Here is a 72,089-nt window from a genome sequence, read left to right as displayed (position 1 = left end):
TTCCAGTAAGTCGTGATAGAACCTAACCCCAAATCGGTAGGTAAGCTAAACAATATAAGTTACAACTAATCTGAAAATCAACAATATATATAATAGAAATTACAACCAAATTCAATACAACTACCCCAAGGATTGGTAGTACAAGTTATGAGCCACTATGATTTAGATTTGCAAAACTGATATGAAAAATAAATACAATATCTGTTTGATGTATACAGAAACATAAAGTAAATCCTAAACTACAACGAACAAGAGGTAGCTTGAATCAGGAATACGGTGATGTCTTTAATGTAATGCTTCGTCTTCCACATCTACGCAGCTCCAAGATCTGAACGCAAGGTGCAGAAGTGTAGTTTGAGTATCACAAACCCCATCTACCTAGTAAGTATGATGACTAACCTTGATGAAGTAGTGGCGATATTTTAAGTTAGAGATACTCACTTAATATGTGCATGTGCAGATAATAAGCAAGCAAACCAAGGCAAGAGATATGTCGAAGAATTGTAAGAAAATCAACTTGAGAGTTATGGAGCAGTTAACGGACATGGAAACAAGTCATAACCTCATACCCATTCCTACGAATAAAACAATAATCATGAACTATGCGCAAGGATCATAACCGAACATAATAAACAATTACTGTTGCGGCATGCAACCCGATCCCAATCTCAATTTACTCTATTTCAGTGTGCAAAACGATTGGAATATCATTAAATACTGGTGCAGTATGCAACACGATCCGAATATCAATAAACATTGTTGCGGCGACCCGATCCCAATATCAATAAACACTATTGCGGCATGCAACCGAATCCTAATATCAATAAATATTATTGCAACGTGCAACCCAATCCCAATAAAAATAATATCAGATGAAACTGCAACAACAACCAAATGCGAGAAGAGTTCACAATGTAACACTTAGAAAACAAACATGCAGTATTCTACTAGGTTAAGATGAGCAGTCTATTATCAAAAGCTAGTATACCGTATATAATGACAAGGCTTTCACAAAGCATAACACACAACCAATCTAAAAGTCACCCAATCTAGTTAAGCAAAAGAGAGTACAACATGAAACGAGTAAAGATGTTTCTCAAATAAGAATAGGGATTGAATGATGACATTCAATATATGAAATCATGTAGCAAGTAAAAGCAAGTAGCAAAAAAAGGAATTTAATAAGTGAAGGCATATAGTAAGTAAAAGCATATAGTAAGTGAAGACATGTGGTTAGTGAAAGCATGTGTTGAGTGACGACATGTAGCAGGTTAAGGCATCTAACAAGTAAGTCACATGAAAATTAGAGTCATGTAACATGTATGGGCTAATACCAAGTAAAGACATGAATCCAAAGAGGACATGTAGCAAAAGTAAATAAAGTAGAAGTGTAGGGGTAATAGTAACATACAAGATAAAGACATATCTATAACAGTAATAGTCTAAAGGGAAAACACATAGGTAACTACATAAGGAACACAAACGGAAGGAATCATACTAAACAATAAACATTAATAGAAACCAATGTAAAATGCATCAAATTGCTTAACGAATGAGTAATCATAATAGAAATCCAAATTCCTTTCTTTTCGCAGAGTAATAACCAACAAACCAATCTCATTTAAAACTTCATGGAAATACTCAGCACGCCAACATTACATAAACTGCATGGAAATACCCATCGTGCCGAACATAGCCCTAAGGTCCCAATCGTCATTTCTTATTACAAATAAAATAGCTCAGGTAACACGACAATAAGAAGTATAGATATAGGTTCCTGATATTACGATCAAGTTAAGTATGCAAAATAATCTCGGAAATAACACATTAATTCCATTTTAAGATGTCATTTCTAACATGATTTCGAACGCAGATAATTGAGCTTATTAGTCATCGAATTAAATAAAGGATAATTAAGGGATCATCAAGTTCAACAAAGGTATAAGAAGCATATAATTTTCCCCCTCCTGAGCATAAAAACTCTCGCACATGCATATATGCTCATCACCTTTTTTATGCATTACCCCCGCACGTTGCAAAAATATCAATTAGTAGGAAAAATTCCCCCAACAAAGCTAGAGAAACTTACCGCAAGTAAGCTAAATCAACACTCTAAGAATCCCTTCCCATGCAAATAAACCTCGAGACAGTTTGAATCTGTCCAAAATAAATTAATATCATAAATAAAAGCCATAGAAAATGATTTTGATTAATAAAGCTCAATCTTCAACTAAAATAAAAAAGTTAACCCAAAAGGTCAACTGCGGGTCTGTACCCTGGAAAACGACAGAACTCACAAATTCAGCACACCCATTCTAATACGAGTCAGAATATATGTGTTTCATCAATATACGACCTCAAATTGACCCTCAAATCATCAATTTATGTCTTAGAAGAGTTTTTACAAAAATCCACAATTTCTTAAATTTGATTCATTAAACAATCGCTAAATTTAAGGTTAAAATCATTAAATATAAAATAAATCCGAGTCAATAATACTTACCCCAATCCCAATTTTGAAAATCATCTCCAAAATAGCCCAAATCCGACCCCCAAAACCTTGTGAAAAAAGTGACTAAATTTTAGAATAAGTAAAAAAAAATATTATATCTCTAGCTCGAATCAGATCCTAGATAACCCAAAAACTCACATTTGATCAGCCAAACATAGTTCTTGCGAGATTCACCCAAGATAGCCTTTTGAATCACCCAATTTGACCTTAAAATGAGTGAGATGTGATGTTTTGAAGTTTTAAAGGATGTCTGAAAATTTGAGGGATTTAAATTGTATTTTCGTAATTATTCGTACCAGAAAAATCAGCAAAATAAGCAAATCTTCGTTTTGGCACCCAAAACTCATTCGATAAAGCTAACTTTCTTAGAGTACTCTTAAGACGCAAAAAAATTCTCTCTTCTTCCTCATGAAAGTACCCTAAAACTTGGCGCCTAAACATAGTTCTCTCTGATGAAATAGAAGGCGACTTGGCTATGAATGCAAGAAGAGAGGCTTGGCAGCGGCTATATGACATGGAGGCTATTTGTGCAAAGAGTGGAATACACAGCTGGACACAAGATATAAATGGCCTCATGGGCTAGTTTTTAACCATAGAAACTACACTAAACCTTATGTGCTATCATTGTTGGGTTCACTACTCAACTTCGATAACAGGATATGTGTAGTTTTCACCTTTTATTCTTTTCTTTACTAGACTTCACATGACATTTTGTTTTTGTTTTTGATATATATATAAAAAAATTAGCCCTGGGCACTGCCTAGTGGATTAATAAAATAAATAAAAAAACCTAGTTTTCGTGGCTTCTCCAGCCACTGGCCAGCCTCCTTCTGAGGCTGGTCGGTCGTCTTCACCCTCCATACAGCCCCAAACAACAGCTACAAACCCTATTCCGGTCCAAACCTATGGAAATCTATTATAGCCTACTTTATTAAATGCGCCCATGCAGTTGCAACCCAGCGTAGCCCTAAACCTATTGAATACCTTTATAGTGAGCCCATTGTACGTTGGAAGAAGCAGGAAATTCGTCAATCCATCACACAACAAGGATTGAACATGGCAGTATTGGGAAAATTATCGTATGGTAAGTGTCATGACCCAAAATCCACTAGTCTTGATGGCACCTAGCCCAACCCGCTAGCTAAGACAACTAATAACTATCCAATTTCAATAATATTAAAAGACGATTAAACAAATGAATTATTTAAATCTTATATATTTTCCAAGAACCGGTAGTGCAAATCATGAGCTTCGGAGAATAGAGTTTTCAAAGCTGATATGAAGAAAATACATCTTCTATTTGAAAAGTGCATAAACATAGTTTTATAAATCTAAGGTTACAATGAACAAGATGCATCTACAACAAGAACACAGATACATCCTAAAATCCATCGCCCATCGGAAACAGCAATCTCAGCAACCACCATGTGCACGCAATGTGCAAAAGTGTAGTATCAGTACACCAACCCCATTTACTGGTTAGTAACAAACCTAACCTTAGGTTGAAAGTAGTGACGAGCTGGAACATGGTTGGGTCCAACACCAATAGCCAACAACAATTCATAACAATGTAAAGCATATTGCATACAGTTAAAACCAAGCCTACCCGATTGTACTATTTGACCGAGACCAGGGGATTGCATCGAAGGTCAGCGTCGTAGTGCATCAGAGTAGAGCACGAAAATAAGGTATCGAGTTCGAGAATCGAGGTGCCTTTCAAGATCGAGGCCAGCAACGATCGAGACCAAATATGGTAGACTTCGAGCAAAGCACAATAACGGAAAAGAGATATCCGTGACTAGTCGAAGATCACGGCGAAAATCCCGAAATAGATCAAATCAAGGCAGATTGTTTAGGCTAATCATGGAATTTACTTCCGTAATTTAGAATTGTATCATAGATAGGATTACTCTACTATATAAAGAGGGTTCTAATTATTTTGTAAAAGTCGTACACTATGAGACGTAAAATCAATATAAGGCCTTTTCTTTAGTTCAAAAAGTTGTTCATCAGCTTGTTATATTTTAACTATTCTTGGACAAAACAGTTCGAGGGTACTCAACCTCGAGGACTGAATTTCATTCATATACTAGTTTGATTTATCCTATTGTTGATTTCTATTATTAATCTTTACATCTATCAATTGGTATTAGGTAAAATCACATGTCCTTAAAACAACATTATAAGTTTAATTATTTTCCAATTTCAACGGTAAACACATACCAATAAGGAAGTAACTCAGAAATAAAATGCTCAGCTTTTTTTCAAAATTTTCCAAAAATAGTTTCGCTTTCCAAGAATAACAGTCAAAACCCAAATTCTTTACCGAAATCGTCGAAAATTATGAGAAAGCTTGAAAACTATAATTTTTCCAAAAAGAATCCTTTTCACAATAAATAAGATGTTTCATTTTCTTTGCAGATAGCAAGTGTGAAATACCTCTCTATGCCCACATATCAATGTGTGTAAAAAGTCATGAATGACGTGATGCCATACAGCATGAGGAAGAATGCATCTCAATGCCTGTATGTCATGTGTGCATGCCAATGCCATGTATCTCAGAGATGAATCATGTACTCATACTCTCATAGTACTCAATCTCATTGTCTCTCACATTCTGCTAATCATGCTTAACCACTCGATACTGTATATGGCCTATACTGCCCAGGGAAGATCCATCCCGTAACATATACATCACTAACCACCAGTCACTCAGTACCGAGGAAGGCCAATCCGACCCCATGGAGAAGATCCATCTCCAAGCATATAACTACTTCGGACAAGATCCATGTCCAGGGAAGATCCATCCCTCAATATAATCAACTGTGCTCACTGGGGGTGTGTACAGACTACGGAGGGGCTCCTACAACCCAAGCGCTATCATAAGCCAGATCCAGGCATAAATCAATATAACATGCTGCGGCGTGCAACCCGATCCCATACCGTCACTCATAATCAGGCTCTCAGCCTCACTGAGTCATCAATCTCTCTAGTCTCACTCGCGGGCTCACAATGTCATGAAACTAGCTCGACAACAATGATATGATGTATCAATAAACAACAGCTGAGACTGAGATATGATATGAATGCATGAATATGACTGAGCACGAAATAGCAATGAAATCAGTGAGATGACAGCAAGAAACGAACCACTATGGGTCCTAACAATATCAACATAAAGCCTAAATATGATATCTAGCATGATTAATAGCTCAATTGCTTTATCACATGGTGAAAACATAGATATCAACAAAATAGGGCCACTAAACAGTACCATGAAAACAACAGACGCACAATTCACAGGGTGCACGCTCACATACCCGTCACCTAGCATGTGCGTCACCTCATCATAAATCAAATAGCACGTAATTCTGCGTTTCATACCCTCAGCACTATGTTTAGAAGAGTTACTTATCTCAAACAAGCCAAATCCAATACCCAACAAGCCAAACGATGCTCCAAAAATGCCATCACGCGCGTAGCGGCCTCGGAATGGCTCAAAGCTATCCAAAAGCAACTCAAATACATCAAATAAAGCCCAAGGAAACAATTCCAAATGATAAAGATCGAATCCTAAATGAAATCCCAAAATGAAGGAAAAATAGCCCAAGATGAAGAAGAAATGCTACTGCCATCGAAATACACTACCGTTCGTGACACTTGCCACGCGAACGCAATGAAGGACCGAGACACCAGATAACCAGCAGAACACTACATTGCAAAATGAAGGAAAAATAGCTCGAAATCAATCTGAAACACGCACGACCCCCTCCGAATCTCGTCCAAACATACCAACAAGTACCATAACATGACGCGGACCTATCGAGGCCTCAAAACATATATTACAACATCGAAATGACGAATAAAACCTCGATTCAAAAATCAATGAACTTGAAACTTCAATTTCCACAATCGATGTTGAAACCTATCAAATCATGTCCGATTAACCTCAAATTTTGCACACAAGTCACATTTGATATTACGGACCTGATCTGACTTCCGTAATTGGTATCCGACCCCGATATTAAAAAGTCCACTCCCGGTCAAACTTGCCGAAATTCAACTTTCACCATTTCAGGCCAAATTCTATTGCGGACCTCCAAATCATGATTCGGATGCGCTCCTAAGTCAAACATCACCCAATGGAGCTAACAGAACCATCAGAAATCCAATCTGAGGTTAATACTAAAAAGTCAAACTTGGTCAAACCTTTTAAATTATAGCTTCTAGCTGAGAATCATTCTTCCAAATAAAATTTATAATAACCTGAAAAACCAAAACCGGCGATTCACATAAGTCATAATGCATCATACGGAGCTACTCGTGCCCTCAAACAACCGAGCAAAGTGCAAATGCTATAACTACTACACAATCACTTAATCTTCCTGAGTCTGAACTCATATCACGACATGAAAATCTACTTCACTTCTCAATTGAACAACATGAAAAGGTACCTCAACACACTCATAACTCGAGACTATAAGTCAGATTAAGACGGAAGTCATGCACCCAATTTACAACTCAATCAAACTCTTTTCATCAAATCCAATATATCTTAACACATCTCCCAGTCACATCATACTAATCACGTAACCATCCAGCCACAAATTCCACTAATAGGGACACTACTGGACATATAATTACAAAAGCACGTGCTTACACAATCAACACCTCTGCGCTTAAGCTACAGTCAAAACCCGGCCTCAAGTCCTACAAACTGGCTCATCATCAACATACCGAAATCACATCTCGCACATCATCCCTGGAATCATAAGCCATCGATGCACATCTGATACCGAGCGCTAACATGTGCATACGAATGTGTGGAAGAAATTCAAAGAGTTACGCTTCAAGTTGAATCAATGCCGCACGATAAGGAAATAAAGATGGGAAGTATATCCTAAATGCCCTGTAGCCTCTCGAAGATAGGTATGGCGTCATCATACCGATCCGTAAGACTCTACTAGACACTTGCTTGTGACATGTAGAACCTATGAACCTAGAGCTCTGATATCAATCTGTTATGACCTAAAATCCACTAGTCGTGATGGCACCTAACCCAACCTGCTAGGTAAGCCAACTAATAACCATCCAATTTCAATAATATTAAAAGACGATAAAGTAACGGAATTATCTGAATCTTATACATATCCCAAGGGCTGGTAATACAAATCATGAACTTTTGAGAATAGAGTTTACAAAGCTGATATGAAGAAAATACATCTTCTGTTTGAGAAGTGCATAAATAGAGTTTTATAAATCTAAGTCTACCATGAACAAGAGGCAGCTACAACGGCAACACAAGTACATCTTCAAATCCAGCTCCCATCGAACACAGCAACCTTAGCATCCAACATCTGCACGCAATGTACAGAAGTGTAGTATTAGTACAATCGACCCCATATACTGGTAAGTAACAAACCTAATCTTAAGTTAAAAGTAGTGATGAACTAGAACATGGTCAGGTCCAACACCAATAGCCAACAACAATTCATAAAAATATAGAGCATATAAATAAGAAAGTAACTCAAAAATAAAATGCTCATATCGTTTTCAAAATTTTCCGAAAAATAGTTCTACTTTCCAAGAATAACAGTGAAAACCCAAATTCTTAACTAAAATCGTCGAAAATTATGAGATAGCTTGAAAACTATACAATTTCATGGCACTCATAGCCACAGAATCGACAATTGAGAGAAGAAGTAGCCTGGTTATTCAACAACAGGCACCTTTAGAAATTTATGAGTGACCGAGCCAAGAATCATTTCAGAAACAGGGATTCCAATAAACAAAATGAGAAAAATGACCTCAACACGTCATTCATATGACTATCGGTAGGGTCGATGTTCCTCAAGGTCCGATGTTAAAGCTCACCAAAGTATCAATCACAAGGGAAAAATAGACCCGAGATTACATACCAAAAGGAACTTTATCTTTCAACGGCGAGAATGCAGAAGGGGATGCACTAGTAATATCTACCCTCATGAATAAAACTCGAGTTAAACGTTTCTTAATTGATCCAGGTAGATCTTCCAACATCATTCGATCGAGGGTCATAGAGCAACTCGACCTACAGGACAAAATCGTGCGTGCAGCCCGTGTGCTAAACGAATTCAACATGGCTTACGAAACTACTAAGGGAAAATAACGTTATCGGCAAATGTAATCGAAACCACCTAGGAGAGTATGTTTTATGTGATCGAAGGGGAAATGAGGTACAATGCCCTATTCGGGAGGCCATGGATCCTGTATACGGTAAAATTGGAGGGTCCAATTTCTCGTCATCAAGGCATTTCAGAAGATCGCCTCGAAGCCTCGAGGATGCACAGATGTGTTCGAGTCTTCTCCCTCGGAGCCCATCGACACCCGGCCTTAAGAGGATATCGGTCGGGACTAGAGTAAAAATTGGAAGTCCCCAAGACGCGATTAAGTCTGACAAAGCCTAGCCAGGCTATTCTAAGCCCTAATCGGGGCGTCACTTCCAACTATCCCATCTCCACACCTTTACAGCTAATGGATGCCTTACCATATAAGCTTCCCCCATCTATATAAAGGGGATTTTTACTATTTTATAGAGGACTGATGTTGTTCCAAAGATTCCACATGAAATATATGATAACTCTCTCTATCTCTTCTCTCTAATACACTCTCTTGACATTGTTGCTCTATTTTATTATCTTCATCCTTGTTCCACATTTATTGCTTGTCATTGGCCATAAAGAGCCTCCCTTTAATATTGTTGCATCTGTTAGCCCTTCCCCGATTGCCCCTGATAGCTCGAGTCCGAGCTCGGGACTCGACCTCGAGGACCCAAATCGACTAGCTCGAGGCCCCGAACGGCTATCTCTTGGTTCGATTACCGCTTTATTTTAGCTCGTGTCTCACCCTTAAATTACACACACAGCATCAACTGCTCACAACTAGCATAAAAATAGATCACGTATTTTTAGAGTCCCATCAAAAAATTTAATTGTTATTACCATTTTCACGGTAAACAGTTTGGCGCCCACCATGGGGCTAAAAATAATAGTGATTATTTTCTTGCTAGTTTTGTTACATAACGCAAGTTATCTTTCACACTTCTTCTTGTCCAAGATCTTCAATTTCAGGTCAAAATGTATGGCTCAGTGAACAGAGTTGAGAACAACAACCTCGAAAACCACGGAGAGAACGGTGTAGCGGTTCCAATCATCGCTGCACCACCACTGAACCCTGATAAAGCGCCTGGACCGATTCCAGCGGATGCGGGTTCGCAAGACGCATAGCAGGTCGACGAAACCTCACACACCGACAGAAGCGTACAGCAAGACGACCAAAAGGAAGCCTAGAAAACCCCAGCTCAGGAAGAACAGGAAGTTAGCCTTCATGTTATCTTTGAAATGTTGCAGGCACAAGAGCTGGCTATCGCCCAGCTGCAAAGCCATCAAAAAACTCCCAGCACCGTAGCACCAGGAACAACTCCCCCGGCCGAATAGGTACCGGAGAGACTAAGCAATAATGGTTCAACAGCCGACCCTCCTATCGTAAAAATGCTCGAGGATCTTACCAAGAGGATCAAGTCGGGCGAGAAGATGATAGTCGCCAATGACAAGAAGGTCGAAACTTACAACTCCAGGGTCGACCAAATCCAGGGCGCGCCCCCGATCCTGAAAGGCGTAGACTCGAGGAAGTTCGTGTAGCGGCCGTTCCCGGAGGAAGCAACTCTGAAACCCATCCCAAAGAAGTTCAGAATGCCGGAACTCCCGAAGTACAACGGGACCTCAGACCCGAACGAGCACGTACCGCCTATACGTGCGCAGTAAAGGGCAACGACATAAAAGATAACGAGATCGAGTCCGTCTTACTGAAGAAGTTTGGGGAAACACTCTCTAAGTGGGACATGATGTGGTACCATAATCTAGCTCCCAACTCTATAGACTCATTCGCCATGCTGGCAGACTCTTTCATAAAGGCACACGCCGGTGCCATCAAAGTAGAAACGAGGAAATCTGACGTATTCAAGATCAGGCAAAGGGAGAACGAAATGCTGCGAGAGTTCGTGTCTCGCTTTCAGACGGAACGAATGGAACTACCCCCGGCCTCCGACGACTGGGTGGTACAGGCCTTCACTCAAGTCCTGAATGAGCGGAGTTCAATAGCCTCGCGGCAGCTGAAAGAAAATCTGATCGAGTGTCCTGCCGTAACCTGGTCGGATGTCCACAACTGCTACCAGTCAAAGATCAGGGTCGAGGATGATCAATTGGGAGCCCCTTCGGGCTCAGTATACCCGAACAGGCTCTTAGCAAAGGAGTCGAAGCCAAACAAAGAAAGGTATCAGCCATACACCCAAGACAAGAGAAACGCCCCGAGATGCAACCCGCCTCGCAATGACTGACTGGTCAACCGAGGGCAGAATCCCCGAGGGTTCATTAACAGAGTCGGATTCGACGGAAACACGGGCCCAACAGGGGCACCACGCGTATCAAAATACAACTTCAACTTTGATGTTTCCGACATCATGTTCGCCATTGGCAAAATCTAGGATACCAGATGGCCCAGGCCTGTACAATCGGATCCTTCCCAAAGGAATCATAACCCGGTATGCGAATTCCACAGCACGCATGGCCACAGAACCGAGGATTGTCACCAGCTACGAGAGGAAGTGGCCAGGTTACTCAGCAAAGGTCATCTCAGAGACTTCTTGAGTGATCGAGCCAAAAATCAGTTCCGAGAAAGAGAGACAGCCAAGACGAATGAAGCAAACGAGCCACGACACGTTATCCACATGATATTAGGGAGCATCAACGCTCCTCAAGAACCCGTGATGAGAAGGACAAAAATATCCATCACCAGAAAAAAGTGAGCCCGGGATACGTACACGAAGATGCCCTCACATTCAGCGAGGAGGACTCCGAAACCCTATCTCAACCTCATATCGACGCACTGGTAATCTCTTTCCTCATATATACGTTTCAAATAAAATGTTTACTCGTGGACCCAGGTAGCTCGGCCTACATTATTAGGTCGAAGGTAATAGAGAAGCTCGGACTGCTAGACCAAATCGTGCCCGCCACTCGAGTCCTAAACGGATTAAACATGGCAAGCGAGACAATAAAAGGAGAGATCACTCTCCCGGTTAGCGTGGCCGACACGACCCACAATGTCAAATTCCATGTCATCGAAGAAGACATAAGGTACAATGCCTTGTTCGGACGAAAGTGGATACACTGCATGAGAGCGGTACCATCCACCCTCCACCAGATGATATAATTCCCAACAAAAGACTGGATTAAAACCGTCCACGGGGAACAGCACGGGGCAAGGGAAATGTTTGTGGTGCACGACGGGACACCGGCACCAATATCTCCACTCTCGAGAGAGCCCAAGGATAATCAAACTACATCTTTGGCGAAGCCCGACTGAACACAGCGGAGGACCGTACCGAGTCCTCACCACAAACAACAGAGGCACACCAGACCTCGGAACGTCGCCAAACGCATCCCGCGATAAGGTATAACCATCTCCCTTTTCAGTTTATATTTTATACTAATCCTTTATACAGGCACTCGGTCAAAGCGGTTAAAAGCGCACAACCCAGACCGAAGACCCTAAGGTTTTAAAGGAATCCGTTGCACTATTTTCCTTCGACCGAGCTTTTGTCCTGAAGAGGGTTTTGCCGGCAAGGTTTTAAACAAGGCAACACCTATATGCTACCTAAGGGGAATCCAACGAGTCTTCAAGGCTTCTTTTGCTATCGATCACGAGCGCCGAAGGACATCCTTTCGTAAGATCATCCGCTAAGAAGAACCAAGAAATGCCAAACAGGGTCCAAATGGGAAAATGATGTACCGGACCAAACGGTCGAATGAACCGTGTCCGCACATTCGAGCCCCCGATGGCGGGAGCACATGTACTAGTGCCAAATAATCAAAGAATGCTTTTTGCCAACATGACTCATGCTCCAAAGAAAACCCACAGTTTTCGACACAACGATTCCTCCGTCGAAAAACGTCCCGAATACTCGGAGACTGGCATCATAAATCAGCGCCCGCATGACCTCAGGGTCCAAAACTCCAAATTAGTAGGTCCTCAACGAGGCAGCCCGAAAATCATTTACTATCTCCTAAGAGAAAGCATCCCGAAATACTTGGAGATTGGCGCCAAAGAACTCAGCATACGCACGACCTCAGGGTTGGAATCTCCAAAGTCGTAAGCCCTCAATGAGCCAATTACGAGCTCACGAGTAGCGGCTCTCAAGCCAAAACAAACTGGATGACTCGGAGACTGTCGCCAATCTCCATTCAGCAAAAAACCCGAGGCCATAAGACCCTGAGCGGGCAGACTCGATCTTGTAAAACTTACACAAAGCAACAGCAAAAACTGTAAGACCTCAAAAGGCATGAAAGTTTTATAAGACCTTACTACAGGCATAAAATCAATCTCGATGTTCAGGCTATATATCGAACTTGTAAGACCCCTAAAAAGGCATACCCTCGATATAGACGCCTAAACTGCTATACTCGGGACGAAAAAATGGTTGCGGCCAAACATAAATGACCACGGTCATACGGCTGCACCAGCCAAACTAACGCGACTCGGGGACGGCCGACCGTCGCTATAAAATCATAGGCCGCTACTTCGAAAGAACCGGTTAAACAGGCTACCCTCAATAGGCAAAAGAGCTTCGACCATGTTAGCTCTAAATCATAAGGCTTCGAGCTACTGAGCGTACGAGCCAAACCTTACGAGGTGCTCGAACATTGCCACAAATGACTAGAAATCGAGGTTCTTCCCAAACCGATGACAGGTCGGGCAAAATCATCACAAAATTCCTTAACGAGAGGAAAATAAAGCCTATATATGCCTAAGGGCACATCGTAAGAGCCATTGTCGCCAGCCTAACAAGCCTCAGCGCCACATATATGCCTAAGGGCAAAGCGTAAGAGCCATTGTCTCCAGCCTAACGAGCCTCAGGGCCACACATATGCCTAAGGGCAAAGTGTAAGAGCCATCGTCGCCCGTCCAATACAAACTTAAAACTTGATGGATATATGAGCTCGAGTCGAAACCCAACTCAAAGACTTTACCCGAAATAGTTGAGCAAAAGCATAAGTGCTCAAATGCCTGCTCACATTAAAGGTCGTATCGGCCGAGTTCGTAAGAGCCCCCGGGCCTGCCAAAAGAGCCCCAGGGACATATCTCGAGTCTAATGATCTCTACTAGCTCAAAGGTCGGATCAACCTGGTTCAAATCTTGACAAACAGAAACACAGAAGATATAAATTGCGGGATTTGCCCCTTGTGCATACAAATGATAAAATACGAATTCCGCTTACAACACGCTGTGAAAGCTATATACATAAGAGCAAAGAAAGAAATAAAACATCCCCCCTCCCTTCGGGGACTATGGCCCAGCGGCCCCTTCCTCGCCATCTTCAGCATCGGACAGAGGGAACTTGGCATCATAATCCTCCCCTTTGGCTTGCTCGATCCCTACCGAGAGATCAAAACCTCTAGCATGAATCTTTTCGAGGGTTTCCCTCCGAGATTTACATTTCGCACACTCCTTTCTACTACTAGCACGATCAAGGGCTCTCCTCAGCTCGGCTTTAGCAACATCAACACTCTTCGAATAGGCTGCCGCTCTCTGGTCTGCCCTGGTGCTGCTCACCACTATCTCGGCCCGGGCATTCACCACTTCGGCTTTCGCCTCCGAGATCTCGGACAAAAGCCTTGCGATCAAATTTACCTGTGCTAACTCGTTCGCATGAACGGTCCGGAGCTGTATCTCGAGGGCAGAAGCCATGGCTAAAGCACTCTCTTTGGCCGTAGAATGGGTACTTACACAGTCCTGCGGCTCGTTGAATTCATGTTTGGCTCGACCAACCTCGCCCCAGAGTTGTCCCAGCTCCTCTGCCTTATTCTCCAACTGAAGTATCAAAATTAATCCGCAGGGATAAAAAGCGGAATGCAAGCCAAAATGGAATGCGGGGTACCTGTCTTTCTAGGCAGCTTTCGCAGCTCTGATTCCGGTCCACCTCACGCCGTAGGGAAACCAGCTCACTTTCCTTTTCTGCACAAAGAAGCTTAAGGGATTTTTCCCTATCCAAAACCTCCCGCAGCGGGGCCTCACAGCGAAGCAACTCTGATTTGAGCCTGTCAAAGGCCTATAAAATAAAGCTAAATGAAGAAAAAGAAGAGTGCGGGATTGAGCTAACCTCGCAGCGATTGAAAACTCACCGTGAGGCCGAACCGATGAGCCTCACCAAAGGCCGAGCAAACATCCAATGGCTTACCACCCTCCGAAGATAGCTGATCGATCGGATCGCCTCTTTTCGACCGCCGAGAGGGAGTCTCCCCATTGAAAGCCCCTTCGCATACCGGGGGCCCTTTCCATTTTTCATCGATCCTCGATCCCAAGGATGGCAATCACCCCTCCACTACCGAGGGACATGGTCTCATTTCAGAAAAATCTCATACGCCTGCGGTAGATGAGTTAATAAGCCAAAAAGAAAGGCGCCATTTTCACGCAAAAAGACACCGGACACCTACCGTGATGCTTTGCCTCCCATCTCCCTTTGGACAGATCTTGCCATCGATGCTTATCGTGAAACGGACTAGCTGCCAACTTACGAGACCACTCAGCTAAATCGGGGACCTCATTCGGCGACCAATGAGTTGTTACAAATATGGAACGAAAAGTTATCACTATGGAGCCCACCTCCAGTCAAAACGATGATAGTTCAGGTGAGACACTTACGTGTGAAATTCCATTTCTCAAGAAATGGCAAAAATTCTCTAGGGATGACATCGGTAGTTCGAATCCGAACGAACCGATTCATCCATCCATGGTCCTCGCCCTCTTTGTTAATGGCAAGAATGACTCGGGTAGATCAACGTTGTAGAGCGATCAAACCCCGATGACGCAGTGGCCGATACAACCTCACGAGATGGCTAAGGGTAAACTCAATCTCGGCCTTATCGGCAAAATATCTCATCGTCTGCACTATTTTCCAAAGGGAAGGGTGAGCCTGCGCCAAGGTAACTCGATATCCCCGGCAAAAATCAAGCACAACCCGGTCGGGGGGACCCGATGCTAAAATATGCGTGTATATGCTCAAAAACCCCTCAACGTATCTCATGATGCTCTCCCCGGAAGAAAGTACTTGTAATATCGCTCCTTCTCCCCATCCGCAATCTTTTCTGATCATTTTGGGGTCTTCCTTTCCCACTGATGAGATGATCCTCGAGACATGCTCCCGGTGACCCAGAACATTAGGAGGCCTCCCCGACGTGATGGCTCTCCTTGAGGAAAGGCACCTCAAGGCCCGCTCATCGGGCACCGGCGGTGTGTCACTATCACCGACCGAATACAGAGCGTAAGAAGAATTCCCCTCTCCTTGGCGGTCGGACGTCGATGTAGCAGTCATGCCTACGATGGGATAGGAGGAGAAGGGCGAGAATTGGAACAAAAATCCTGAGTTGAAACAATGGAAGAACTAGCACGAAACGCCAGGTTCTGTGAAAGAAGTAGTCCCTCAAAGCAATAGAGTCGCCATTGAAAAGGCAAATGAATGAATATATAGGGGCAAAGCAGCAACTGCACGCCTACCCAAAAGTCCAATTAATCATGGTCGCGTTAACGTCACCCTTTCCTAGGGAAACGCACTAACATGGTCGCTTTGAGCCCCTTTTACCTGATTGGGAAATGCTGTTGCCCCATTGAATTCGAGAAACGGCGAGGCCTCGGGGGCTCCTCGATATCGCTAGCACCAGCCCAATAGAAAATGTCGATTTAACTCAGGGGCACGGCCCGACTTAAGGATCCCGGTCGCTCCAAAAGAGAATTTCGAAAGGCTAACGTCGAAAGTCGAGAGGTTAAAATCACGAGAGAAAAGGAACAACAAGAAAACGGAAAGAAGAAAAATCCATTTTTTTACATTGCCAAAAATGTATCTACAAGAGACATCATTACAAAATCCATCCCCCGGGGATTACATACACGTAAGGACTACTCTTCATCTCCGCTATCTTTGTCCTTATCGGGGGCAATCAAAAGCGCCAACTCCATCTCCAATTCACGGGCCTCCATAAGATCAGCTGACAGATCGACGCCCCTGGCATCAATCTCAGGGTTTTTCTCCTTGCTCAGCCCTAGCATGTTTAATAACTCGAGCTAGTTTCTGATCAGTTGCTATCGATATGTCACGAGCTATTTTGTATGTAGTGGTTGCATCCTCCAGATAAGTAGCAGCATTTCTTTCAATCTCGGACTTGTCCGCATTCAATGCAACGATATCCTTGCGAGCACCCTCGAGAAGATCGTGAGATGACGCCAGTTCCGCAGCCGATACCTCACTTTGCTTCCTTAGCCCGAGGATCTCCGCGTTCAGTCGACCGATCTGCAAATCATTTTGCTCAACCCGCAAAAGGAAAGTAATCCAATCTGCATCGAAGTATGGGTCAAAAGGTCGGGTACAAGCAGAACGAAATACCTGCACAGCGACATCGGCCTTTTCCCAGAGCGCTCTCTCCAAAGCAGCCCGAAGCTCTCCTGATTCTTTCTCTCCTCGGGTAGAATGAGCCTCTGATTCCCGCAGCATCGAAGCAAGCTTCTTGCACTCCTTCTCATGGTAAGAAAGCTCCTCGCGGAGCTGAAAGATTGCATGACCGTACATATCCTTGCAATAAGGCACAGCGGAAGAGTTAGAAAAGAAAAACGAAGAACGACACCCAAATGAGGCATACAAAAGATGGCTACCACCTGCTGCATGGGTCTCTCCACCGCTTCAACAGCGCCAGGAACGTCAAGACCGATATTATCACTACACCGTCAATGATGTTTGCAAGTGAGCCTCCCCCCTTGAGAGGACTCCCCGTTTTGACGACACTCACATCACGAGCGTCCCTCAGTTCCCCCGACGAGACCTGAAAGCACGAGATGAAATCATTCATGTCGCCGATTTCCCCAAGAGGAAACCCCCGCTCCTGAAAAGCTCCGATCCGGGACCCTTCAGGATCGATGGCAACGGTCCCCCTAGCGGAAACTGCGCCAAACTCAGTCATGCGATCCGAGGCCACATTAACACACTCCTCTAGGGTCTTCGGTCCACGGGACCGACCAGAGTCAGCCTTCCCAGATTCAGCAGCCTCCGATCGAGACACCTGCGGGGCTCCCATACTCGACCTTGTCCTCCGCGCTAGCAGACACTCATAATCATCCTCATCCGCAGCACCGGGATTTGCCCTTACAGTTGAAGCAGAGGTCCTGGCAGCGGCTTGATGCTTGAGTGACCTGGGTTTCTTTGCCATGGGAGGATCAATAGCCGCCTTACCTTCCCTCTTCTTGCCCTTGCCGGGCTCTGACACCTGCACTTCGTTGCCAGGGGGCGGCCTCATCAGCATATTCTCGCTGAGACCTACACAAACGCAGTAACGGCAAGTTGTCATCACAAAGGACGTAGGGAGAAGTGCAAATCTGAGGCATAGGTAGTGAGGAAACTCTACCATGATTCTTGGCCACCAATCGCCCCTTGGCCAGGTCAGTCCAGGACCGAACAAGATATGGTAATGCCTTGTCTAACCGCTGTATCCATCCTGGCAAATCTGGAACCGCCTCGGGTACCAAGCAACGGCTGCAGGAGATGTAGAGAGGTCGTTATTCCAAAAGAAAAATATTACTCATAAAACGCGGTTAAGGGAAAACTGCATACGCTGTGTGTTTCATTTTTCCGGAAAAGGCATCCTCCGGGCCGGGATGATATCCGAGGTCTTTTCTCGGACGAACCTGCTCATCCACCCTCGATACTTTCCCTCGCCAACTCTCGAGAAAAATGATTTTTTTGGATCGATGATGGAGCCTGATCAAACCTCGATAAAATCGAGAGCTATACATCCTTATCAAATGGTTGAGAGTAAAGATCTCACCCTCAACCCCTTTGGTGAAGTGACGGAGCATCAATACTATCCTCTAGAAAGAAGGATAGATCTGTCCAAGCTTCATTTGGTACTTGTCGCAGAAGTTAAGGATAACCGGGTCTATCTCCGGGGGGGGAGTCAGAAGAATTATCAGGACCCAAGGTGAAAGGGTAGGTATATACGTGGAGGAAGCTCGCCTTATAGTCTGTTATATTCTCATTAGGACCGGGAATCTCCACCTCCAATGCCTTGCTCCATCGGCAGTCCATCCTCACCGTTTGTATTTTAGTCACGACGCTAATGTATCAAGACACATGTTCATATCGGCCCGGTGTGAATAAAGTGGCATCGATGGTAAAATCTTTTGACATATCAAGATTAGGTGGAGTGCACTGTCTCAAGGAAGGTATCGCTCCGGTTTTCTCTTTAGGCGATCGAGATGGTGATGCGACTTCATTCCGCCGAGGGACCATCCTAGAAGTCCTAGCCATATCAGTGGTAAGTTTTTCTCTAAAACAAGATGGAAGAGTGTAAAAGATGTTGGGTTTTGACTCGTGAATTTGAAGATGCGGAGTATCAAACAGTCGATATATTTATAGGAACTGCTTGGGCAGCGGAAAGGGCAGGCCGATAGGCAGTTCGCGGGTTTCTCGATAATCGCATTTGACGGCGACCCTTGCACGGTTTTCTGGTGTATGTCATTTAATACTCTTATAGGTTGACGTCAGGGCAATCATTCCCTCGAAATGGAAGTTCAAAATCGTTTCCTATTACTTTGTTATGGGAAACGCGGAGACTATTTGTATACGGCAAAATCGGAGGGTCCAATTTCCCTTCATCGAGGCATTTAGGAAGATCGCCTCGAAGCCTCAAGGCTGTACAGATGTGCTCGAGTCGTCTCCCACGGAGCCCATCGACACCCGGCCTTAAGAGGATATCGGTCGGGACTAGAGTAAAAATGGGAAGTGCCGAAGACGCGACTAAGCCTGACAAAGCCTAGCCAGGCTATTCTGAGCCCTAATCGGGGCGTCACTTCCAGCTATCCCATCTCCACACCTTTACAGCTAATGGATGCCTTACCGTATAAGCTTCCCCCCATCTATATAAACAGGATTTTTACTATTTTATAGAGGACTGATGTTGTTCCAAAGATTCCACATGAAATATATGATAACTCTCTCTCTCTCTCTCTCTCTCTTCTCTCTAATACGCTCTCTTGACATTGTTGCTCTATTTTATTATCTTCATCCTTGTTCCACATTTATTGCTTGTCATTGGCCATAAAGAGCCTCCCTTTAATATTATTGCATCTGTTAGCCCTTCCCCGATTTCCCCTGATAGCTCGGGACTCGACCTCGAGGCCCCAAATCGACTTGCTCGAGGCCCCGAACGGCTATCTCTCGGTTCGATTACCGCTTTATTTTAGCTCGCGTCTCACCCTTAAATTACACACACATAGCATCAAATGCTCCACAACTAGCATAAAAATAGATCACGTATTTTTAGAGTCCCATCAATAAATTTAATTGCTATTACCAATTTCACGGTAAACAGATCCACAACATGAGGGTCGTGCCCTCCACCCTTCAACAGGTGTTAAAATTTCCAACACCATAAGGGATCAAGACGGTCTACGGGAAGCAACCCTCCACAAAGGAGATGTGTTTACCTTGAAAATGGTAACTACAATTATATTTGATTTTGTGGTTCTAAAAATACGTGATTTATGTTAATACTAGTTGTTAGGCAATAGATTCTAGGTTTAAGTAGAGAGAATAAGATATGCAAACCAATGGGGTCAGAAGGCTGGGCCTCGAGCTGGCTGAAGCAGGACCTCGAGGTCTAGATGGGGCTAATAATGATGAACTATTGATAGAGAATAAATGATAATGAGGGACTTCAAGATGTCTCTTTATGGCTAATGATGAGCAATAAATGAAGAACAATAAATGAACAATGTACGAATAAGCAATAAATGTGTAGAACAATTGTGTTAGCAAAGAGAGCAGAGAATGTTGTATTGTATTCAATATATTGTGTAATAATCCGAATCCTTTACAAGTTGACAAGGGTCCTCTTTATATAGGAGGGGTGAATCCCAACATAGTACATGTCTAATAAATGATGAATAAATGCTACTAGTACAGTTGTATGACGGTTTAGTACGGATTGGTACTATTCTGGCAGACTCTGTCAGTCCTCATTGTGTGCCCTCAGGGTTTTTCCGCCTTTCCATGACCATCACCGACTCACGCCACTCCGAAATCGACCTTCGATGTGCTCCCTCGGGGGGAGCATTTTGAGGTCCGCCTTCAAGTTTCACTCCGAGCTCCTTGAGGCCGGGCGTGAAGTGCCATAGTAGCCTCAAAGCCGGACTCTCTGATTTTGGTCGTATAAAGATAGTCCCCGCATTTTTTAGAATGAAATAATAAGAAATGATCTTGAGTTTTTACCTCTCTGATATCCTATCGTGACGTCAGCCGCATGAGATCATTAAATGATGTGGCAGAAAAAGTTGTATAGAGGTCTTGGAAACACAATTCTCAAAATGCCCACGAACCGCTACTGGCCGCCCTTTCAACTCCTCCAATTCACTTAGATGGCTTATAAGTACTCCAATTCCCTATCTTTTTAATCTTTACAACATCTTCTAATCTTCAAAACTTTGTTATCGGTTTTCTGCCTTCTCCCCTTTTCTGTACTCACTTCTGCGTCAGCTTGCTTTTAATTTTTGTTATAATCATGGATAAAACCTCCAATATGATACCCCAAAAGGGGAAGCCTCTTCTTCATCACGCTCGTCTAAGAGCAAAAAAGTGGTGCCTCCCAGTGTTGAGGAGTGCATTCCTGGGTCCTTCGATACATCATCCGATTTCAAATTTGACAAACCTTTGCGAGCCCATGTCTCAGTATGTTAGTTTAATAACTAACATAGAGAAAGTGAAAATAGATTTTCATTGGGTAAGGGCGGTACACGCTGAGATCCCTTCTTCGGAAGAGGACATAACCACACATAAACCTGGTTTTCTCAGCGTGTATTCGTACCCTTTTAGTTTAGGCCCTGCATTTCCATAACTTGGTGTTTATTAGATTGACTTGTCAGTTTTCATATTTATCGAAAGGATGCCCTAGCGGGGCAGCTTTGGGGAGAGATTGCGGCCAAATATGGTGAAATCCTCGAGTTGAAACGGTGCGAGGATAGCATGGCCTTGGAAAGGGATACTCTCCGAGAGGAGCTGGCCCTTTCTCAGGGTCTTCTCCAAAATGCTAGAGAGGAGGCTCATAAATTCAAGGAGCTTCATGCTGAGTCGGCCGTTGCGTTATCCACGGACAAATATGAAGCCGGTGAACTCATATCCTCGTATAGGGATGACGTCGCTACAACGAATGCTCACGCCAGGGAGATATACGTCGAGGTTGAGTTCAAACTGGCTCGTGCCCTTGCACAAGCTCGATTAGAAGCTGGGAGGCAGGCCTTTGAAGAAGTGCACGCCAAGGGTTTCAACCTCTCTGTCGAGATGAAGGCTAGACCACCCTTGCTCTTTTTACTTTTTCTTTTGTATGTGGCCTCATCGTGGAAGTTTTGTAAATACATTTTTGTAAATGCACCTTGTAGATGCACTTTGTAAACATATTCTTGGAAGTCAAAGGACTTTTCTTATGTCTTCAGAGTTTTGCCTTTGTGTTTATGCCAAACTCAGGCCTCGATCTCGAACTTAATTCCTTTGGGCTTGGTCTCGGAATGATACAGACCCTTAAGGTCGGGTTGTTCTAGTTCTGGTTGAACGCCTTCCCGCAATCGGGTTGGCAAGGGATCGTTTTGACTCCTCGATCCCTTGATTATCGAGCGATGTCGTCATTCTTGCGATATTACTGTGAATTGACTGAAATGGCCCTATCGGTACATTTTCCTAGAAGGCCATAAGTGCTTTGCCAGAGGTGATTGGATATTACTGTTAATGAATAGTCGTCGCTCTTCTTATATATACCTTTTTTCCTTTTATAGAAGGCTTTTCCGCTTTGTGCAACTATCTTTCTCTATAGAGTTCTTCTTTTTGCGCCAGTCCTAGTGCTTTTTCAGATCAAAGTTTTCGTCTGAATTTCCATCTTCCCTTTCTTGTCCTGAAATAACCATTGCCCAAATCCGCTCATCAGAAAGAAGGAAGTCCCACCTCGGCTTCTCGCTAGGCAGGTGCCACATTGCTGGCATTTCATGAAAAGACTTCGATTTGCTTTGTCACGATGTGGAATTTTGTGATAGAGAAATCTATCGATGTTCCGGGTCATCGAGAACATGCATCGAGGCTCATTTTCTCGATAGAAGAGAGGCATCTTGAGGCTGTAAGGAGACACTGCAGATGGGGAGAAGAGGTGAGGCTGCAAATACCCTCCCGGGAAGAGGACATTGCGACCCACGTAGAGGGGTTTCTAACTGTGTATACATAACCTTTTACGTTGGGTCCCCTCGACCGACTCGTGCTCGAATTCTGTCAAAGATGTCAGGTTACTTTGGCACAGATCCATCCGTCTTTCTGGCGGATTGTGTTGATGATGAGATTTTTCGCTGAGAAGGCTAAACTTGAGTTCACTCTCAGCCACTTCATCAGGTTGTACCAGCCTTTGCATTATCAAGGTCTATTACGCTACAACGTTGATCCACCAAGCCCTTTATCACTAGTGGTAAAGAGGACAAGGATCGAGGGTGGATGATTCGGTTCGTTCGAGTGAGGAATGTCGACATTATTCCCGCAGAGTTCCTGCCGTCTCTAGAAAAATGGAATTTCAAGCGTAAGTTATATACCAAACTCTTTTACTTGTTCTTGGTTGGCCCTGGTTTTGTAAGGACGTTTTATTTCATTTTTCGCAGCAACCCCATGGATGCCAAATGAGGTCCCCGATCTTGCAAATTGAGCCCGTAAACTGGTGGCCTCTTCGACTTATGACGAGCGTAAGTGGTAAGATTTTGTAGAAGGGAAAATGGGAGGCTAAACATCATGGTATGTGCAATTAGTCCCTCGCTCGAAGGGTATCATCCTTTATGTGTGCTAATTTCTTTGTATGAAACCATCGGTGAGTTTTCCGAGGTGAGACCGTCCCCCTACGAGGAGGAGGAAGGACCCTCAATTCACGAATCAAGGAAGGATAATAAAATAAAGAGATCTCCGAATGACGAGGATTCTCATAGCAAGGCCGGATCTGCTCAGGGGCGTGAAGAGGGCGTTGCCGCTGACGAAGATTTCATCAATATTGGTAGCTCTGAGGATATCAGCGTATCCTGAGAGGATGATTCTGTAGTGACCGCTCAAACCAGGAGGCCTCCTGAGGTTTCTGATCCTGCTGGGCCCGAAGACCCTAATCTCGAGGGAGAGATTCCACAAGAGAGGAGGGGCGAAGGTTCTTCATTACCTGATTTGGCAGATGGTCCTCGGGTGACGGGAAGTACCCCGAGGGAAATGGACTTTGTTATGTCCCCACCCGTACAGGGGGCCTCGGATTGCTATATCGAGGTGAATGAGACAGAGCTGGTAGATGCGAAATCAACCTTTGAGGAAGCTCAGCGACTCTTCTCTATGGTGCGTTTTGAGTTTATTACTGCTTTTCCAACTTCGTGTTTTCTTATTTTTAACCGAACATTCTTTCTCATGGGCCTTCAATAAGCTCAAGTCTGGCTGCTTTGCTGTGAGGCAAAGTTGCATAAAGCCTTAAACAGGGAGAAATCCCTCAGGCTCCTTTGTGATAAGAAGACAAGAGAGTTGATACATCTTCGATCGGAGCTGAACCGAAGTAGTGATTGCGAGGGCAACCTCGAGAAATAGGTAACCTTTATTTTGAGGGACCACTGGTTTTTTCTCCCATCTTCGGGAACTAATGTTTTGGTATATCAGTTGCAGAGAATGATAGAGGCGTTGGAACGGCTTCGGAGCGAAGCCGACTAGGTTAATTCTGAATGCAACGAATTGAAGGTGCAGATAGATGCTCATGTTGCGGAAAAAGGAATGCTTTGGCTAAGGCCTCTGCCCTCGAGATAAAACTTTGTAATGCTCGAGAAAACAACTTGGTCCAGACCAGCAGGATTGCTAAACTTGAAACAGATCTTTTAGAAATGAAGGTCGAGGTTGTGGACGCTCGGGCCAAAGCCGAAGAGGTCGGGGCAAAAGCCGATAAGAAAGTGGCCATCTATCTGAAAGATGTTGTTGAATCTCGTACAAAGTTAAGGGGGGATTTCGATCGAGATAGGAGGAGATACGAATATGTTCGGTGTAGATCCCGTAGGGAAACTCTCGAAGAGATTCAAGGCAGGGGCTTCGATCTCTCGGAGGAGATAGAGCGGGCAACGGCGGACGAGTTTGACGCCAAGTTCCTCGTTTCCGATACTAAAGACAAAGAGGAGGAGGCCGTTGAGAGAGGCGGTCCCGAGGGAGCCGATTTGAGACATAGTCCCCGAGGGGAAAGGCTAAATTCGTGAAGGTAGACTAGGTTTTTCTTTCTTGTTCTTTGTATCGGGCTCCACGTGTGAGTGATTCTAAATGTATCTTTCTACCATTATTTATAATAAATAAGGGACCCTTTGGTTTTTCCCACTGGCTTATGTCTTTGTTCATGTTCCGAGTTTTGATGCCTGTCAACAATCAGTTCGATACGTTGGATTTTTAGATATAAATCCTTATGTTGTGTTCGATGATCAATTGATAATAGTTGACCATTTAGGGCTTGATTCTCGAATCAAGTTTTGACTCAAGCTTTTTGACCCTTAGGTTGTCGATATATTGGCCCTTAGGCTCTTTGGGCTGGCCCTTAGGCTCTTTTGCATTGGCCCTTAAGCTCTTTAGGATGGCTCTTAGGCTCTTACGCTTTGACCCTTATGCTCTTCTTGGATTGGGTCGATGCGACCTCTAATATGGCTATAGTTTTCCCTCATTTCGGCTAAAGACTTTTGATGTTTCGATTATGCCTTGGCACGTTTTATTGTTCGTCCAACTCTTCGACAGTTCAAATGAGAACCTCGATTATGAGTCGATATGTGACGATTGATGAGTACCTCGGGAGGCTCGCTCGAAGGTTGAGTTTTCGAAACCTTTTTATCGATGGCTGATTGTTTTCGAAGCCTTTTTATTGTTAGAGCTGATATTATTGAAGCTCCTTTGTTTATGCCGAGGGTAGCCTGATTAATCGGTTCATTTCGAAGTATTTAGAGGCCTTTAGTTTTATGGTGGCAGTCAGATGTCTCCGAGCCACGTTAATTCGACCGTAGCCTTTTAGTTCGACCGTAGTCTTTAGGATTGGCCGTAGCCTTTAGTCCCCATGCGTGGTGACCTTGGCGTCTATATCGAGGGTATGCCTTATTAGGGGTCTTATAAGTTCGATACATAGCCTTGGCCTTCATATTGGGGTTATGCCTTTTTAAGGTCTCATAAATTTGGGTGCGCCTCGTTGAGGTCTTACAAGCTTGGTATTGCCTCATTGCGGTCTTACAGATTCGATGCGGCCCCACTGAGGTATTACGAGCTTGAAATTACCTTACTGAGGTCTTACGAATTCAAGGTTTTGATGGCTTTGACGAGCTGACTGTCAACAACAGCCCCCAAGTGTTCAAGGATTTTCGACCCTTGAGCCGTTTTGCGTGAAAGTATTGAATTTCTTTGAGTGTTTTGGCAAGTAAAGTGGCTTCCACAATTATTTGATGTATGCGTACATGTTTTTTGCTTTAGGAGGATCTATTATTCTATATGGACACGGTTCATTTGACCGTTTGGCCCAATACAATATTCTCCTATCGAGGTCCTCCTATGCGCAGTTCATTTTTTTACGAGGGGTGACCTCATGGGGTGATGCCCTCCAATATTTGAGGTCGATTGAAGAGAAGCCTTGAATACTTGATGAGTTCTCCTTAGGTAGCATATGGATGTTGCCTCGTTAAAAACCTCGCATGTAAAACTCGTTCGGGATAAAATCCGATCTAAGGGGAAAAAAAGCGCAATGCATGCTTTAAAACCCAAGGTCTTCGAGCTGGAGGGCGCTTCGATTCCTCTTAATCGAAGACCTGCAGTGAGTTAGTATAAAACATAATAAAAAGGGAGAGGGTTATACCTTAATGATGGCATTCGAGCTTTGATAAATTCCAATTGCTTGTTCCGGGGACGCGGCGCAGTCCTTTACTCACTCATTTGGATGTAGCCAGGAATGTAGGTTGTAGTTGCTCGCTGATTTTTTACTTGCCATTTGGCCTCTTTCGTGTAGAGGGCATCAATGCCGGTGCCATGTCGTGCACCGCGGACATCTTTCTCGCCGTATGCTACTCCGTGTACACTACCTTTACTCCATCCTTGGTTGGAAATTTCTTCATTTGATGGAGGGTCGAGGGTACTGCCCTCATACTGCGTATCCACGGCCTCCCAAATAAGGCATTGTATCTCATGTCACCTTCGATGACATGAAACTTGGTGTCTTGGATTGTACCGGATACATTAACCGGGAGGATGATTTCCCTATTTGTTGTTTTGCTCGCCATGTCGAATCCATTGAGGACTTGAGAGGCGGGTACGATCTAGTGAGCAGTCCGAGCTGCTCCACCACCCTCGACCTGATTATATTGGCCGAGCTACCTGGATCCGCGAGCAGACGTTTAATCTGAATTTTATTCAAAAGAAAAGAAATTACCAGTGTGTCATTATGAGACTGAGACAAGGTCTCGACATCCTCTTCGTTGAACGTGAGAGCATCCTCTCGTACGTAACTCCGAGTTCGCCTTTCCCTGGTGATGGATATTTTTTCCATTTCAAAGTGGGTTCTTATGGGGCGTCGACCCCTCCAAGGATCATGTGGATGATGTTCTGCGGTTCTTCTGGTTTGTTTTTTCTGCTTGCATCTCTTTCTCGAAAATGGTTCTTAGCATGGTCACTCAAAAATTCACGAAGATGTCCTTCACTGAACAAACGGGCTACCTCCTCCCTAAGCTGCCTGCAATCCTCGGTCCTATGACCGTGAGTGCCGTGATACTTACACATCAAGTTGGGGTTTCTCTGTGAAGGAACTGATAGTACGGGTTTTGGCCATCTGGCATCTTTTATTTTCCCTATGGCTGATACGATGCCTGAGACATCGATGTAGAAGTTGTACTCAGATAGCCGGGGTGCCTCTACCGGCCAAATGTGTCCATTCTTCGATCGCCTCGAGGCATATTACGCCTTGGTACATTTCTTCAACCTTCTACATATGGCAAGTATCTTTCTTTGTTTAATCTTGGCTCCCTTTCTGTAAACCTTTGCTCATTCGTAGAGAGCTTGCTAGGATATACTGAGCCCGAGGGGGCTCCTAGTTGGTCATCTTCGACCCTGATCTTTGATTGGTACCTGTTGTGTACATCCGCCCAGGTCAAGGCAGGATATTTGATCAAATTTTGTTTTAACTGCCTTGAAGCTACTGAGCTTCGTTCGTTCAAGCCTTGAGTGAAGGCATGTACTACCTAGTCATCGGAAACAGGTGGTAATTCCATTCGATCTATCTAAAAACGAGATACGAATTCCCTTAGCACGTCGTTCTCTCTCTATTTGATTTTGAAGACATCGGATTTCCTGGTGGCGACCTTGATGGCACCAGCGTGTGCCCTCACAAAAGAATCTGCCAACATGGAAAATGAATATATCGAATTTGGAGGTAGGTTATGATACCACATCATATCCCCTTTCGATAGCGTTTCTCCAAATTTCTTCAACAAGACAGACTCTATCTCGTCGTTCTTTAAGTCATTTCCTTTTACAACACAAGTATAAGCGGTGATGTGCTCGTTGGGGTCCGTGGTCCCGTTATATTTCGGGACGTCGAGCATTCCGAACTTCTTCGGGATGGGCTTCAAAGCCGAACTTGGTGGGAATGGTTTCTATATAAACTTTTTTGAACGCCCTTCAGAATCGGGGGCTTGCCAGGGATCTGATCGACCCTCGAGTTCAAACTCTCCACCATTTTATCGTTATTTTCTATCTTCTTTTCTCCTGATTCAATTCTTTTGGTGAGTTCCTCGAGCATCTTCATAATAGCGGGATCAGTTGCTAACCCGTTGTTGCCTGATCTCTCCGGTACCTACTCGACTCGAGGAGCCATTTCCCGTGCTACTGTGCGTGGGGTTTTTTGGTGGCTTTGTAGCTGAGCAATAGCCACCTGTTGTGCTTATAACATTTCAAAAATGACTTGAAGAGTAACGTCTCTTTCCTCACCACACACGCTTTCGTTGGTAGGATAGCTTACATCCACATTCACAACGTTCTGTGAGCTTACGTCGATGGCGATTTGTGTTGGTGCCCCCCCCCCCCTCCCGAGTTTTACGGTGGTACACTGCATTTGCTAGTGCTATCCCTGGGTTTTGCGGTGGTAAACCAGTGTCTGCACCATTTTCTCCCTGGAGCCCAATGTCGTTGTTTCCACGTGCATTTGTTGAGTTAGACATTTTGACCTAAAATCAAAGATTCTTCGACAGTAAAAAGTGTAAAGGATAAATTTGTGTTTTTCAAAAAACTAGCACCAAAACAATCACTATTATTGTTAGCCCCACGGTGGGCGCCAAACTGTTTGCCTTGAAAATGGTAACTACAACTATATTTGATTTTGTGGTTCTAAATAAACGTGATTTATTTTAGTACTAGTTGTAAGGCAATAGATGCTAGGCTTAAGTAGAGAGAATAAGATATGCGAACCAATAGGGTCAGAAGGCTGGGCCCCGAGCTGGCTGAAGCAGGACCTCAAGGTCTAGATGGGGCTAATAACGATGAACTATTGATAAAGAATCAATGATAATGAGGGCCTTAAAGATGGCTCTTTATGGCTAATGATGAGCAATAAATGAAGAACAATAAACGAACAATGTAAGAATAAGCACTAAATGTGTAGAACAATTGTGTTAGCAAAGAGAGCAGAGAATGTTGTATTGTATTCAATATGTTGGGTAATAATATGAATCCTTTACAAGATGACAAGGGTCCCCTTTATATAGGAGGGGTGAATCCCAACATAGTACATGTCTAATAGATGACGAATAAATGCTACTAGTACAGCTGTATGAAGATTCAGTACGGATTGGTACTATTCTTGCAGACTCTGTCACTCCTCATTGTATACCCTCGGGGTTTTCCCGCCTTTCCATGATGATCACCGACTCGCACCGTTCTAAGATCGACCTTCGATGTGCCCCTCGAGGGAACCAATTCGAAGTCTGCCCTCAAGTTGCACGCACTCTGAGCTCCTCGAGGCCGGGCGTGGAGTGCCACAATAGCCTCAAAGTCGGACTCTCTGATTTTGGCCGTATACTAGATGTTTTCCATCAATGAAGTAATTCCGATATTAACAGTCTCATTGACAACGGAGCCAATTTCGAAATCAAAACATGATGCCAAATAACAATCATTGATGCTAGCATCGACCCAACCGAACAAGCAGGGGACCGATGAAGACGATGATTACGGGGTTCCTCAATCCTTTATAGTTCCCAATGATTCTAATACTACCAAATCAACGGTCGAAGAGCTAGAGCAGGTCGTGCCGATCGAAATCTACTCAATCAAAAGTTATACCTGGGCACGGGGTTAACTCCTGAGCTCAGGAAAAAGCTCATTCAGTTTCCTATAGCTAACATGGATTGTTTTGCTTGGTCTCATCTCGATATTACAGGGATCCCACCGGAGATCACTACTCACAAGATGAGCCTGGACCGGAAATTCCATCCGGTGAAGCAGAAAAGGACACCTCAATCCGACATCAAGCATGCTTTCATCAAAGACAAGATAACTAAACTCCTAAAAATAGGGTCCATCTGGGAGGTCAAATACCGAGAATGGTTAGCACACGTAGTAGTATTCCCTAAAAAAAGAACAAACTGAGAATGTGTGTGGATTATAAAGATTTAAATAAGGTATGCCCCAAAGACTCTTTCCCTTTGCCTAACATCGATCGCATGATCGATGCCATGGCCGGTCACAAGATCCTCAGTTTTCTTGATGCCTACTCCGAGTACAACCAAATAGGGATGAACCCGGATGATCAAGAAAAGACCCCATTCATCACTAAGTATGGCATATACTGCTATAACATAATTCCATTTGGATTAAAAAAATTTGTTGCCACTTACCAACGCTTAGTAAATTGAATGTTCGAAGAACAAATAGGAAAATATATGGAAATGTACATTGACGATACGTTAGTTAAGTCCCAGCGAGCAGAGGACCACTTAAAGCATTTGCAGGAACCCTTCAGTATATTGAAGAAGTACAACATGAAGCTGAGAAACGGATCAGGTAAATTTCTCGGGTTCATGTTGTCAAATCGAGGAACCGAGATCAACCCTGACAAGGTCAAAGCTATCGAGGACATCACGTTAGTGGATACAGTGAAGGTCGTACAAATGCTAACCGGGTGCATTACCGTCATGGGGTGATTCATCTCGAGGTCCTCCGATAAGAGCCATCGATTTTTCTCGTTACTGAAGAAGAAAAACAACTTTGCATGGACCCCGGAATGCCAACGGCCCATAGAAGAACTTAAGTGATATCTATCGAGCCTGCCACTGCTTCACACACCGAAGGCAGACGAATGACTACACTTGTATTTGGAAATGTCAGAAATAGCGCAAGTGGAGTTCTAGTTCGGATTTACAAGGTACGCAATGTCTAACTTATTATGTTAGCAGGATCTTAGGCGAGGCCGAAACTAGATATCCTCACCTAGAAAAATTGGCGCTCGCTTTGCTAAGTGCCTCTACGAAACTGAAACCATATTTTCAGTTACATCCTATATGTGTTGTGACAACCTACCCATTACGAAATATAATGCATAAACCCGAACTCTCGGGACGATTGGCCAAATGGGCCGTAGAAATCAGCGGGTACGATATCGAATATCAACCCCGGACAATAATTTGGTAGATTTCGTGGCCCATTTCACGTTGGCCCTAATACCTGAAGTCAAAAGAGACTTGTTGGTGAACTCGGGGACGTCGTCGGGAATCTAGACCCTATTTACGGATGGTGCCTCGAACGCAAAGAGGTCCTGGATTAGCATCGTACTGAAGCTACCATAGGTAATATAGACAGACAATCAATTAGAACTGTGAAATTGTCTAACAACGAGGCAAAATATGAGGCCATGATTGCAGGTCTCGAACGCCAAAAGCTTGGGGGCGAAGGTGATCGAAGCTAAGTGTGAATCCCTCCTTGTAGCAAACGAAGTTAACGGAACCTTCGAAGTCATAGAAAAACAAACGCAAAGGTACCTAGATAAGTTACAAGCAACATAACATCGGTTCAAAGAGTGGACTTTGCAGCACATTCCTTGAGATTAATATAGTGAGGCTGATGCCCTTGCAAACTTAGGGTCGTCGGTCGAAGACGAGGAGCTAAACTCGGGGGCAGTTGTGCAACTCTTGAGGTCGGTAGTAGAAGAAGGTCACACTGAAATAAACTCCACAAGTTTAACCTGGAATTATAGAAATAAATATGTAAAGTATTTAAAGACTGGGAAACTTCCCTAAAATCTAAAAGAATCGAGGGTTTTGCGCACAAAGGCAGCCGATTCAGCTTGTTTGAGGATGCAACCTTGTTCCGAAGAATGTTCGATAGCCCACTAGCAATATGTCTGGGACCAGGAGATATCAAGTATGTTCTGAGGGAATGTCACGCCCCAACCTCGGGTAGCGCGACCGGCACTCAACCGAGTGGACCCGGTCGAGCAAGCATGTTAGACACTTTCTACCCATCCCGCTTATGACCAAGAGAAAACGCGTCCCCATTAGTTTAAATAGTAGAAGGATAATATATATACAACATTACTAATGCATTTCATTTTACTACATGATTGTTAACTTTCAAAAATACATACACTTTGCAATTTAGTGGAACAAGAGTCCAAAACACATCATAACCCACCAGACCTTTCTAACACCCATACACAACCCACATAAATGTCTACAGAGCCTATAAATATACAAAAGACATTTATGATAATGCCGGCAACAAGCCCCGGCTATACCTCAAAACGTGGTAGACATATAAACAAAATATGCACTATATGCCCCGGGATGAGATGGGGCTCACCAAGTCTGTTGGGAAGATGATGATGTTGCACCACTAGCTGCGATCAACACCGTCTACTATGGAACCGCCTACATTCATTTAAAGATGTAGCGCCCCCAGCAAAAGGGACGTTAGTACTGTCGAATAGTACTGGTGTGTGTTTAGATCCAAATATGGCCAAAATAGGCTATTCATCAAGTCCACCAATATGGCAGGTGCATTAGTCAACCCGAAGGACATGACAAGGAACTCAAAATGGCCATATCGAGTCCTGAAGGCTGTCTTGGGAATATCTTTCTCCCAAACTCTGACCTGGTGGTACCCCGACCTCAAATCTATCTTTGACAAGCATCTAGCTCCCTGTAACGGATCAAACAAGTCATCTATCCTTGGAAGGGAATACTTATTCTTAATGGTTACCTTGTTCACTTGCCTATAATCGATACACATCCTTAGCGAGCCGTCTTTCTTCTGTACAAACAATACTGGTGCACCCCAAGGTGAGGTACTGGGTCTGATGAATCCTTTCTCCAGTAAATCTTTTAACTGCTCCTTCAAATCCTTTAATTCGGTAGGTTCCATTCTATACGGGGAGATGGATATTGGTTGCGTTCCTGGAAGCAAATGATGCCAAAATCAATCTCTCGCTCTGGAGGAATACCTGAAAGTTCATCTGGAAATACATCTGCGTACTCTTTGACTACTAGAATAGACTGAAGTGAAGGTATCTCAGCATTCGCATCTTTAACTCGCACAATATGATAAATGCACCCTTTTGTGATCGTTTTCCTCTCCTTCAGATAGGAAATAAACCTACCTCTGGGTGTCTTTGTATTACCTACCCATTCAAGGATTGGCTCACCCGGAAAATGAAATCTGGCTGTCTTTGCTTGACAATCAATTGTGGCATAACAAGCTACCAACCAGTCCATGCCCATGATAGCATCAAAATCCAACATCTCTAGCTCAACTAGGTCGGTTGAGGTCCGACGACCACAAGCTGATATCGTACAACCTCGGTAAACGCATCCGGCGATAATCGATTCTCCGACCGGTGTAGATACCGCAAAACGATCACTTAGTATTTCAGGCACTATACCAAATTTTCGCGCGACAAATGGGATAATACATGATAAAGCAGATCCTGGGTCTATCAAGGCATAAACATCGTGAGAACAAATGGTCAACATACATGTCACAATGTTTGGTAAGGACTCTTGGTCATGTCGACCTGCTAGCGCATAGATATGATTCTGGTTACCACCTGAACTGGACCCTCTACCTCTACCTCAACCTCTACCAGTCGAAGACTGAGACTTGCGCCCCTAAAGGATGTACGGACATAGTTGATCCTGTTGCTGAATTCGTTGGTTGTGCCATACCCCCAGAATCTCTACTTGGGCAATCTCGCATCATATGCCCTGAACGTCCACATGTATAACAAGCATCTGAACTGGCTCGACATTGGCCCAAGTTTCCTCTACCGCAGATGGCACACCGTAGCAGGATTGACTAAGTTTCCCCGAACCTCGCTGTCACTGCAAACCTGACACCTGGGAGCTTTCACCTGGTCTTGACTAAGTATAGTGGTCATACCTGTAACCCTGTAGCTAATGTGGTAGAGGTCTAGGTGGCCGTTCGAAGTACTAGGGCCTATAACTACCCTGAGACTGCTCCTGAGACCTGGCAAATCTCATCCTCTTACGGGGGCGATACCGGTACCTAGTGCCTCATCTATCCTTGCGTACTACTTGCGACTAAGAGTCTCTGAACATGTAATGTCATACTTTGGCTATAGGCCATATTACAAGATAATGTGCGATGCAAAATATAAAACTAAAAGGAGACTAACGCTGACTAATGTCAACATAAAGCTGGGCCAGCAAGGCCGTCATAATTACTACAACTGACATACCAACAAAATATACGTACAGGGCCTACAAGCCCAACATACTGCACTAACCGACAGGATATGTCTACAAGCCTCTACTGATGGATGTACTGTGATCGGAACAGTGCCCCGACCTACCCATAACCTATCTACATATATACACAAGATATACACCACACTACTAGACCCTGTAACTCCGAAAGAAGGGGAGCTTACTAATAAAGCTGAACTCGGGCAACACCTACTGAGGAGGTCTACCCATCTGTCTGTCTGAACCTGCACGCATGAAATACAGTGCCCCCAGAAAGGGACGTCAGTACAAAATAATGTACCGAGTATGTAATGCAATATGCTGAAGCTGAAACTGAACTGATAATATAATAACTGAAAGCAACTGTGGATCAAAGATAACCTGAGGATATGCTCATCAGCTGATACTGACTCGACTCTCTCAATATAGTGAGTAAAATAGTTGTCTGGCCCTATAAGGCTCGGTATGTATGTATGTATGTATGTATGTATATATATATATATATATATATATATATATATATATATATATATATATATATATATATCTGCTCTGCCGTAGTAGGCTCGCTCATAGGCACTCGACCGTACTAGGCTCTGTATCTCGAGCAATTGGGCTCGCTCATAGGCGCTCGATCACAGCAGGCTCGGTATATAACTTACCATCTGATCAGAGGTTGCCCAATAGGGGCCTGCCCATTGATTATAGCTCGATGGTAATGAAAATAATTTAATACTGCATATATAAACTCTCTACTCTCTTGAATGGAATAAAAAAATACTTAATTGAATATGAAGTCCCGGTAAGGAGAATATTGTAACTTACAAAACTGGAAAAATATACGCAATTTACGAGACTAGCAAAATATACTTAAATTCCGAGATATGAATTTTTCTTTAAGCCCCGTTATCAAACTTGTGTAATTATGAGATCATGCAAAATGAAAGAAGATCTTAGCCTTAACATACCCGTTCCTTGAATTATTTGCACGAAATGAAGCTTCTGTTCCTGCGAATTTTAACGAAATTCTGCTTCTGCTTCTTTGAAATCACTTGAACGAAATTGCTTCTTGCTTTACGAAGCTTTTCTAGGAACAAGAACTAAGCTTCTGCTTCTAAGCTTTTCTTAGAGAACTAAGATTCTGCTTCTAACGTTACTAAGATACATGGGTGATAATTATATCTTTGAATTGCTTTCCATTTTGAAGGGAAAGTGCACATGGTTCCTTAGCAGAGACTTAGTAAGTCTTTATGACTTTGTCTCTTATCTTACATGTAATTAAGGCTTTGCTCCTAGATGGCCACATAAGAAAATGTGACCCTTAGTCACTTCTTTCTTATGTGGTCAGCTGCCGCGTTTCAGTTGTGATAATTATAAATCTTCATCCACTTATTAGTTAATTAGGTAATATCCCGTTACCCGGTAATTAATGAATTACCCGCGTAATTTAAAAATTACCACAAATTGCTTAAAATTTTACTTATTTTTAATATACTTTATATTTATTTTATACATTATACTACCGTGGTCATATGGTACCTTGCATGGTTCTAGTTCATAATCATCGGGTATTATCGCTCGACCCGCATTTTATCCCAAATTGGCCACTTTCAACGAAACTCGTTTTCTTTAATTCGTGTATCCCTTTATCCTTCATAACACTTATTTATCGCTTGCAATAAATACGTTAACGTCAAGATAATCTCATTCCCGAGTCTACATCAATTAACTGAAGACAAAACTTTAACGTGCTAAAACGCGAGAAGTAACATTAAGTAAGAAGAAATAATGAACCACATCAATATTATCGGAATAGTAGGGGCCTTGAGCTCGTCAATCTAGGGACCTCGAGGTCAGCTAAGAGAAATTAAGTATGAACAATAAATTAAAGGCAATAAAGTTGCAGAATAATTGGAGAGCACATTAAACAAGAGAAGAATAAGAATGTTCTATTGCAGTGAATGATCTGTTCTTTTACAAAGCCATTGGGGTCCGCTTTATATACGAGGAGAAAACTAAAATATAGTACCTTGCTCATAAAGGTAAATAATTCTATTGGTATAGGTGTATAACGACCTAGAGCGGACCTGTAGCAGTTCGTACAACCCTTATCCTATAATTAATGCCCAGGTCCACGTGTCCTCGAGAAATTCTCGCTCTATATATATTGACTTTGAGACGATGCTACCCTCGATGCAGTCCATGCGAGGGATTTGATCAGCTTCCTCGAGGTAGGTGTCCCTTATCCTGATACAACACCCACTTTGAGTCTCCCGGACTCGGACCCATAGCCCGATTTAAGACTTCAAAATCATGCTCTCTCAATTTTGACCGTATACAAATAGTCCCTGCATTTCTTAGAATGGAATGATATGACACAATATCGATCTCAATTTCCTCGAACCTCTAGTGATGACATCATCCTTGTGAAGCCAACATTTGAAGTGATCGAAACGTCCCATCGGCCCGCTTCCCAAAAACATTAAATGCATGCCAATGTTGGTCAGCCATTAACGCCTTCGAACCGCCGCTGCCCCTCTATAAATATGAGGCACTTTCCTTTGGTAAATAACTTTACCTTTCTTCAATCTGTTTTAGTCCTCATCTCTTTCTTTAGTCACTTGTTTCCTCCGCCTCTTTAAACACCGTAAAATACCAAGCTCTTGCCGAAAATACTACGTCCCTGTTTACTTACATTCCTTACCTTACAACATGGCCAAAACTTCCAAGACGGTCCCTAAATAAGATAAAGCATCATCTTCCTCCGCCTCTCGGTCGGCCAAACTGGTGGTGCCGCCGACACTTGAAGAGGTCACCCCTGGTGATTGCATCATCAAGAAGGACTTCGATATCGAGAATCCTCCAGATGTCGAGGGCCGATGCGAGCACGTATCACGATATATTAGCCTGATAACCATGCAGCTCATCAAGGATGTGAGGGAGGATTGTCGATGAGGGGAATAGGTCAAGGTTCAGATCTCGAGGCCTAATGAAAGCATAACTACCAACAAGGAGGGGTTTCTGAGTGTTTACACTTACCCCTTCACAATGGGCCCCCTCGATCCGGTGGAGATCGACTTCTGCAAGACATACGAAGTCACCCTCGGCCAAATTCACCCTTCGTTCTAGTGTATCGTGATCATGTCGCGGTACTTTTTTGAGAAAGCCAAAGGTTTAGAATTCACCCTCAGCCACCTAGTTCAGTTGTATCGGCCCTAGTTATTCCGAGGGCTTATCAAGCTACAGCACCGAACCACGAAGTCCTTCTTCACCAATACTGATGAAGCCAAAGATCGAGGTTGGATGAGCCAATTTGTTAGAGTCAGGACTTCGGACATCATCCCCGAGGAAAAAATGTCGTTCCCGGAGAGGTAGAATTTTCGTAAGTGGAGTCTGTATCTTCCTTTGTATCTATTCATGTTCTTTCGCTTTTCATAGCTTTCTCATCTTTCTTTTGGCAGCCGACGCTTGGGCGCTCCTAGCGGTGCCCGGCCTCGAGGATTGGGTCAGGAAACTAGCTGCCACATCCTCTTATGACAAGCGTAAGTGGCGCGAATTGGCGAAGGTCCAATGGGAGGCCAAGAACCATGGCCTTGGAGATTTGTCCGAGATGAGGCCAGCACCGTTTGGGGAAAAAACAAAGTCTCCAACCCGAAGCTCGAGAAGGACAACAAAAAGAAAGAAGGTCTCGAAACCCGGAGACCCTCAAGACAAGAAAACCTCCACTCGAAGGCTGCGGAAAAGATTTGCTCAAACGTGCACGGACTCGGCCCATGATTCCCCTGGATGGTGAGGAGAATGATGATGAAGAATCGACGTTGGTGACTCGGACCAGGAAGACGGTCGAGGCCACCGAACCTTCGGGACTAGAAAATCCACCTTGTGGTGAGGATGCCTAGAGAGAAGCAACGGGCAAGGTCCCCATGTCCCCAGAGGTTGAGATAGTCCCTCCGTCTTCAGCTGCTACATTGGAGGAGGTAAATGTTGAATTTTCCGATGTTAATGAGAATGCCCCGAGTGAAGAGCTTGGGGCCGCGACAACGGGTCACTCCCTTTCGTTGCCAACTTATTCTGAGGGGGGAAATCGAAGAAGCCAACGCTATGCCCAAGCCCGATCCAAATAAGGTCATTGAAGATGATCCTTTCCAGGGGTGATCGAGGATTCCAACAACTTCAATGATGCATTCTCCCTTTTCGAAGAGGCCCAACGTCTACTTATCCGAGTAAAGATCTGCCCTTTGTATTGAAAGTTTTTTTTCTTTTGTCTCCCTCTTTTACTGAAACGTCTTTATTTTACGTATAGGATATTGCAAAGTTCAAAGCCGAGCTGAACCGATGTGAGCTCGAGCTCAAGAGAGTCTCGGGCGAAGAGAAGGCCTTGAGGCTCTTTTGTAGCCAGAGGGAAGATGAGCTTAAGGATCTCCGGACTGCTTTGGCCAAAGCTCAAGAAAGTGAGTCCGAGCTGGACAAGCAGGTAACTTTGATTTTAACAAAGTTCGGCATTCTTGGCCCTGCTTTAGAGGCCAATACTTCAATATCTCAGCTGCAGCAAAAGCTGAACATGATTGGGCAGCTCCGGGCGTGGTGAATCATGTTCAGGCTGATTGAATCATTGGAAGGAAAACATGGACCGACTTGCCGCTGAAAAGGAAGCTGTCAAGGCTCAACTGACCTCGGCCGAAGCTCAGCTCCAAAATGCTAAAGCAAAAATCTTGGCTCAGGCCAGGGAAATCGAGGGGCTGGGGGTCGAACTAGCTAAAGCCCGGACTGAAGCTGCTCATGTAAGGTTGAAGTCAAGCTAAGGCCGAAGCTGAGAAGATGAAGGCTATGGCTGATAAATCCATTGCTATATACAAGAGAGAAGTCACGGCCGTTCAAGCTGAGTTGAGGGAGGCCTCCATCCGAGCAAGACGAAGCAATGAATTAGTTATGTATCACATCCGGAGGGAGACCCTCGAGGAAGATCGTGCTCAAGGGTTCGACCTTGCCGAGGAGATAGCCGAAGCACAGGCGCAGGAAACCGATGCTAGGTTTCTTGTCTCCTGTGATGATGAAGGCATGGTGAGTGGCTCCGAAGACGGGGAAAGTGAAGAAGACGCTCCTGAAGGAGAAGAGGCTTCAGAAGATAAAGCCACCGGAGATGAAGACAGCACTCTTGGGAACGAGGCCTCGAAAATAGATTAGGTTTCTTTTTTTGTATAAGGGCCCCTCGTTGTAATGTGCTTTGTAAATTTCCCTGATGAATATAAAGTAGCTTTTTGCTCTGTTCTTCATTTGTGTTAACTTTTTATTTTGTCTCCGTTCATGAAAAATTCCGATGATATACACATTAAGATCGAGTATCGGTTTAGACTCGTAATAAGCCCTTAGGCTTTTATTGCCCAAGATCGTACCCCTTAGGTTTTTAGGCGATCCCCCAGCCAAACTTAAAGTCAAATTGATGCGTGCTCAGGGCCTTTGGGCCCGATTTAAGAGAGAATGGGTTCTCAGACTCCCATAGGTATTTTGACCCTATATTTATTTTAAAGCCGTCCCTTAGGCTTTCATATATCGGTGCTTAGGCTCTGTTTTAGAATTGGCCCTTAGGCTCTTTCGGGTTGGCCCTTAGGCTCTTTTAGGTTGGCCATTAGGCTCTTTAAATTGGGCTGTTTCGGCCTCTAAAAATGGCTATATAGTTTTCCCTCATTTTGGCTAAAAGACTTATTGAAATTTTAGTTATGCCTTTGCATGTGTTTTTGTACCCGTTGGGTTTTTTTTAAGGCTCGACGTATCGGAACCTTATTAGTCATTTTATTTGCGTAGACATAATCAAATGCCTCTTAAGGGTTTTCCGAAGGCTGGTGTTATCGAAGCCCTTAGATTGTTCGAGGGCTGATTTATAAAATACCTTAGATTTTTCGGGGGCCGAATTTATTGAGGCCCCTTATATTTTGCTTTTGCGGGGGGGTGGGGGAGGGGGGTAGCCTGATTTAACCAGTTTTTCAGTGTTTGAAGGACTTTAATTTATAGCGAAAGTCGGGAGTCTCTGAGCCGCATTATTTGGCCGTAGCCTTTATATGACTGTAGTCTTTGGCATGGTCGTAGCCTTCGGTTCTATCACTTGGACTCATTTACCGATAACTTTCCGAACTTGTTCGAAAAGTTAGTCCCCGAGTGAGTTGGCCTTGGCCTTTGTTTCAAGGGGGTGCCTCTTAGAGGTCTTATGAATCCGAGTTTTCGATGACTCGGATATATTGACTGTCAGTGATAGTCCCCGGGTATTTCGGGGTGCTTTGGCCCTTAGCCACTTCGTGTAGGATTGTAAATGTCGAGCTCGTATGAGATACAAAATGTTTTTTTATATAACCAGAATGCTTCTTCAAATAGTTAATACATATGTACATGTTTTTTCCATCGGGGATTGATTATTCTATATGGACACGATTCATTTGACCATTTGGCTCATTACAAAGTTCTCCTGCCAAGGCCCTCTTGGGCGTAAAATATCTTTCTCAAAGCTATAACCTCCGAGGGTGATGCCCCCCAGTATTCGAGGTTGATTAAAAAGAAGCCTTTGAATACTTGTTGAGTGACCCTTAGGTAGCATATAGGTGTTGCCTCGTTAAAAACCTTGCCGGTAAAACCCATTTGGGATAAAACCCGATCCAAGGGAAAAAGAGTGCACACATGCTTTCAAATCCAAGGTCTTCGAGCTCAGCAGTAATATCACTTGAGCATTGATATGTTCCAATTATTTGGTAGTTTCTCGCCTTCCATTGTGCTGAGTTTGTAGCATCCTTTCCCTATGACTCCGAGGAAACGGTGCGGTCCTTGACAATTGGGACCTAGCTTACCTTTGTTTGGGTCTCGAGTGTTAAGAGTAACTTTCCTTAGGACTAAGTCCCCGACTCCGAATATAGATGGTTCGTCCTTTTGTTGTAATACCTCTCGATCCTTTGTTTTTGCGCGGCCATTCGAATTAATGAGACCTCCCGTTTTACGTCCAGCAGCTCGAGAGAAGTGTTCATCGCTTCATGATTTGAGTCTTCAGTGTCATGTCCAAACCTGGTGCTAGGCTCACCAACTTCAACTGGGATCAAAACTTCGGTCTCATATACCAAAGAAAATGGGGTCTCCCTCGTGCTTGACTTCGATGTTGTCTGATATGCCCATAGTACCTCAGGCAACACTTCTCTCCATTTCCCCTTTGCATCATCTAACCTTTTCTTCAAGTTTCGAATAATGGTTATGTTTGTAGACTTGGCCTGACCATTTGCACTTGGGTGGTAAGGTGTTCATAGGATCCTTTTGATTTTATGGTCCTCGAGGAACTTTGTGACTTTGCTGCCGATGAACCGCTTCCATTGTCATATGTTAATTCGACGGGTATCCCGAACCGACATATAATATGATCCCATATGAAATTGATACCTCTTTTACTCAAACCTTCTCGAAAGCCTGCGCTTCAACCCATTTTAAGAAGTAGTCAGTCATAAAAAAATGAATCTAGCTTTACGTGGCACCATTGGTAGGGGGCCGATGATGTCCATCCCCCATTTCATGAATGGCCACAGGGATAGTGCCGAGTGGAGTTGTTCACCAGGTAGATGAATTATTGGTGCAAATCTCTAGCACTTATCACACTTTCGAACGGACTCCTTGGTATCTTTTCCATACTATCCCAATAATATCCTGCTCTGATCACCTTGCGAACCAGAGAGTCTCCACCAGAATGGTTCCCACAGGAGCCCTTGTGGATTTCCTGTAGTACATAGTCTGTATCCCCAGGTCCCAGACACACTGCTAGTGGTCCATCGAAGGTTCTTCTGTACAACTTTCCATTTTCATGGAGCGAGAATCGAGCTGCTTTGGCTCGTAATGTTCTTGATTCCTTTGGTTCCGTGCGGAGCTTCCCATGCTTTAAGTAATCAATGTACTTATTCCTCCAGTTCCATATCAGGGTTGTTGAGTTAATCTCTGCATGGCCTTCTTCGATCACTGACTTCGATAGGTGGATGACAGCCCCCGGGACAATATCGTCTTCTTCGATTGATGATCCCAAGTTTTCTAGTGCGTCGGCCTCGCTATTCTGTTCTCGAGATACGTGGTCCAGTGTCTATTCCTTGAAGTTGTGCAGTGTCATTTGAAGTTTGTCCAAGTATTCGATCGTCTCGAACCTCGAAGCTTCCGTTTACCTTATTTACCACCAAAAGGGAATCACATTTTGCCTAGATGACCTCTGCTCCAAGGCCCTTGGCTAGTTCAAGACCTGCAATCATGGCTTCATACTCGGCCTCATTGTTAGTCAATTTAGAAGTTTTGATAGATTGTCTAATAACACTGCCCGTAGGCGGTTTCAAAACGATGTCGAGCCCGGACCCTTTCACATTCGAGGAACCTTCTGTGAAGAGGGTCCGAATCCCCGTCATTGTACCCGTTTTTAACAAGAGTTCCTTTTCTACTTCAGGTACGAGGGCAGGCGTGAAGTCGTCCACGAAGTCTGCCAAAATTTGAGACTTGATGGTCGTTCGAGGCTGATATTCGATATCATATCCTCTAATTTCGATGGCCCACTTAACCAACCTGCCCGATAATTAGGGCTTGTGCAAGACATTTTGAAGCGGATATATGGTCAATACACATATATGATGGCATTGAAAATATGGTTTTAATTTTCTAGATGCACTTATTAATGCAAGAGCTAATTTTCCAAATGTGGGTACCTGGTTTCAGCATCCCCTAGAGTTCGACTCACTTAATAGACAGGAAATTGTGTACCTTGCTCTTCTCGAACCAACCCGCCACTTACCGCCACCTCGGATACGGATAGATACGAGTAGAGGGTTTCATCCTCATTTGGAGTATGGAACAAGGGCGGGCTCGAGAGATACCGTTTTAACTCTTCCAGGGCTTTCTGGCATTTCGGGGTCCATGCGAAGCTATTTTTCTTTTTGAGCAGGGAAAAGAAGTGATGGCTCCGATCCAATGACCTCGAGATAAACCGGCCTAGGGCAGCTATGCATTCAGTTAGCCGTTGCACAGCTTTCAAATTTGTCACCACGGTGATCTCTTCAATGGCTTTGATTTTATTGGGATTGATCTCGATGCCTCTGTTTGGCACCATGAAGCCCAAGAACTTGCCCGAGCCGACTCCAAATGCGCATTTCTCGGGATTGAGCTTCATGTTGTACTTTTTAAGGATGTCGAATGTCACCTGCAAATGGGTCAATGGTCCTCTGCGGAGGGACTTAACTAGCATATAATCAATATAAACTTCCATGGATTTGCCTATTTGATGTTCGAACATCTTATTAACTAAACTTTGATATGTGGCTCCTGCATTTTTTAGCCCGAAGGGCATTACATTATAAATATACATCCCATACTTAGTGAAGAATGAAGTTTTCTCCCAGTTTTCTGGGTTCATTTGAATTGGTTGTACCCGGAGTAGGCATCGAGAAAAGTAAGGATCTCGTGGCCGGCTGTAGCATCGATCAGGCGATCGATGTTGGCAATGGGAAAGAATCTTTAGGGCATACTTTGTTCAAATAAAATATTTGTAATCTACACACATTCTAAGTTTATTCCCCTATTTAGGGACTACCACTACGTTAGCTAGCCATTCAGGATATTTTATTTCCCCGATAGATCCTATTTTGAGAAGTTTGGTTACATCTTCCTTGATGAATGCATACTTTACCTCGGACCGAGGTCTCCGCTTTTGCTTCACCGATTTAAATCTGGGATCGACACTTAGTCGATGGGTAGTTATCTCTGGTGGAATCCCTTCATATCTAAATGGGACCAAGCGAAGCAATCAATATTATCGATGAGAAATTGAATGAGTTTTTTCCTGAGTTCGGGGGTTAACCTCGTCCCCAAGTATACCTTTTGTTCCAAAAGATGCTCAATTAATATGAGTTGTTCGAGTTCTTCGATCGTGGATTTCATTGCATCTGATTCCTCGGGGGAAACAATAGTTCGGGGAGTGAGGAAATCTTCTTCTTCGTCCCCAGCTACCTGTTCATCGAATATTTGTCCCTCGGGATCAACCAAGGGCGCGAGCTGTAATTGCTATTTGGCTGCCTATTTGTCCTTCGACTTTTCCGATAATGACGTCGATATCGGTGTCAAGTCGTGCACTGCAAACATCTCCTTAGATGCATGATGTTCTTCATATGCTATTTTCACGCCATCCTTTGTTGGGAACTTCATCATTTGGTGGAGGGTCGATGGCACTGCCCTCATGCTATGGATCCACGACCTTCCGAGAAAAGCATTATATCTTATGTAACCTTCAATGACATGAAGTTTGGTGTCTTGTATGGTTCCGTCCACGTTGGCTAGGAGGATGATTTCTCCTTTCATCGTTTCGCTTGCCACGTTAAAGCCATTCAAGACCCAAGATGTTGGTAAGATTTGATCGAGCAGTCCGAGCTACTCCACGACCCTGGACCTGATTATATTTGCCGAGCTACCTGGATCCACGAGAACACGTTTAACTTGAACTTTATTTAAAAGGATAGAGATTATCACACCTCCTTTTCTACACATCTACCCCGAAGGATAATGTATAAGGGAGTTTTTCCATTTAAAGTGACATTATTCGAAATGGGATTATTTATTTGGTTTTTAGAGTCGCCACTTGGGATAGGATTGGCTTTTGGTGTCCCAAGTCACCGGTTTAACTTGAATCCCAAATCGAGGAAAATTTCGACTTCCCAGTTGGAGTCTGCGAACCAGAAATTCTGAATAAGGAATTCTGTTGACCCGAGGGAAGGTGTTAGGCACCCCCGGATCCTGTGGTTCTAGCACGGTCGCTTAAATTATTATAATTGGCTAAAAATCTGATTTCAATACATGTTTTAACTTATGTGCTTTTTTAACTTCAAACCGCTTTTATTATTATTTTAAAGAGAATTGCAACGTCGTAAAAACGCGTCTCGAACCACGTCACATAAATGCACCCGCGGTTTTTGACACATTTCGACTTCGTTGGGGTTTGGATTTGGGTCACATAAATGTGCACCCGAATTTAGGAAGGTAACATTATTCAAATAACGCGCCTAAAGCAACTACGCGTTGTTAACTTTGTGAGGGCCATGGAAAATTCAACTAATGGCACACTCTGATTTCTAAAGAGTTAAAATTAATTAAGTGAGGGCCATGAGTTTTGGGATTTTATTTGGCATTGCACGTCTCGAATTATTTTAAAAGGATTTTTACTTAACTAAAGCAGACTACGATGTTCTTGAATTATTTTACCAAACTACTTTGTGATCATTGCAAGGTCCTGATTTATGCACTTAAATATTACAAAAAAATGGAATTATATACTCAAAGATCATGTAAGTGACTCTATAAAGTGTATGTCTTCATCGTAGATAAGAACTACAGTATTTAGGAAATTGAAGAATCTTAATAAGAAATTGAAAGCAAGAAAACTACTTAACAGATTTAAGAAAGGCGAAATGCAAAGAAAAGGAATTACACGACATGAAAGTGTGTTGAAATTGCTGTATTCTTAATGTCATTTTTTTTTTTCTTAAATTAATAGCAATGAGAATAATGGAAAAGCATAAGATATCTCCTAACCTACTAGTTTCCAGTTAAAACTCTACAGGTCAAAGTGAATAAAATACCAAGCAATCTTTAATTTCCAGCTACTCTACAAATCCATAGGCATACGCTGGCTTGCAGGTAATTACAGCTACTTCCCCAACCTTCATGGTCCCCAGTGCAACGTCCCAAACCTTAATGACAGAACCAGTTGTACAACTTTTCTGCCACCTAGAGTTCAATTTCGCCGGAGAAATATAGGGAAATTTAACGGCAAGAGGACAGCTACTCCGGCGTCATCACAAGAATTGACTAATTGCAAGATTCAACCAAGCTTTGAACAAGAAGCAGATTTAAGGTGTTGTGATTTTAATACCACGATTTGAACACTTTCATATCTTAAACACTACAACAATGATTAAATAGGAATCGAACGAGTTCAAATGACCCAATAACACATAACATTGAATCAGACTGATAACAGCACATCACATATCATTGTAAATGTTCACAAAATTCAATTTGAATCTAACATGAGGAAATTCTTGTGATTTCATGATTCAAACATTAAGTAGCAGTACAGTCTCAAGGGAGAGATTACCTGAACAACAGCAAAACATCAAAACTAGAGCTAATGAAGGTTGAGATGTCGAAGAACAGAAGCTAAACAGCAGCGGCAAAATCAACGAAGCAACATCCACAGCTCCAAAACAGCTTTTATAAACCTAGAAAGAGAAGAAATCGAGCTTTGAAATTAATTCTTCTTCAGATCTTCCTTGAAGATTCAAGTTTCTCTTTCCAGTTTTAGCTTCGGATTTTCAGATCTCTCTTCGAAATTTTTTTTTTAACCTCGCTTCAGTCATTTATGTGTGTATATTTGAGGGACGAGAGTGTGGAGGTGAGGTTCCATTGTTTCTGTTTGGAGGAAAGAGGTCTGTTTGGTGATGATGAAGGAAGGGAGGAGAAGCTTTTTTTTTTACTCCCAAAATGCGCCGTTGCTGAAGGGGTCTAAGATCTCTCCAAAATCTGATCTATTTTGTGCCTTAACTCCCCTTTTATGTGAGGGATTAGGGCAAAGGGTAATGGGTATTTGGGTAGGGAGATTGGGCTTTGAGTGGGTTATTGGATTTGGGCAGATTTGGGTATAGGCTTTGGGCTCAGCATTAATTTTGGCCCAATTTCACAAGACAAACCTTTCTTTTCCAATTCTTTCTTTTATTTTAAATTTTCCTTTTCTTTTGATTAAAATCCTAAATTAATTATCATCCAAAAGTGTGAAATTAAACTAATTAACTAATTATAAAAATTATAAAAGCTACTTAATTCTAAATTAAAAGAGGAAAAATCAATAAAAGGAAAAAGTGTAAAAATGAAGCATTTTTGTAATTTTTAAATTTTATAAAATAAGTAATTACTAATTAATCCTAAAAATGTAAAGATAAGGCCTTAATGCCATACGTGATATTTTGGTATTTTTTATGATTTAAACGCAAGAAAAATGCAAACAATTAATAAAAATCTATAAAATTCCTAAAATGGAAAATAATTAAGGAAAAATCTATTTTCTCGGGATTTTGTAGGAGTATTTCGTATAGGGCAAAAATCACGTGCTTACAGCTGCCCCTCTTTGCTCGGAAACATGAAGAGTTTTCAGGCAAAGATAAAGTGAGCAATATGAGGAATTTTTGCCCATTTGAAACTCCATGAGAAGCATTTTTGAAAGAGTCTGACCGAACCTTGCTTCAGAGGTTGCCTACATATCCTTGGCTATAAAGGAATCAGGTCAGTGTAGTTCTGGAAGTTTTGGTAGCTGGGACTACCAGGAAGCCGTGATTTCACTGCTGTTGCTGTTGTTTCTGCTTGATGAGCTCCTTATTACACCAAAAGGAAAATCAAAGCTAAGCTAGCTATGCCTATCAACTATGAGTTACAAGATTCCTATCTATAATTCTCTTGAAACTTGATCTTGAGTCTTAGCCGATTTTGCTGTGGACTTCGATCTGAATCTTGATGCTCGCAAGTTGTAGGTGTTTACTTCGTCATGCAGCATTAGGTCAAAATAGGATCAGCGGAGCTTGTGACTTTAATCAGGTTTTGAGCAATCCGCACCCTTACTTGCTTCACATTTGAGTTCATTTGTTTTTGTTCTTTTCTTCTTTTCTTGATTCTGGATTGAGATTTATTCCATTGGTCATCTCACACCTTGTGTCTTGAGGTCGACCTGCTTAAGATACCAAAACAAACAAACGAACGAAATTTTCTGCCCCAGTTTTCACTAGGAAGATTTCGTGAGTTAGTTGTAACACATATCTAAGAGATCAAATCAGGATTGTGTATTCTTGTGAATGAATCCAGGTTATGCTGGAAAATGACCGGGTTATGCCGGAAAAGAAAGAAGGGTCCTTGGGTTTTGCCGGGACGGAAAGAAAGAAAAGATCCTCGGTTTTTTGGCCGGGATTTGGAAAGAAAACCTCCTTGGGTTTTGCCAGGGATATCCTCGGTTTTTTGGCCGAGATTTGGAAAGAAAAAGCTCCTTGGGTTATGCCAGGGAGATCCTCGGTTTTTTGGCCGGGATTTGGAAAGAAAAGGCTCCTCGGTTTTTGACCGGGAGATCCTCGGTTTTTGGCCGGGATTTGGAAAGAAAAGGCTCCTCGGTTTTTTGGCCGGGAGATCCTCGGTTTTTTGGNTCTTTCTTTTTACCTTTGGCCATTCCTCCAGACCCGCCTTGGATGGCTTGGGAGGTTGCTCTGATGGCCGACTGACTCAAAATCCGGCCCGTTTTCAGACCATTCTCTACCATTTCGCCAATTTTAATTGCCTCTGCAAAAGGCTTGCCCATGGCCGACATCATGTTCTGAAAGTAATCTGCTTCCGGGGCCTGGAGGAAGATAGTGACCATTTCTACCTCGTCCATGGGAGGTTTCACCCTAGATGCCTGTTCGCGTCATTTAATAGCGTATTCTCTAAGCTCTCTGATGGCTTTTTCTTCAGATTTGCCAAAGAATTCCGGTCTGGTGCGATGTCGATGTTATATTGAAATTGCCTTACAAAGTCTCTGGCAAGATCGTCCCAAATGTGCCAACGTAAGATGTCTTGGTCCATGTACCATTCTGAGGCAATGCCTACTAAGCTCTCTCCGAAATAGGCCATCAACAACTCTTCTTTTCCGCCGGCCCCACGTAACTGATTGCAATACTTCTTCAAGTGAGCAACGGGGTCGCCGTGCCCGTCATACTTTTGAACTTTGGTGTTTTAAATCCCATGGGCAGGTGCACGTGAGGGAACATGCACAAATCAGTATATGACACACTCTTCTGCCCACTCAAGCCCTGTATGTTTTTGAGGCTCTGCTCCAGGCTTCTCATCCTTTTTGCCATTTCATCCTGTTCGGGAGCTTTAGGAGTTTTATCCTGTCCGGGTGTGAGCTCGCATGGAGGTGGTTGAGTATAGGTATATGTGGGATACTGAGGAGGATCCACCTAAAAGACAGGGTTTTGGAAAGTGAAGGCCGAGGGATCAAAAGCGGGCCTTGGAAGTGAAGGTTATGTTGTGGCAGAGCATGGTGGAGCGGTAAAGATATTGGGAGCTACTCTTGATGTGAACACCTGGGGGCGTACCTCAGAAGGTGTTCCTATGAAGTGAGCAGACGGGGTAGGTTGTCCCAACGGAGTATGAGGGCGGCTGATGGGGATATTGGAGGTACCCCCAGATCCAGGGAATAGTTCAGGAAATCCAGGGATGGCGCTTGGAGGCTCCCTTCCATTGGTCCAGGCGTCCCACATCTCCATGAGTTGGAGACGTAGTATCCGGTTCTCTTCCGTCGTGACAGACTCAGATGCCGGGATCCCCGAGATGGGGTTGTCCTCAGAGATGGGAACTGCGGGCAAAGTCATTTCTGTAGACATTTCCACACTTCCTTTCGATCTAGTAAAGTATTGATGCGATCCCCAGCTTACCACAACCAACCACCGTTTCTAAAAGCTAGGCTGGAATTGACAGCAACACACGGTTAGTTTGAGACAAGTAACAGACAAGTAATCGCACATTGGGGTGTGATGCACCTATACAGTTAAACGGATGTCTACTTGTTTGCACTGGTTTCATGCGTCATCCCGGCTTTTCTTTTTCTATTTTCTCTTCTTTTGATTTCCACTCTTTGTTTTTCTTGCTTTTCTTTCTCTTTTTGTTTTTCTCTCATTTTTCCTTTCTCTCTGTTTTTCATTTTCTGCTTTTCCTTTTTCTTTTGCCATGATCTTTCTCTCGATTCCTTATTTTCTCTTTTTGTGTTTCTTTTCCTCTCTTGTTTTTCTTTTATTTCCTTCCCTCGTATTTTTTTTTTTAGGGTTACGGTCGAATCCTATGGAGACTGCCTACGTATCATGACCCCGCATGAATCAGACCAAGTGTAGTTCTTGCAAATAAGGTAAATAAACTAACTCTTTTTTTAAATTTTTGAAAGAAATGCATTAGAAGGAAAAAGGAAAATATTTTGATTTTGATTTTTCTTTTTAATTTTTGAAAGAAAGACTTTTACATTTTCGTTTTATTGAAACTTTGGGAATTTTAGAAGTAAAAAGAAATATATTTGTTTGAATTTTCATTTATTTTCTAAACACGAAAGAAAAATATTTTTTTTTGGATTTTTAAAGTTGCCTCTTAATTTTCGGAAGAGGGACTTTTATGAAAATGTTTTGGATTTTTGAGCAAAAATATTTTTCGGACTCAATTTTCAAAATTTGTATTTTTTTTTTTTATATATTTATTATTTATGAAAGAAAGACATCTAAGGAGTATTTTAATGATTTATTTTGACCTAAAAGGAAAAAGTGGCTATTTTTCAAAACTTTTATTTAAGAAAACAAAGACTCGGTTTTGCAGATACGGCCTTTCAGCACTTCCGGGAGGGAGATTTTAAGGCTGTGCCCGCAAACCATTTAAAAATGACTCGGGGTGGCTGTTCTTGCAAAAATAGCCTTCCGGCGCCCTTTTGGGGACATTCGGCTTATTTTAAAACAAGAATGGCATCACTATTTGACAAAAAATTAAAATTTTGGTATTTTTGGCTATTTTTGCAAAAGGGTGGTTGGACCCGATGAGGGTTGCCGACGTATCTCAAATTCGGTGAGAATCAAACCAGCGTAGTTCGGGCAAAATTGGGAATTGAGTATTAAAAACTTCTTTTTTTTTTGGAATTTGTTAAGGAAAGATTTCTAAAGAAGGAACTAAAAGAAAATATGTTTGGATTTAAGGCAAAAGAAAAACAGTTTTGATTTTTTGATTTATTTTTTTCTTTGGAATTTTCTAAAAAAGTGTTTTAAAAGAAGAAAGGGAATTTGTTTTGGATTTTTGATTTGATTTTATTTTTGAAAGAAAGACTTCTGAAAATTTCTTCTTTTTTTTTATTTGAACTTTGGGAATACTTTTTGTTTGAGTTTTTCATTTGTTTTCTCTTTTTCTAAGGAAAAAGAAATATTTTGGATTTTGGATGTAACCTCTTAATTTTCGAAAAAGGGACTTCTTTAAGAAAAATATTTTGAATTTCTAAGCTTTTATTTATTTACTAAAGTACTTCTAAGGAAAAGCAAAAAAAGTATTTGGACTTCAGTTTTTCAAAATTTTTATTGACATTTACAAAAAAAAGACTTCTAAAGAAGAAAAAGAGTATTTTTGGATTTTTGTTTCTGATTTTTTTTTGGNGATTTTAATACCACGATTTGAACACTTTCATATCTTAAACACTACAACAATGATTAAATAGGAAATCGAACGAGTTCAAATGACCCAATAACACATAACATTGAATCAGACTGATAACAGCACATCACATATCATTGTAAATGTTCACAAAATTCAATTTGAATCTAACATGAGGAAATTCTTGTGATTTCATGATTCAAACATTAAGTAGCAGTACAGTCTCAAGGGAGAGATTACCTGGACAACAGCAAAACATCAAAACTAGAGCTAATGAAGGTTGAGATGTCGAAGAACAGAAGCTAAACAGCAGCGGCAAAATCAACGAAGCAACATCCACAGCTCCAAAACAGCTTTTATAAACCTAGAAAGAGAAGAAATCGAGCTTTGAAATTAATTCATCTTCAGATCTTCCTTGAAAATTCAAGTTTCTCTTACCAATCGTTTATGTGTGTATATTTGAGGGACGAGAGTGTGGAGGTGAGGTTCCATTGTTTTGGTTTGGAGGAAAGAGGTCAGTTTGGTGATGATGAAGGAAGGGAGGAGAAGCTTTTTTTTTTTTTTTTTTGCTCCCAAAATGCACCGTTGCTGAAGGGGTCTAAGATCTCTCCAAAATCTTATCTATTTTGTGCCTTAACTCCCCTTTTATGTGAGGGATTAGGGTCGGGTAATGGGTATTTGGGTAGGGAGATTAGGCTTTGAGTGGGTTATTGGGTTTGGGCAGATTTGGGTATAGGCTTTGGGCTCAGCATTAATTTTGGCCCAATTTCACAGGACAAACCTTTCTTTTCCAATTCTTTCTTTTATTTTTTAATTTTTTCCTTTTTCTTTTAATTAAAATCCTACAAATTAAAAATTCGAAATTATCCAAAAGTGTGAATTTAAACTAATTAGCTAATTATAAAAATTATAAAAGCTATTTAATCCTAAATTAAAAGAGAAAAAAATCAATAAAAGGAAAAAGAGTAAAAATGAAGCATTTTTTCGTGATTTTCAATTTTTATAAAATAAATAATTACTGGTTAATTCTAAAAAAGCAAAAACGAATCCTAAATGCAATTAATGATATTTTTGGGTATTTTTTCATGATTTAAATAAAATTAAACATGCAAGAAAAATGCAACCAATTAATAAAATCTATAAAAATTCCTAAAATGGCAAATAACGTTAAACAAAATCTATTTTTCTGGGGATTTTATAGGAGTATTTCGTATAGGGCAAAAATCACGTGCTTACAGAGATTACCAGTGCATCGTTGTGAGGTTGAGATAAAGCCTCGATGTCTTCCTCGCTGAATCTGAGGGTGTCCTCGGGTAAGTTATCCCGAGTTCGTTTTTCTCTTGTGATGGATATTTTGGTGCATTTGAATATTGGTTCCTGTGGGACTTTGGCTCCACCGATTATCATGAGAATGACATGTTGAGGTTCTTTTGGTTCGTTCCTTCTGCCTGCATCCCTTTCCCTAAGTGATTCTTAGCCCGATCACTTAGGAATTCTCGAAGGTGGCCCTTATTGAATAACCTAGCCACCTCCTACCTTAGCTTCCTGCAATCCTCCATTCTATGGCCATGTGTGCCATGGTACTTGCACATCACGTTCGGGTTCATTTGGAAGGGATCGGTCTGTATTGGCCTGGGCCATTTAGCATCTTTGTTTCTCCCAATGGCCGAGACGATTCCTGACACATGTATGCTAAAATTGTACTCTAATAATCGAGGGGCTTCGGCGGGGTAGATGTGCTTATCGAACCCGTTTCTGCTCATGAGTCCCTGAGACCCTTGACCTTGGTCATTTCTTCGATCGCTCCGAGAGGCATTGTGGCTCCAACCGTTGTTTCTTCAATCATATGGTTGATACCGCTCATTGTTGGGTCTTGATGCCCTATCTGTGTCTCACGGGGGCTTGGCTATGAATTTGTTTGGGTGAACTGAGCCTGAGGAGGCTCCCAGCTGGTCGTCCTCGACCATGATTTTTGACTGATAACGATTGTGCACATCCGACCATGTCACAGCAGGATATTCGATCAAGTTCTTTTTTATCTGTCGAGATGCTATCAAATTTCTCTCATTCAAACCTTGCATGAAGGCCTGAACTGCCCAGTCATCGGAGACCGGGGTTAATTCCATCTGAAACGGGACACGAACTCCCTCAACATCTCATCGTCCACTTGTTTTATTTTGAAAACGTCCGATTTTCTCGTGGCCACCTTTATGGCCCCGGCATGTGCTTTCACGAAGGCATCCGCTAACATAGCGAATGAATCAATAGAGTTAGGAGCTAAGTTATGATACCAAATCATAGCTCCCTTTGATAGTGTTTCTCCAAACTTTTTTTAATAACACTAACTCGATTTTGTCGTCATTCAAGTCATTTCCTTTGATTCCACAAGTGTATGAAGTAATATGCTCATTAAGGTTAGTTATCCCATTGTACTTTGGTATATCGTGCATGCGGAACTTCTTGGGAATAGGCATCGGAGCTGCACTTGGGGGAGAAAGGTTTTTGTATGAATTTTTTGGCGTCTAAACCCTTCAAAACTTGAGGTGGTCCCGGTATCTGGTCTACTCGGAAGTTGTAAGTTTCCACCTTCTTGTCGTTGTCTTCTATCTTCTTTTCTCCTGACTCGATTATTTTAGTCAGTTCCTCGAGCATTTTCATGATTGTGGGGTCAGTCCCCGAGCCGCTTTTATCGGGCCTCCCAAGCACTGGTTTATGTTGTGCATTTACTAGTTCGGCGGTGTTAGGAGTCCTGTCCTGACTCTAAAATTGAGCGTTGGCGACTTGCTGAGCTTGCAGCATCTCGAATATCACCTGGAGGTTGACTCCTCCTTCTTCCAGTCCTCGTGTTTCCTAGCCTCTGGCTCGGGCTTCCCTGTGTGTTCCTTGCAGGGTTTGTGCCTGCGTCCGTGTTGTGGGAGGTGATATCAACTGGCTCCACATCTGGCACTCCCTCAGGGTTTACGGGTGGTACACCCAGCCCTATGCCGATATTTTCTCCAAGCCCCTTACTGTGGTGAACGGGTGCATTTTTTGTGCTAGATATGATTAATCCTAAAATCAAAGAATCTTTGACAAGAAAAAGTGTGAAGAATAACATGTGTTATCAGAAAATTAGCACTAAAATAAGCACTATAATCTTTAGCCCCACGGTGGGCGCCAAACTGTTTATTTCAAAAAAAAGTGTGTAACAATTAAAGATGTTTTGTGGTTTTAAAGATACGTGATATATTCTAATACTAGTGATTATATGAATAATATTGAGCTTAAGTAAGAAGAAATAATGAACCAAATCATTATTATCAGAACAGTAGGGGCCTCGAGCTCGTCAATCTAGGGACCTCGAGGTTAGCTAAGAGCAATTAAGTATGAACAATAAAGTAAAGGCAATAAAGCTGCAGAATAATTGGAGAGCACGTTCAACAAGAGAAGAATAAGAATCTGTATTAGCGAATGATCTCTTCTTTTACAAAGTGATTCGGGTCCCCTTTATATAGGAGGAGAAAACCCCAACATAGTACCTTGCTCATAAAAGTAAAGAATTCTATTGGTACAGGTGTATAACGGCCTAGTACGGACTTGTACTAGTTCGTACAACCCTTATCCTTTAATTAATGCCCAGGTCCATTTGTGCTTGAGAAATTACCGCTATTTCTTGATTGACTTTGAGACAAAGTTGCCCTCGATGCAACCCATGCCAGGCATTCGATCAGCTTCCTCGAGGTAGGTGTCCCTTAGCCAAATACGACACCCACTTCGAGTCTCCCGGACTCGGACCCATAGCCCGATTTAAGACTTCAAAAGCATGCTATTTCGATTTTGACCGTATACAGTGTGTAAAGCTAAAACCCCATTTTCATAGAATGAACAATGAAACAAAGGGTAACAGTCATGATGTACAATAAGAGCTTCAAACAAAACAAAAACATCAAGTAAGGATCACATAAGTTCTCAAGTCAATTTTCATCTTATTAGATTGGTAATCTTTAGTGCCATGTGCCACAATCCACAATACCACCTTGTCCTTACACGGAGTTCGATCTCGACCCTATTGGCTAGGTCATCTCATTTGAGACATCAACCATATCCACTATTTCAATCATCGTTTCCATCACAATTACCACTATGTGTGCGACATGGCGTCCGATCACGGCCTGTCAGCTAGGCCATCCCCCTAGAGACATCGTCCTTTCAATCAATTATCTCACTTCACATTGGTTTCCCCTCTTTCAATACGTTGGCACGAGTGGCCTCGTTTATTACTGTTTACCTCGAAAAATATGAGTAACAATAAAAGATAATTTTTGGTTTTAAAGATATGTGATATGTGAGGCCCCGTAAAAATTTCTACTCAAAACCCGAAAGCCCATAGTGACAAGATAGGAATATGCACAGTTCAGATCCTTTGGACTGATCTGTGCATTAAAAAGTTGAGGAATAATGTTTTCCAGAAAAGTGTATTTATGCGGTCGCATAATAGCTATGCGGACCGCATAGTCGCCGCAGAGTCAGATAGTTTGATGGTTAATTTTGAGGTCAACTATGTGGCCAATTATGCGATCACATAATCAATATGCGGGCCGCATAGTCATCGCATAATCCCCTTGGAATTATTACGAGGGGCAGTTCTGCAGTGCATTATGCGACCGCAGAACAGGTATACGGATCGCATTCTTGTTGCATACCCGGGCAGCTTGTTCAGGTTTTTGAAGCTGTTTTTGCGGGCCGTGTGTCCATTATGCGATCGCAGACTGCGCCGGAGCTCCTATTTCTAACTTTTAAAACCCGACCCCATCCCATTAAAAACACCCCATAAGACCCCTTTTTGTGTTATTTTACTGCAAATAGAGTGAGAGAGGAAGTTCTAGAGAGAGTGTGATCTTCATCAAGTCCCCACCCAATTCTTGCCTAAACCCTTGAAGAATTTCAAGCTCATCTGCTAGGCCTTCACCTCAAGAGGTAAGAGCTTGAGCCCCAACCTTTGATTTCGAAATTCACACTAGAATGAGTAATTAGCTTGTGGGTTCATGGGTATAAAAATGAATTTTCTTGCATGAATAAAAGATAATAGGGTATGGGGAGGTTGTGAACTAAAAAGATAGCAATTGGAGTATAAGATTGAAGAAAATCTCTCACAAAAGGGTCCTAAAATCACAATGCACACTTAGTGCTTGATAATATGCTCAAATAAGTTAGAGCCTGAATCATGTCGCTAATTCTTAGTTCAATTTATGATTCCCATAAAATAGATTGAAGTCGCTAAGAGTCCCAGAATTTTGTAAGAATTTAAGGAAAGCTCTATTGAGGTATGTATGGCTAAAAACCCATCTTTTTAGAAATTGAGCTCCGTTGGTGTTTGTGTAAGTGCGGTAAGAGTAAAATTGGGTTGATGTATTGATTGTTAATTCCACATGAATTGGTGTTGCAACTTTATATACATGAAAGGTGTGTCTCAATATGATCGATGTGCTATTCTCGATGATTTAAAAAGGTACGGAGAATATGAATCATGTATTGAAATGCCTAGACCTCAAATCAAGATTGAAACTGCGATTGTTGTGCCATCCATGTGAAATCTTATCTATGCTTTCAACTTAAATTGCTCTTGTGTGCACCTATTATCCTAAATTGCAAAGCTAACATTGAAATTGGAAATGATGTGATAATTGTGGCCCCAAGTGCCTATGAAATGATATGTGTGAAACAAAGATTGAAACGAGATGATAAATGAGAAAGGAATAACACCTTGGTAAGGCGGCCTAGCCGATCAGGCCGAGATCGGACGCCATGCCGCACACATGGTGGTATTTTGCTTAGAATTCTAGAAAATGAGAATGACATTGTGATTGAGGTATATGTCTGAAATGAGGCAACCTAGCCGATCGGGTTGCGATCGGACTCCGCTCAAGATAGCGATGGTATTGCAAACAATGATGAACAATATGAAATGCCCAAACTAAAAGCTATGGAAAAATGATGTGAAAGTTGTATGGTTCTTTTATTTGACGATGTGGTGATCGTTTAAAGCTTTTGAGTTATACTTGTGAGTTACTTATTCTTGTATGATAGTTTTTCTAACTAGATGGTGTTTAGTTACACATACTAGTACTATTCCATGGTACTAACGTCCCTTTTGCCGGGAGCGCTACATTTTTGAATGAATGTAGGTGGCTCCATAGCAGACAATACCGATCGCGCGTAGCAGAGTGTCCTTCTCTCAAAGTCTTGGTGAGCCCCTTTTTCCTTCAAGAGGTCATGTTGTACATCTTTTGTTGTAGACTTCCACTTTTGAGGTATAGACGGGGCCTTGTTGTCGGCGTTGTCATAATTGTCTTTTGTATCCTTAGAGGCTCCGTAGACGTTTGTGTGGGTTTTGTACGGGTGTTGGATGGGTCAATGAACTGTGTTGTAATTCTAAACTCTAGCTCTTCTAAACTATAATTGTATGAAATCTTGGAAACCTAGCCATGGTTTAAGGTTTGTGATATAAAAATGAACTAACAATGTTGGATGTACGATCTTTACTATTGTCTAAATAAACAAGAGCATGGTTCCCTTAATCATATTGAGATGGGTAGAAAGAGTTAAAAAGGCTTGCTCAGTTGGGTTCTCTCGATTGAGCACCGGTCGCGCCTCCCGAGGTCGGGGCGTGACATGATATATTCTAATACTAGTGATTAAAAAAGTAATATTGAGCTTAAGTAAGAAGAAATGAAGAACCAAATCAGTGTTGACACAATAGGGCCTCGAGCTTGGTTGTCCCAGGGACCTCGAGGCCAACTAAGAATAGTAAAGTATGAACAATAAAGTAAAGACAATAAAGCTGAAGAACGACTGTTGAGCACGTTAAACAAGGAGAATAGAATGTTCTATTGCAGTGAATAATGTGAGATCCCCTACAAAATGATTGGGGTCCCCTTTATACAATATAGTAAATTCCTAATAGTAGTAAAGAATTCTATTGGTACATGTGTATAGCAGCTTAGTACGGACCTGTACCATTTCGTACAAATCCTATCTTTTAATTTATCCCTTGGTCTATGTGTTCTTGAGAAATTCCCCCTGTTTCTTGATTGACTTCGAGATTGTGCCGCCCTTGATGCATGTTGTGCCAGGACTTTGATCAGCTTCCTCAAGGTATGTGTCCCTCGACCGGATCTGAGTTCCATTTCGTGTTTCCCAGACTCGGACTCACAACCTAATTTAAGACCTCGAAATCGGGCTCCCTAATTTTGACCGTATACAATTACGTCGTTCTTGGCACTTGGCCGTATTTGACAATTCATGTTACCCTTTTTACACACTCAACATTATAATCATATAAATAGCAACAAGGTTTTTCATTCGAGAATTGATCATACACGGGAGCAATTTAGATTCTAGAGCACATAGAGGCTTTTCACACAATTTGACATAATAATCTTTATTCGAATTTGACTTGAAGTCTAAGCATTTGTAGCACATATTCCATATCTCTAACACATTCCCAAATAATAAGATAACATGATGAAAGCACAGGAACACATATTGCATATATACCATCAACGCAAGAACAGGAATAGCAAGTTCTATACGATCAATTTGGGACTTACACTGATTTCATGAACACCAAAGGGGTTCAATTCAAAGAAGAGCGGGTTTTATCCATACATACCTCGATTGAGCCTCTTAAAACTTAAGATGTTTCGGAATTAGCAACTTCAATCTATTTTAGCAATTTAGCAAAAATTGAACCCAAAATTAGTAAAACGATCATAATTCTAGCTTACTTGAGCATTCTATCAAACACTTTGTGTATTAAGGTTTCATGGCCCTTTTTATGAAATACTATGCCAACCCACACCCCATTCTTTTCCATTTTTTACTCACAACTTTCCCACATACCTTAAGAATACATGCATGCAAGGTAAGCACTCCTACCCCCATGAATTACCTTTGTAGTGGCTCATTCTAGTTGCATGTTGATATTAAGAGTTTTGGTGATAGAATCTTACCTCTTGGGAAGAAGACCTAGGTGCCTCTCTTGAAAATCTTCAAGGTCTAAACAAGAATTGAGGAGTAATTTTGATGAAGAACACTTCCTCCCTCTAAAAGTACCAAAAAATGGGCTAAAAATGAAGTGTGGCGTGAGATATATCGACATAGGATCAGGTCTAAAAATTAGTATTTGGAGCCCCGACACGGATCTGTGGTCGCATATGCGACCGCATAATGGCTATGCAGTCTGCAAAATTAACGCGAAAGGTGGACCTCATTGACCTGAATTTTCTGCTTCGGTTTGCGACCATTATGTGGTCCGTAGACCTCTGCTTCGATCGCATAATGCGCCGCACAACCTCCCTTCGCAAAAGTCCAAGGACGAATATGTGACCAAAGTGCGGCCCGCGAAGTGGTTATGCGATCGCATAATTGGCTGTGAAAAGGACTTTAAAATTGGCCAAAAAGACTGCCTCACTTTGTGGCCCGTAGAGTTATTATGCGACCACATAATGGGTCGTAAAAACGCACACTTCAGCAAAACATTTTCTTTTAACTCTGTAGTGTATTGTTCAATCCAAAGACCTAACTTGGCACAGCGAAATTCCGTGTTTTAGGGAGAATTTTCCTTATAGCGAAGTTCACGAGGGCACCTGCAGAAATCATTCAGGCGTCGAATCATTGGTTCAAAAGGTAATCAAATTCGGCTATTACTGGATCGACATGGAAAAGGATGCGAAAGAGTTTGTGTGAAAATGAGACAAGTGCCAAATATATGCTCTGATGATTCACCAACCCGGGGAACTGTTACATTCAATCTTGTCGCCATTTCCATTCATGAAGTGGTAAATGGAAATTGTCATCCCTCTTTCACGGGCACCGGGTAAGGCTCAATTTATCTTATTTATGACTGACTATTTTTCTAAGTGGATTGAAACACAGGCATACGACAAGGTCAGGGAGAAGGAAGTCATCGACTTCATTTGGGACCACATCATATGTCAGTTCGCGATGCCATCCGAAATTCTATGTGACACCAGGAAATAATTTATCGGCAACAAAGTAAAAAAGTTTCTCGAAGATCAAAAGAATATTATCGACACCTTATCACCCTAGTGGGAACGGACGAGCCAAATCGACTAACAAAACCATAATCCAAAACCTTAAAAAAGGTTGACCGACGCCAAGGGAAAATGGAAGGAGATCCTGCCCGAAGTTCTTTGGGCATATCGCACAACCTCGAAGTCCAGTATTGGGGCTACCACGTTCTCATTGGTTTATGGCACCAAAGCTCTAATACTGGTCGAAGTCGGGAAGCCAAGTATCAGATCCCGATATGCAACAAAGGAATCAAATAACAAGGCTATGAATACGAGTCTGGAGCTATTGGATGAAATGTGTGAAGCCACCCTTGTTCGATTTGCCACCCAAAAGCAATAGATCGAGAGGTATTACAATCGAAGGGCCAACCTTCGATACTTCAATGTTGGGGACTTAGTACTAAGAAAGGTTACACTAAACACCTGGATTCCGAACGAAGAGAAGTAGGATCCGAACTAGGAAGGACCGTACCAAATTCCTGAGGTCACCGGGAAAGGATCCTATAAGCTCGGAATGATGAACGGAGAACAACTACCGAGAAATTCGAACGTAACTCACCTAAAAAGATATTACTACTAAGGTATGACCCCATTTCATTTCTTTTTATTTATGGACAAACACTTGCAGGTGGTCGACAAGAAGCAACACGAAGTTTTATGGTCTGAAGCACGCATTGCACTCTTTTTTCCTTAGACCGATTTTGTCCCAAATGGGTTTTTTCAGCAAGGATTTTAATGAGGAAATAGTGGATCGTGCTAACTTAGAATGAAAGACCGATCATGATTCGGTGTCGAAGGTCGCACTAAGAGTATCCGAGGTTCCTCTACAATCAACCTCTAATACTGGGGGGTGGGGGCATTACCCTCGCATAGGCATTACCTTCAGATATCAACTTTAGCGAGGAAATTACTATAAGTCCTTGGATAACTTCTCTATGTAAATTAAGGTTTTGTGGTGTCAAGGTAGGCTAATACATTGTATTTCCGGAGTTTTGGGTTGAGCAAAGCGAGGGAGTTGAAATTGTTCGTCACGGCTAGACCTGGTTTTAGCCAGGATAAAGCTAGGCTGGACCAGGATTTAAGTTGGCGAGGCTTGGATAAAGCCAGGCTAGACCAGGCTTTAAGCTGGCGAGGCCTGGATAAAGTCAAGTTAGACCAGGCTTTAAGCTGGCCAGGCTTGTAGCCAAGTCCGGAATCTTGGACTATCCATTCTTCTATCTTTATAACCCGACCCAACATCATTAATTACACGCAATGGGTCATTTTTGAGCAAAAATATGATGTTATAGAGTGAGAGAGGGAGCCCTAGAGTGAGAAATTGACCTCTATTAAATCATTCTTCAATTCTTACACAAATCTTTGATGATTAACAAGGAAAACACACTAGATCTTCATCCTTCAGGTAAGATTCTACACCCTAACCCTTAATTTCGAATTTTACCTAACGATGGGTATTTATAAAGAAAGTTTGTGGGTATTGGAGTTGTTATCTTGCTTGCATGTGTTATCAACGGGTGTAGGAACATTGTTGAGCTAAAAATGTTTAAGGATGGGTTGAAGGTTGATGAAATCCTCTATAATAGGAACTTAAAGACTTAATGCACACCTAGTTTTTGATGGAATGCTCAAACGAGCTAAGACTATGAATATCTTCCTAATTTGTGTTCAATTTTGCTATATCTCGAAATAGATTGTGATTGCTAGGATTTTCGAAACCTTGTAGTAACTTAAGGGAAAGTTCAACCAGGTATGTGGTCTAAACTTTATCTCTTGGAATTGAATTCCATAATGTTTCTGTAAGTTTAAGTATGATCAGTCCAAACCCCTAAATTCTACATTTCAGGTTATCCCCTATGAACTCATAAACTTGACTATGCCGAATGAGCCTAATATTGAACGATAGATGATTAATGTATGGACTGCTTATTAAGAATGGTATGTCTTTGTGTTGTATTTTAAATGAAAACGGGTATACCAACTAGGTGAATAAAACACAATATGCTTAATACTCCTAATTTCTCGTATGTGTACTAAATGTCATGATTGATTGTGTCTAGTTGATGATAAACTATAAAGATGTTTGAAATGAACTGGGGAAATAGAGTGTAGATAACGCCTATAATTGTGCCATGTGAGGCCTGTGAAATGAGAAAATATATGAAACAAATTACGAAACGAGCCCCGACTCAATTGTTTTAAGATGACTTCAAAAAGTAGAACTTACCTAAAAGCTATATTGAGGTATGTATGGCTAAACCACCTTCTTCTTAGAATCGAACCCCTTACATCCGTGAAATTGGTGTAAGTCCCTAAAAGGATCATGCTAGAATCGTTTGCCCTATTGTGTTGTGTTGATAGATTCATGTTCAATGATTGTCTAACTGCTTGTCATGTATAATCTTCCTATGTGAGTATGTTTCACCGTGTAGAATATGTATGAGAAAGGTTAATAACTTATATCAAGAAATTGAATAATGGTTTTTGTGCCAATTCATATGTCAAGTCTCTGTATGTTTAGAATTCCCAAGCTTTTCCCTTATATTTGAAGATGCCTTACATTGTAGGCCTTATTGTTGCTATGATGATGTTGTTGAATGTGTGAAAAGGGAACTTGAATTGTGAAATGCGTCCAAAGGTCAAGAATGATGTGATATATGAGGTTTCATGTGCCATATAACTAAAGACTGAAAGGAAATGTGAATTGAGATGAACGATTGAAAGCAGGATGTCTCAAACGAGATGGACTAGCCGATCGGGCCGTGATCGGACACCATGCCGCACACATGGTGGTAATTGTGCTGAATTGATTGATTGAAATTATGGAAATGGATGATGTCTCAAACGAGATGACCTAGCCGGTCAGGTCAAGATCAGACTCCGTGTAGGAACACGGTGGTATTTTAGATTGTGGCACATGGAAATGAGATTATCAAACCTAAATAAGATGGGAACTTGTCCGGAAATTATGTGATCCTTGCCTAATGTTTTGATATTTGTTGAAGCTTATTTTATATCATGACGGCCTCCATTCTTGATTTCTTATTGTTTCATTGTTCGTTCTATTAAGATTGGTGTAACAATATGTATTACTTTCGTATGTTGAAAATTGTTATGTTTCAATTGGGCATTTGGATATTATTGATTGTGACTTGTTGTTTCTATGGCTTTCCTCTTCTTGTATGGTTATTCTATTTTGAAAGATGATTTTTAGTTTTACATACTAGAACTATTCGACAGTACTAACGTCCCTTTTTCTGGGGGCGCTGCATCTTTAATAGATGCAGGTTGTTCCAAAGTAGGCGGTAGTGATCAGTGATAGCGGTACGCTCCTTTCAGCTAACTTGCTGATCCCCACTTCATTTCGGGGTCCTGTGTCATTTGGTTATCGTGTACTTTGTATTTTGAGGTATAGCCGGAGCCTTGTTGCCGGCATTTTCATATTAATCTTCAATTGTACTTAGAGGCTCCGTAGGCAGGTTGTGGATGGTGTTTGATATTGGAAATTAAATTAGAAATATCGGTATTTGGCAAATATGTTTTTCTTCATATCTATAAAAATTGTCATATTTGGATATTATGATTGAAACGGCTAATGGAAAAAAAAAGTTGTTAATGAAATATTTACAAAATATGATTAATGGAGTTCATCTCCTCCTTATTCATGAATTAGTTTGGGTAGAATGAAACCTTACAGGATTGCTCGGTCGGGTTTACTCGGTTGAGCGGCCGGTCGCGCTCCTCGGTTTTTGGGGCGTGACAAACTTGGTATCAGAGCCTAAGGTTTTAAAGTGTCCTAGGATGTCTCAGAGCCGTGTCTAGTAGAGTCCTTCTTATCGGTGTGTTGTCGACCACATCAATAATTAGGAGGCTACTTGGACATTTAGGAATTTCACCCTTCTTTGATACTCCAGATCGTGCGGTAGAGCTCAAGATAGGGAGCTAATATCCTCGATATGTCATAATCTTAAGATGAGTAATGTTGATAACATAATCCACAAGTTTGAAGCAGTAAGGAGGGAATGACCTCGCTATTTAATCCGAGGGAGAGTGCCCAAGGGTTTATTTGGAGAATGTATCGAGCCATGGAGGGATTGGTAGAACTTGTTGCTAAGGGGAGTACCCTTGTTCTTATTAATGTCACTGCACCACCAGATCATGTGGTATGTCAGTATGGTACCAATGTATGTTACAAATGTGGAATCAGGGGGCATCAATTAAGGCACTGCCCCGCTAATCTAAAGTTACCAAGTAAGTGACCGCTTAGTACATTATTCTGAACACCACATACTTTTCTTTATTATATATGTACACTTGTATTGGGAGCCTGCATAGAAATGGTCTTAACAAGAATAAAAATCACAAAACATTGCAAGTATCCACTTTCGGAACGACATGCATTATTCGTGGATCCACTATATTACAAATTCTCTTATTTACAACCTGTTATGGGATTGAGCTCTATAATTATGTCCTTGAATTGAGTTATAACTCTAGGATTAATACTTCCCACATGCTTTCCTAAATTCTCAACAAGGGACTATACCTGATAAATTTCTTATAGAATATATTTATTTTAATGGACAACACGTGCTCACTTGTGCCTATGCATGCACCGTAGTAAGGTTTACCTATGTGGTATCAAGTTCCATATAAAGCATCCCAGTGTTGTGATCCTTCTCGAGTCACTCTTTCTCTCTCTGCTGTATATGGCTTTTGTGGTTTGAACAGTCATTCTACTCTCTTGCGAGTATCATCATGAAACCTTCTCACTGTCTAGTAACATGACAGCATACCTTAGCACCTGTCATATGAGTGCATGTCGATTGAAATGGTCACCGTGTGCATAAAGTCTCTCTGAAAATTGAGATCCTCACACCTCCGTCATAGAAAGATCTTGTGTCTCCATCTTAGTATAACTTTCGTGTCCACTTGGGACATCCCGCAGTAAGTAGCTCACTTTGCTCCTAGTATTGTGGTTGCCCGTGACGTGGTCTTGTATTGCAGTTTGGGAGTTAATATAGCAGAAGCATGTCCAGCTCATATCAAATGTTTATTTTCTCTTTATACCTCCACAACATGTGTTAATTGTGTTCCTTAGTTAGCGAATTCATTGTGCTAGTTTCCCAACACTTGTTCGATAACCATGAGAATATGTTAGTTTCCCTTCTATATGTCACTGTAACACTTCCTTTCACATAAGAACCCTTAATAGGCTCTCCGTCAAAACCTAATGCACCTTTGGGGGTTATCATGGCACAACGCCTACTTCTCATGTTCTCATGTCTTTCAGTAGCATCTGGGTACTTCTCAAGTCTGAATCCATGTAGAACTCATTATGAACATCTGCAAACCTTCCGTGATTATTTTATACTTCCTTATTGGGTTATGTTGTCTTTACACACTCAACTTCTTGAATCATGGACAATGTCCTTGTCATGTGCGGGGAGTTATGCTATCCTTGGCATTCTTCCTCCCTGGGTGGATATGAGTTTTATTTGTCTTTCTCCTCGGAGCATCATTAGAACCCCTCTAACCAATACATGGTTTCATCCCAATATTAAGACGTCTTAGCTGTGTGGTTTCACTCCTGAAAGGTTGAGATTAGATGCTTTCAGATTTTTTTTTTGCACATATCATGAGCATATCGATTTCGAAGACATGTTGTCGTATCTTTAGTTATCTCACATAGGGTCAATTATCGGGAAGGGTTAAGCTATTTGAATTATGATAATCTCATAAGTGTTCAACTTCTTTTTCATCCTCATGGGCTTGTGGCATAGATTCCTTGTTCCAGTTAATGTTAAGAGTGTAATTCAACTTCATGTGTTTCTTTTGAAATATCTATCACATCCATGTTGCAAGAATCTTACCATTTGGAACCAAACTCAATTTTTTTACACTCAAGGGGCAACCGGCGTAATAAACTTGACCACTTTTCCTTAGAGCTTACTATTGTCGGCAAGGAATATATGGAAAGGAAAATTGTTAATATCCCTCTCTTAACTCCTCGCCTCCCAAGTATACTGATGGTAGCGTCTTCATCCTCCCGATCATGCCTCTTATGTACCTCATGTCTAGAAAGACCCACTCCCATTTGATCTTAGGGTCACATACACGATTCCCATATTATCAATGCAAGCTAGTTACCTCAATGCTTGATTTGTCTAATATTTGAAGTCATCACAATGATTAACCCTGTCAGCATTGTTGGTAGTAATTTTCATGTCCATCAGCATATAACCTCAGGAAGTACTCTGCTCAACGCATTAATGAACTCCTGAATAATTCCAGCCCAATATTGAACTTTGTTGTTCCTCATTTCATTAAATCTATTGGGTATTGAAGGTTCAAATATGTCAAAGAAGAAGAATCACCGTGTGATCACATATATTCGATAGGTAATTTTATGGTCAGTTTATGATAGCACATCTTAGAGTAATTGTTGAAGGTCATCAAAGGTTTAGTGTGGGTGATTCGGTAGAGAATTAGAGTTTAGGAGGGTGAACGGGTTATTCTCAATATTTTCTCCCTGAAGATGTTACATGAATTGATAATGAAGGTGAAATAAGTGTAGTTCACCTTAGGCCATGCTATGAGTATTATGTTTCCCCATCGTTGTTCTCCATGTATTCTGTGTTTTCATATGTCTATGTCTAATAATGTAGTTGGAAATCCCTTGTGCATCATTCCGGTGGAAATTACTGAAGGTGAAGTTAATGGATAGTTGGCCTATGAGGGGTATCTATTTGTCATCCTTGTTGGGTAATTCTGGGAGTTGAGATTATTTCCGTTAATGTGTTATGGCGAAGTCTGTAAGTCGAAGGGGCCACCTTGAGTCCGAGAGTGTTGTGGAAAGAAAATATTTTCACTTGATCGTATAGCAAGCGGTTTTGATTTGAAAGGTACCCTCTAGGTGTTATGATTTAAAAATGTACAATTCATGTCCAGGTATCATTATGATAACATAGTGCTTGTAATGCTGAGATTAGTGTTATTGATATATGCATTATGATGCTTTGTCTAGTTTTAGATGTGTTGTTAGGATGGTTTTTGAGTTTCTCTGGCAGGTGGATAGGCCTAGTTACAAAGAAGACGCTGCCAAAATTTCTGAAAAACTTGGGAGTTGGTAAAAATTTAGGGACTTGAGGTATGTGAGGAAAGGGATATGTTATGTTAAGTGTTTGGGGCGGACTCTACTTCCCATTTGAGGATGAATGATCCTAAGCGGGGGAGAATGTAAGGCCCCAGAAAACTTCACTATGTAAATTAAGGTTTTGTGGTCTCAAGGTAGGCTAATACATTGTATTTTCAGAGTTTTAGGTTGAAAAATGTGTTGGGAGTTGAAATTTTTCATCACGGCTAAACCAGGCTGGACCAGACTTTAAGCTGGCGAGGCCTGGATAATGCCAGGCTAGACCAAACTTTAAGTTGGTGAGGCCTTGGATAAAGCCAGGCTAGACCAGGCTTTAAGCTGGCGACGCCAAGCCTGTAGTCCGGTCCGAATCTTGGACTATATATTCTTCTATCTTTATAACCCGATCCAACTTCATTAAATACACTCAATGGGTCATTTTTGAGCAAAAATATGATGTTATAGAGTGAGAGAGGGAGCCGTAGAGTGAGAAAGTGACCTCCATTAAATTATTCTTAAATTCTTACACAAATCTTTGAAGATTAACAAGGAAAACACACTAGATCTTCATCCTTGAGGTAAGATTCTACACCCTAAACCTTAATTTCGAATATTAGCTAAAGATGTAATTATAAAAAAAGTTTTTGGGTATTGGAGTTGTTATCTTGCTTGCATGTGTTATCAACGGGTGTAGGAACATTGTTGAGCTAAAAATGTTTAAGGATGGGTTGAAGGTTGATGAAATCTTCTATAAAAGGACCTTAAAGACTTAATGCAGACCTAGTTTTTGATGGAATGCTCAAACGAGCTAAGACTATGAATATCTTCCTAATTTGTGTTCAATTTTGTTATATCTTGAAATAGATTGGGATTGCTAGGATTTTCGGAACGTTATAGTAACTTAAGGGAAAGCTCAACCATGTATGTGGGCTAAACTTTATCTCTCAGAATTGAATTCCATAATGTTTCCGTAAGTTTAAGTATGATTTGTCAAAACCCCTAATTTCTACATTCCGGGTTATTCCCTAAGAACTCGTAAACTTGACTATGTCGAACGAGCCTGATATTGAACGATAGATGATTAAAGTATGGTTTGCTTATTAATAATGGTATCGCTTTGAGTTGTATTTTAAATGAAAACTGGTATACCAACTAGGTGAGTAAAACACAATATGCTTAATACTCCTAATTTCTCATATGTGTACTAAATGTCTTGATTGATTGTGTCTAGTTGATGATAAACTATAAAGATGTTTGAAAATGAACTGGGGAAATAGAGTGTGGATAACGCCTATATGTTCCTAGTGAGGCCTATGAAATGAGAAAATATATGAAACATATTACGAAACGAGTCTCGACTCAACTGTTTTAAGATGACTTCAAAAAGTATAATTTGCCTAAAAGCTATATTGAGGTATGTATGGCTAAACCCCTTCTTCTTAGAGTCGAACCCCTGGCATCCGTGAAATTGGTGTAAGTCTCTAAATGGATCATGCTAGAATCGTTTGCCCTATTGTGTTGTGTTGATAGGTCCATGTTCAATGATTGTCTAATTGCTTGGCATGTCTGATCTTCCTATGTGAGTATGTTTGAAAGTGTAGAATATGTGTGAGGAAGGTTAAGAACTCATATCAATAAATTGAATAATGGTTTTTGTGCAAATTCATATGTGAAGTCTCTGTATGTTTAGAATTCCCGAGCTTTTCCCTTGCGTACGAACATGCCTTACATGATAGGCCTTATTGTTGCTATGATGATGTTGTTGAACGTGTGAAAAGGGAACTTGAATTGTGAAATGCGGCGAAAGTCCAAGAACGATGTGATATATGTGGTTACACGTGCCATGTAATGAAAAATAGAAAGGAAATGTGAATTGAGATGAACGATTGAAAGGATGATGTCTCAAGCCGGATGGCCTAGCCGATCGGGCCATGATCAAACACCATGCTGCACACATGGTGGTAATTGTGCTGAATTGATAGATTAAAATTATGGAAATGGATGATGTCCCAAACGAGATGACCTAGCTGGTTGGGTCGAGATCGGACTCCGTGTAGGCACACGGTGGTATTGTGGATTGTGGCACATGGCACTGAGATTATCAAACCTAAATAAGATGGGAACTTGTCCGGAAATTATGTGATCTTTGCCTTATGTTTTGATGTGTGTTGAAGCTCTTATTGTATATCATGACGACCTCCCTTCTTGATTTTTTATTGTTTCATTGTTTGTTCTATTATGATTGGTGTAAAAATATGTATTACTTTCGTATGTTGAAAATTGTGATGTTTCAATTGGGCTTTTGGATATTATTGATTGTGACTTCTTGTTTATATGGCTTTCCTCTTCTTGTATGATTATTCTATTTTGAAAGATGATTTTTAGCTTTACATACTAGTACTATTCGACAGTACTAACGTCCCTTTTGCCGGGGGCGCTGCATCTTTATTGGAAGCAGGTGGTTCCACAGTAGACGGCAGTCTCCGAACCTAGTGACGTCCTCTGAGGCAGAAGACTCTAACCAATCTAAGAAGTTGTGGATATTTGTAGCCCCTTTATGCCCCTCATAAGAACGACCTTCTTTCATATCGGCCTCATAGATCATGGCATCTGAGAACTAAGGAGACCCCTCAGTAAGGTCATTTGCCCCAAGCACATCTTTCGGGGCACTTTCCTCTACTCGAGGAGAATCAGCCCCAGTCTCCCTCTCGACCCTCGTAGCTTTGGGAGGAGTGGACTCACCCCTTTCTGGTTCACGATCTTCGACTAAAGTTCTCCCATTGACCTCCCCAAGTCAAGACGGTTAGATTTCAACACCCCGACGGTTCGGGGGTATCTCGTATCAAGACACCTGCCCGCACTCGCGCCACCAGCTTGGATTTATCTTCTTCATCTTCTTCTTCGGACTCATCCCTTAGCCGATGGATTGAGTCCGAGGATAGCGCGTTGGTGCTTCCCTTGGTTTAACGCACCAGCCTCCTCTTCGATTTTTTCTTTTCTGAGTTTGGAGAACTCGGGGCCCTTTTCCTTTTCTTCTCATCACCCTGCCTCGGAGCAGGGGACTCAAGAGGCACATCTTCATCACCGAATGGATGCCTCATAGCAACATCTTTGGGGAGATCTACAAAAGAATACAGAACCGATAAGAAATCAAAAGCGCAAGGGGATAATTAAACATTATTAAATCAGAAAAGAAAACACCCCATGATTACGGGACTCCCACCAACACTTCGACAACATGCTCCATACGCGCTCAGAATTTGGTCTTTGTGACACAAGATCCTTGACCCATTCCTTGAGTCAAGGAACTGCATCCGGCATCCAAACCACAACTGTACTACAAAAACGCCGATAAGAAGGGAGGGAAGGGGAGAAACAATAAATAAAATCTTTAAGGCAAAGTTATACTTACGCTTCATGTTCCATTTCTCAGGAATTGGCATGTCCTTGGCAGGGATCAACTCTGAGGTCTTCACTTGAACGAATCGGCCCATCCAACTTCGGTCCTGGTCCTCATCTATACTCGAGAACGGGGCCCTATTGGGATGGCGAGTAAGTTATATTAATCCCCCTCGATAGAGTCGGGGACTGTACAGACGTATGATATGATCGAGGGTGAAGGGACACCCCTCAATTTTTCTTGAAAAAAAAGCGGAGAAGAATCACTATCCTCCATAAAGAGGGGTGAATTTGAACAAGGTCACTTTGTACCTTTTGCAGAAGGCAATAATGATCGGGTCTAAGGGACCCAACTTGAAGGGGTACTTGTAAATGCTTATAATACCCTCCACGTGGGTAGTAATTGCTTCCTTAGGCGAGGGCACCATCACGTTTTTATTGGCCGGTTACTATCCTCTTTGACCTTGGAGAGGAGATCATCGATGATCGAACATATATATCTCGATACCAGCTCGCATTAACCCGGTACCGAGGAAGTTTTTTTGATCTTAAAATCAGCACCAATCGGGCACCCTCATAGAGAGAACTCTTAAGGGTGTGGCTCCGACGCAGTCCCGTCGCCGGCAGGTCGTGATGAAGAGGTTGTCTCTTTCTGTGTAATAGTCATAGAAGTTTTAGCCATTTCAAAGCAGAGATGAAGAAAAGGGAATTAAGGTACGCTTAGTGGTTGCAAAAGGTTCAAGAAAGTTGGGTACAAAAGTTGGAGATCGAAGAGACTCTTAAAGAATAAGAGTAGAAGAAGCTTTTGAACATAAAGTTTGAATGAATGAAAGTTGGGGTATTTATAGTATGTTAATGACGGTTCAAA

At 42.1% G+C, this 72,089-nt stretch overlaps 1 long non-coding RNA gene across 1 annotated transcript; it reads right to left on the bottom strand.

The window, feature by feature from the left end:
- Nucleotides 1-46,366: 46,366 nt before the first annotated feature.
- LOC109243616 lies at nt 46,367-52,217 on the bottom strand. The gene is made up of 3 exons (XR_002070590.1): nt 52,055-52,217; nt 51,857-51,980; nt 46,367-46,647 (listed from the first exon to the last, which is right to left on the bottom strand). It is a non-coding gene; the product is annotated as an uncharacterized LOC109243616 (long non-coding RNA).
- Between the last annotated feature and the right edge of the window lie 19,872 nt (nt 52,218-72,089).

This window comes from Nicotiana attenuata, unplaced genomic scaffold (assembly GCF_001879085.1).
Source record: "Nicotiana attenuata strain UT unplaced genomic scaffold, NIATTr2, whole genome shotgun sequence".
In the NCBI taxonomy this organism is placed as follows: domain Eukaryota; kingdom Viridiplantae; phylum Streptophyta; class Magnoliopsida; order Solanales; family Solanaceae; genus Nicotiana; species Nicotiana attenuata.
This window is presented reverse-complemented; position numbering and strand designations above follow the sequence as displayed.